This window comes from Marmota monax, unplaced genomic scaffold (assembly GCF_021218885.2).
Source record: "Marmota monax isolate L192 unplaced genomic scaffold, Marmota_monax_Labrador192_F-V1.1 WCK01_AAM20220418_F8-fsc00001, whole genome shotgun sequence".
NCBI lineage: Eukaryota > Metazoa > Chordata > Mammalia > Rodentia > Sciuridae > Marmota > Marmota monax.
In genome coordinates, this window is record NW_026693777.1 from 62,039,020 (window position 1) to 62,111,108 (window position 72,089).

Genomic DNA, 72,089 nt, shown 5'->3' on the forward strand with positions numbered 1-72,089 from the left:
TCTCTCTTTTGAAATGCCCTTTCAGATCATGTATTTTCTCTTTAGTTCATTACTTAGATCTTCTTTTAGTTCACTGATCATCTTAACAATCAACATTTTTAACCTTGGGAAATTACATCTACCTAAATATTTGTGAATTCAATTATTGGGGGATTATAACCTCTTGGAGCTATCTCACTGGCCTGCTTCCTCATGTTTCCTAAGTCCTATATTTCTGTAACTAGAAAAATATCTAGAGATAGACTTCTATCTAGAGATAGATTTCTCTTCCTCTTTTATGTGGGGGTCATTTAAGGTGTAGTTATCTCTTTATAATAATCCTTGGGTGGGGGGTATATGTTAGCTTCAACCCATCTGATTAGCACAATAAAACTATTAACTGTAACACAAGTACCAGTTTCAGAATAGTCACCACAAACCATAATAATTTAAGAGCAAACCATACATCAACATATGCTATAAAAGTTATTGTTAATAGCCAGGCACACTGGCACACACCTGTAGTCCCAGTGGCTTGGGAGGCTGAGGCAGGAGGATTATGAGTTCAAAGCCAGCCTCAGCAAAAGTGAGGTGCTAAGTAACTCATCAAGACCCTCTAAATAAAAAATACAAAATAGGGCTGGAAATGTGGCTCAGTGGTTGAGTGCCCCTGAGTTCAATCTCTCATATCCCCTCCCCCCAAAAGTTATTGTTAATAATCTCCACAGTTCTATTAACCAAAGAGACAGGTGGGTGAGAAATAAGGTAGAATAGGCTGAAAAGATTAAGGATAATAATAGTATCCTAAATTGAATTAGAAGAAGGAATACAAAGTAAGATGGTAGGGGAGGAAAAGGACAACAAAGATATAATGAGGAGATTAAAGAATGGAGAGAAGAGGATGGTGATGGGAGAGGTACTGAAAGATGATCAAATTAATTTTAAAAATCCATACAATTAGAATGCCAGCAAAACAGAAATGTGGGGAGACCCAGGGAATCCATATACATCAAGCAATTAAACTGTCATAATAAATTTTTTGTTGTTGCTGAAATTTTTAAAGTGGAGACTTTTCTTTCCAGAGTTTCAATTTTAAAATCTCCCAATTATGAGTAAGTTATGTGGCACACATATGGAGCTATTTGTTCTCAGCTCTGAACCAAACTAGCCAAACTTGTTAGGGGAGTCTAAATGCTGAGCTCTGTCCTTCCTTTCTTGGCAGCTTTGTTAGGTGAGCATTGTCTGATTCAGAGCAAACTTCACCCTCAAAATGGCTTTGCTATTGTGACCAAGGTGGGAATGTAATTCTGACAGGGCTGCTGGCTAGCCCTCTCACCCCAGATGCCAGTAGACTAATCTGGATAGTTACTCCTCTCTTTTGGAGAGCCTCAGTTTGTGTGGTGGTGGTGGTGGAGTATGTTGGATATGTTAGTCTATCCTCCAGACTTTTCTGGACCTGGGGAAGGTGGCATAGCAGAGTATCACAGGATCACTACTTTCCATCTGACTCTGATCCATCCCAGTTCCATCCCTTCAACCATGCTCCTTTTCACAGAGATCAAACCACCAGTTTCAGATAAAATTGTCCTTCACTCCTCTCCTCTGCAGATTGATAGACCAGCAATCAATGCTTCCATTGCTTACCTGAGCTTCTCCCCCAGTCTGTGATACAGTCCCACTCCAATGCCCAGAGACATTGGGACTCAACGTTCTAGTAAAAAAATCAAGCTTAAGCAGCTGTTTGACCATAGGTATTTGAAAAGTAAGTATATCAACAAGACAAATAAGAAAAAAAATATAGAATAGAAAAACAAAGTTTAAGAAAAAAAACTATGAATAAATGGCAAAGAGATCAATAAAGGGAAGGGAGCAAGGGGTGGGGGAAGAGAAGGGGAAGGAGAACTACTGGGGTCAAAATTAGAATATCCCATACTTATATAATTATGTCAAAATAGATTCTATTGTCATGTGTAACTAAAAGGAACCAGTAAATGTGTTTTTAAAAGAATGAATGGTGTAATAGGCTATATTAACTTTGAGAATGGAATAAAGAATAATATAGAAAATTAAACAAAAAGAAAGAAAAGAAAAAGGTAAACTGCAGAGATTTCCAGTTTTCTGCTCAGGAAGTCTAAAAAGTCTTTTTAAGTTTTTGTTGCAGGAGAGTGCTGGCTCAATTCACTGTATCTGAGCTTATTTTCTGCTCATACTGTGAATTTGTTGGACAGCAGCACCTGCTTATTTAAATTAAATGAGTGTGAGAATTTCTTTTGGCTCAATGGAGGGGCAGTTTCCCTCCTGCACTAAGCCATCATACCCCCAGCAATGACACCTATTCCTTTTACTAATTCTCTTTCTATTCCATAAAATGGTATTTTTGGTTTTCACCTGGTTGCTAGCTTAGTTGCCAACCATCATTGTCCCACAGTCTTTCTTCTTCAGTGTGTGGCTGCAGCATTGTTTTAATTCAATATTGTAGATTCCTCTGATTCAGTCCCTCCAGATGCTTTTAATGTTAATGTGTTTACTTGGGAGCTCTAGGACCACACAGGTACAGATTTTAATCCATAAACTCATGTGGAGGAGTGCAATGATTACACTTCTCAGAGGATAATTTTTATTTTCACTCAGAATGCAGGCAAAACCATCTTTATAATTTCCCAATGCCAGCAGGAATTTTTTTCTCATCTAACATTGTCCTACAAAGAAGTTTCTAGACTTTATATGGGGTTCTGTTTTAGCTTTCATCACCAACACAAACTATCTGAGAAAAAAACAACTTGGTGAAAGGATTTATTTTGGCTCATGGTTTCAAAGGTTTAAGTCTCTACTTGACTGACTCCGCTGCTTTGTGTCTGTTATGGTTTGGATATGAGGTGTTCCCCCAAAGCTTCTGCATTAATGCAGGACTATTTAGAGGTAAAATGATTAGGTTATGAGAGCTGTAACCCAATTGCCCACCCTGGGTGGTAACTTTAAGCAGGTAGAGTGTGGCTGGAGGAAGTGGGTCATTGGGGCCTGCCCTGGAAGTGTTCTTCCCTTTTGCCCTTTCCCCCTTCTTCTCTCTCTTTCTAGCCTCCATGAATGGAGGAGCAGCACTCCTCTACCACACCCTTCTGCCATGATATTCTGCCTCACCTTGGGCCAAAGCAATGGACTCAGCCAAGCATGGGCTGGACCTCTGGAACCATGAGCCAAAATAAACTTTTCCTTCTTTAAGTTGTTCTTGTTAGGTATTTTGATCACAGCAGCGAAAAGTTAAGAGAGGGTCGAGGTGAAGGAAAACATCATGGAATTAGGGCATGATGGAGGAAAGTTGCTCATCTCATGGCAGCCAGGAAGCAGACAATGTGCGAGGAATGGGCTGGGAACAAGATATACAATTCAGGGAATGCCCCCAGTGATCCACTTCATGTAACTAGGCACCACTTCCTAATAGTCTATTCAACTATGAATTCCTCAGGATTAATCTATTGATGATGTTAGCGCCTTCAGGATCCAATCACTTCCCAAAAGCCCCACCTCTGAGCACTGTTGCACTGGAGACAAAGCCTTCGATACACAAGTCTTTGGGGGAACACTTCATATCCAAACCATAACAGGTTTTAAGTTCTCTTCACAGGGTGCAAGACCTCGTCTCCTGAGTATTAAAATCCAAGCCTTGAAATTAATAAAATTGGGAGATCCTTCAGTACTCTGGGCTGCAATAATATCACATTTATTGATTTAGTGGTAACTTCCCTTTACATTACAGTTCATAGAGAATTCTTTTATATTCTTTGGAGCTCAGCTATTCATTTCAGGAATGTTATTGTCTTTCTTCTATTTCTGTTCCATACAAATGGCTTCCTTGTTTTTAAGCATTATTGTTTTTTTTTTTTTTTAAGAGAGAGAGAGAGAATTTTTTTAATATTTATTTTTTAGTTTTCGGTGGACACATCTTTATTTTATTTTTATGTGGTGCTGAGGATTGAACCCAGTGCCTTGCACATGCCAGGCAAGCACGCTACCGCTTGAGCCACATCCCCAGCCCATTACTGTTTTTTATTTTCTTATTTTACACTTCATCTACTATTACCATTTGTTTGAATCAGACTGAAGAATTTAAATTTCAGACAATGCCACCTTGACTGAAAACTCTAGATCTCTATTGTTCATTATGGCCAAGGCAATAATAAATTTGAATATTCCCTAAGGTAAGTATGTGTGTATGTGAATGTGAATTCCTAAAAAAGGTAGAAGAGGACTATGACAGACAATGCTGGTTGGTTACCAGGTAGTAGCCATCCTCCTTATTTTCTTAATGAAAGATACTTGGTTTTGTTTTGTTTTTCCACCCTTCCCTCATTGTCTCAAGGGTAAATGTTAATTTCTCTATGTCATTCCCAGTAATACCATTTGCTTTAGTGGTAGATTTTTAGCTTTGCTAGTGGTAGATTTTTAGAAAGAGACAATCTTGAACCATGGAGTCTGAGGGAGGTCTACTGGAGCCTTCTGAGAAATATTTCTTTGCTCTTATGAAAAATAGGCAGAATTAAGCATTTGCATGGTAAATTCATCAGAGGATATTCAGATATGTTGTCTGAAACTGCCATGGGCATTCTGAGACCATGAGAAGAGATGCCCACCTAGCTGGGGATGGCAAAGCAGAAAGATTCTGCCCTCTTAGATGGTGGTGAATTAATAAAACAAATACATTCCTATGTCTTGAGATGCCACTTTTCAATGTTAGATAATAAATTACCTCTTTATTAAATCAGAATTTTTTATTACTTGCATCTGAAAACATGCTAATAGATTCAACATGGTGTAAACTTGTTACCTACTATTGGTAATAGTCTAAAAAGGCAAAAGTGAGCATCAGTTCATGACAACTGAGAGAACGCTCTAATCAGATGACTGGTTTACTGGTACATGCATTCCTCTATGAAAACATATGTACTGACCTTGATAGGAGAAAAGACCTGATGATATAAAGCCTAGAGAACATGAAACTTTCCTATGGAAAAAGGGTAACTGAGAAGTTGAAGCCACAAGAACCACAGGATGGCTTTTTATCTTCTCGTGAAAGAAGTAGGTCAGATGAATACATCCTAATGCATGCATAGCTAGAATCAAAAAAATATCTCAAGCTGTATCCATGTTAGTTATAATTTGCTTTATCTATCTTGCTTTCTTCAAGCTGAAAAATGGTCTATGGCTGCTATGCTTATAAAGTAGTGAAGTGTGATAGAAAAGGAATGTCACCTGGACCAGTTCCCAAGACCATACTTCCTAATTATGTGAAGTTGGGTAAATCACTTCTACAACTTTTTCATCTGTAAAATGGAAATATTGTTATCTGACATATGAGAAAAAATCTGCTATTAAGATCAAAAGAGTGAAGTATTTATAAACTATAAAACTCTTTACTAAAGCAACCTTTTTCTGATTTTGTAAATTAAACCATGGTTAATATTTGCATTACTTTATCCAAAGCAATGATTCCATATAATTTCAAAAGACAGGGCTGGCCAGCAAGAAAGCCTTCTGAGTGGGTGATGTCTTACAGAGGGTGTAGGGGTGCAGGTTGGTTTAGTGTGAGTTACAACCACATAACACAGCACATATCCTCAGACACCTAAAAGGCACAGGTGAGCTCTGCCTGAGAAGGGAGAGCAGGATCCCACTTTCACAGCAATTGCCTGGCTCCAGACAGCAGCTACCTCTGCTCTCATGCCTCCTAGGGGCTTGCTGTTGGGACTCAATTATACTGTCTCTACATCCAGACATGTTCACAAGAGAGGGCTAACAATCTCTCACAGTTTCTCCTTTTCATTTAAAGGCTGCATTAAAAAAAACTAATTAAGAATATATATTTAATGTTTGCTGGAATATTGTGAGAGGGAATAAAAAATTTTTCAAGTTAACACATCTCACACCTTAAAAATAATTCTACAACTGATCATTTTATTAATAATTTTAAAATCCATGGGATCACAAAAAGGCACCCTTGGCCTAAAGATCTTATTTTCAAATAAAGAAACAGGCTGAGAGGTACAGGGATTTTCTCAGTGTTGTCTGATTTTTAAATTTACAGTATCAAATTTATTTCTACTTTTAGTAAAAGTGGTAAATCAACAATATTACTACACAAAAGCTATGATATTGACAAATTATAATGGGGACATTTCACTTTATGTAAGTGTTTAAATAGATTGAATTTTTACCATCAGAAAAGTAGCAACAAATATGAAATTATGAAATTGTCCAAGTATCACTCTTCCTCAATGGAGTCCTTCATCACTTATGCTGATCAAGGTACCATATCCTAAAATGGTAACATAATAAAGTTCGAATAAAACAAAGGGACACAATTATTATTACTATTTTAGGGGAAAGCCATCAAATACATTGGATGACTCTTTGAAGTTATATCTAATTAGGGATGGCTTACGTAAAAAAAACAGTGAGAACTTAAATACTTACATGTTTGCTAAATGACTAGTAGGACATAAGGCCTGCCTTCAGTTCTCCTCAGGAACACCCCTACATACAGGTTTCCATATACAGCAAGAGTCAAGCTCAGTCTGATGGCCCCCCAAAATTTAGAATCAAGGGATGAATTTCACAAGAAAATATATGGACCTCCCCACCATGAACTATTCCTGTAATAAAATACAATTAAAACATTATTTTATTTTTAATTATAGTACAATTAAAAATAATTCCCAGGTGAATTATTTTCTCCAAAAATGATAGTGATATTAAAATTAATCCATTTGACATAAAACAAACATTAGTGTTTCTAAAAGAGCTGCTTTATAGTTTGACACTAGTCAATTGAGCATTAATTTTAAGTAGTATATATTCTTATCAGTCTAAATCATTGGTAATTAGCCATTATGGCCCTTATCAAACAGTGCTTTCAAAGGTATCCATTTACCATTTACACTGTAATATTTAGACTTGCAAGATTTACCCTCTGTTCATTTGGGGTCAACTCAAAAGGAGCATTTTCTAGGTCTCCAAACTTTCACCATATGAATATTTCACATAAGCAAGCCATTGTTTCCTGCTGTCAATAATTCCAAATATGTTTGAATGTTCTACAGAACTTGGTTATTCCCGAACCTCTCAGGAATACAACTCTACAACTCTCTTATCTTGATTTAAAGAAAAAACAACTCCTACAACCATAACATAGTTGGTTACAGATTACTCAAATAAAGAGTGTTCAGATCTGTTTAATGTTAATCTTTTCTTCCTGCTCTTCCTCCCTGCTCTGTTATTAGTTGCTCTCATTATATCAAAGAAGACATTTGGTATTTGTTTTTTAGGGATTGGCTAGCTTCACTAAGCATAATCTGCTCTAGTGCCATCCATTTCCCTGCAAATTCTATGATTTTGTCATTTTTTAGTGCTGCGTAATACTCCATGGTGTATAAATGCCACATTTTTTTTATCCATTCATCTATTGAAGGGCATCTGGGTTGGTTCCACAGTCTAGCAATTGTGAATTGTGCTGCTATAAACATCGATGTAGCAGTATCCCTGTAGTACGCTCTTTTAAGGTCTTCAGGGAAAAGTCCAAGAAGGGCAATAGCTGGGTCAAATGGTGGTTCCATTCCCAGCTTTCCCAGGAATCTCCATACTGCTTTCCAGATTGGCCGCACCAGTTTGCAGTCCCACCAGCAATGTACAAGAGTACCCTTTTCCCCACATCCTCTCCAGCACTTGTTGTTGTTTGACTTCATAATGGCTGCCAATCTTACTGGAGTGAGATGGTATCTTAGGGTGGTTTTGATTTGCATTTCTCTGACTGCTAGAGATGGTGAGCATTTTTTCATGTACTTGTTGATTGATTGTATGTCCTCCTCTGAGAAGTGTCTGTTCAGGTCTTTGGTCCATTTGTTGATTGGGTTATTTGTTATTGTTTAATTTTTTGAGTTCTTTGTATACTCTGGATATTAGGGCTCTATCTGAAGTGTGAGGAGTAAAAATTTGTTCCCATGATGTAGGCTCCCTATTTACCTCTTTTATTGTTTCTCTTGCTGAGAGAAAACTTTTCAGTTTAAGTAAGTCCCATTTGTTGATTTTTGTTATCAACTTTTGTGCTATGGGTGTCCTATTAAGGAATTTGGAGCCCGACCCTACAATATGTAGATCGGAGCCAACTTTTTCTTCTATCAGACGCAGAGTCTCTGATTTGATATCTAGCTCCTTGATCCACTTTGAGTTAACTTTTGTGCATGGCGAGAGGAGGGGATTCAGTTTCATTTTGTTGCATATGGATTTCCAGTTTTCCCAGCACCATTTGTTGAAGATGCTATCCTCCCTCCATTGCATGCTTTTAGCTCCTTTATCAAATATAAGATAGTTGTAGCTTTGTGGATTAGTCTCTGTGTCCTCTATTCTGTACCACGGAAAGGGAGAGAAAAGGGAAATTGCATGGTAATGGAGGGAGACCCTCATTGTTATACAAAATTACATATAAGAGGTTGTGAGGGGAATGGGAAAATAAACAAGGATATGAATTACAGTGGACGGGGTAGAGAGAGAAGATGGGAGGGGAGGGAGGGGGGATGGTAGAGGATAGGAAAGGTAGTTACTAATAGGGCATTATGTAAAAATGTGGATGTGTAACCGAAGTGATTCTGCAAGCTGTATTTGGGGTAAAATTGGGAGTTCATAACCAACTTGAATCTAATGTATGAAATATGATATGTCAAGAGCTTTATAATGTTTTGAACAACCAATAAAAAAAAATAGAATGATGTTGGCCTGAGGCTTGGCATAGATAGCTTTTATGATTTTCAGACATGTTCCTATTATCTCTAGTTTTTCTAAGGTTTTGAACATGAAGCAGTGCTGTATTTTGTCAAAAGCTTTTTCTGCATCTATTGAGATGATCATATGGTTCTTAGTGTGTTGCTTAAATTTTTGAATATTTTATTAAGACCAAAATTATTTTTCAGCCAGAGGTTCTGAGACATTGCATTATAAAGATGTGGCATTTTATAAGAAGTTAAGTACACCAAAAGTTACATTATGCTTGGATTAAAAAATAACAAGACTCTCACAAATAAATTTGATTCTTAAAAGAAAAAAAAAAAGAGTGTTCAGAAAATAATTTTTGAAAACATTAATCCTCTAATTCTTTTTTTAGTAATATTTTTCAAAGCATGAATCACTCTGAATTGAATGAAGTAGGAAAGTGATTGGAAATATTAAAGTAGGTTAAGACTCTCTAATACAACTCCACGGGAAAGGAAAGATGTCATCTTCAAATATGGCTGCTTAATTTAAACCATCAATAACTACTTGCTTAACTAATTTGCAGCAGCACCCTCTGGTGAAGCTAAAACTTTATAGCTACCATTCAAATTGCAATTTCTGAACACCTGCTCATTTGTTACATTACTAATCTATAATACCAGTACCATGCTCAAAAATATCATTTCTTCTTTGGCAAGACTCTAGCCAGTTGTAATCAAGTTCATATCTTGGGCATATTTTCTCTGCTCTGGTAGCAAAACAATCTTAATGGTTTATAGTAGAATCCCTTATATTTAATTTTTAATTCTCAGAGTATATCAGCAACAGAAACAACTTTTAGGTCTTAAGTGAAAAAAAAATTTTCCTCATTTTTATACCTCAAAAGCCACATATGTTATTAAACTGCAGTGGGTGATGTCTTACAGAGGGTGTAGGGGTACAGGTTGGTTTAGTGTGAGTTACAACCACATAACACAGCAGTAATGTTAGATCACATGTAAGAGTCCTCCAGGAAAAAGAGTAAGGTGTAGTTTAGATTTGGAGTGTTAGCATGGGAAATACTTATGTAACTGTTGGATTAAAACATACACAGGGAGAAAACACGTAGTTGGGGAATAAGTACATAAAGTTCTAAAAGGAATTCAAGAGGCCAACATTGGCCATATTCATTTCACCCAGATCTTTCTACGTAGAGGAAGGAAAGGTGGAGATAGAGAGGGATGCTGATAAACATTGTTGAATCTTGATTTCAGTTCCAACTTCAGGATTTTCGATAAGTCACTTAATATCTATTTCTGTCCCATCGTGTGATCAATCATATGGTAAATATGGGATAGGTAGACTTTTTCTGTAAAGGATTGGACAGAAACAGACACCACTAGTATAACAACTACTTAATAATGATAACTGAATAATTTTAAAGAGGTATCATAAAAAGATAAATAAATTTAACACAGGAAGACATAAAAGATAGCAAAAAGGAAAGTGGTTTAGCTAAGAGGAAAAACTGGTATCATAAGGTAAATGTCCTACAAAAAACAAAACCTGAAGACCAAGACCTCCAATTTATTTTGATGACAATTATGTACATGAAATTTTGAACTACAATTAAGAAATTTTAGACATTATAGTCAATCTCTGAGGAAGTCATTTGGAGTTTAAAAGAATTACTTCTAAAGAACTAAATCCTCTTTGTAAAGTGTTCATTATCATCCTAGTGAATACATCGACCCAGCGCACCATGTTGGCTTATTTTACCACCATTCTAATTATTTTCTCACTAGAGGTCAATTTTAAAAATCTTTCATCCAGAAGATGATATTTATCCAATATACAAAAGGAATAGAAATCATGAGAGTCTTGTTTTATACTTTACTCTCGTGTCATAAATCCTTACAATGCATGATCAAATAGCAACATTTCAGTCTTCTATATGTCAACATTAATTACTTTAAACACTTTAACAATTTACCAGCATAACTGTAAAATAAAATAATGACATGGTCTGAAAAGGGAGAAAATTCTGTAGTTTCCCATGCTTCTCCTATAGTCTATGACTTTTCTACAATTTGAGAAGCAAATTTAATAAAGTGAGAATTCTGAGGATATACAGATCTATAACCTCTTAATCTGAACCCCCTGGGGCCAGATGTGTTTCAGAATACAGAACTCCAAACTCAAGAAAGCAATGCAGTTCATAAAACATGCAGATCATACATCACCAGTGAACTCCAGAGCAATATTCCATAATCACATATACTGACATTACTACATCTTCACTTGTTTATACCAAAGAGAATTAAGAGTATGAGTGACTCACATCAGTTTAGTACAGATTTGACGGCCAAAATAACTTTGTTTCAAACTTGTGAAAAATGTTTTGGTTTTCAAAGCTTTTTGAATTTTTCAATTTTAGATAAGGGAATGTATATAGGCCTGTGGTATGTAAAAACAAAACAAGTCTTCCTGAATATTTTCCAGCTCAAAAGGAACCACAATATCAATTACTTGAATGACAAACGATAAGATATTTTCCAGTATGAATTCAAGAATGAGCTTAAATTCTTCTAGTGGAGAAAGATCACCAAGAGAAATGTGCTCCCTCTGCTTGGATAGTCTCAATGTCTATCCAGAGCCAACACACATGGTACTGTACTCCCTGGCATCAGCAATACTGCTCATTCTGGCAGCAATTCTCAACCAAACAGGTTTGTACTCAAGGACTTGGGATTCTAACATAAGCAACCACCTATCCTTTAAGAATCTTTGGTTTTTCTCCTCGATACAAAGATGGTTCTTGTAGTTCAAGTAGTAACAGCAACTCTATATTTTAACTGGTACTATTCTCGGTAGAGCCCTTTAAGAATTTGAATATTTTATGAGCATTAATTTTTAGTCCTGGTTGTGTTTTAAAAATACACATGGAAGTTTGTTAAAAAATACAGAGGTCCAGGTAACAGCAGATCAATACATTTAGAGACCCAAAGCACCAAAGAGACAGCATTCTCATCCGTAATTCAAAATAAAACAATACTATAGATAATGAAGTACATGTAAGGAAGTCTCTATTATATTGGATTTTTCACACAAAGTTTGCACTTTTCTTCCAATGTTTTGGTCCCTTTTGACTTTGATGCTCCTGCTTTGTCAAAGTGCTCAGCATGAACCTCTTCTTCCTACTAGACAGTCCAGGTGAGCCTTCAGATTTGTAGTCTGAGTCCCCAGTAGGAGAGAGGGGGAAAAGAGAAAGAAACGGTGGGGCTGGGGTTGTGGCTCAGTGGTAGAGTGCTTGCCTAGCATGTGTGAGGCACTAGGTTCGATTCTTAGCACCACATATAAATAAATTAATAAATAAAGTAAAGGTCCATGAATAATTTTAAAAATATTTTTTTAAAAAAGAGAAAGAAACGGAGGAAGAAAAGAAGGGATGGAGGAGGATAGGGAGAGCAAGAGAGTGGGCAGAAGCATCCCAGGCTGCCATGCAATGTGTGAAAGATTCTGCAAAGTTCCTGAAGTGTCCTCAAGCCAAAGTTGACTATCAGGAGTTGTGAGTCTCCCAGGATGGAATGTTTACTACTGTGCCACACTCTGTGGGAGATGAGAGAAACCACAGAAGGCATGGCCCCATTACAAATGAAGCACTAGGCCTATGCCACAGATCACTGGTGTGCCCAAGGGGGTCAGCAGCCTCAGGAAAAAGCTTTTCCTGACTAGTATCTTTTAAAGGCCTCTGTAACTATCAATCTACCTTCTCACTATTATAGGACTACTTGAATATTTAACACAAACCCACAAAGTTTCACAACTGTAATGCATCAAATGTTTTATTTCTCTCAGTTCATGAACAAGTAATTGACTGAAATGCGTTTTTTAAAAATGCAATATATATTATTAATGGATTACTTCTGTCCCAGATTAAATCAAACAAAACTGTTACAAATACTTGAAAGTTTAAGACAACTCAGATAATGAGTTTATAGGTTTCTATAAATTTCCTTAATTTAATGTGCTATACCTGTGTTTTGAAAATAAACCATCAGTGCAATATAATTTCTTAAATATTTAGGATACTGTTAATAGTGGTGATTCATATGAAAAATCTAATTAAATATCCCAAATTCCTGATTAGGTCAGTTTTAAAGACACAAAATACCAGAAATACTTACTATAGAATTGTTTATAATGCTCTTTTTAATAAACTACAATCAACTACTAACACAGAAATGATGTTTAAAACTAGAAGTTTTATATATGATACTTTTATTCACCAAAATAAAAAAGAATGTTGTTGAAAAGGCAATGTCTACCAAAAATCAAACATTCTGGGCATTAAACAATGCACTCTCTTCTGAGATTTAACATTACATATCACTAGGAAAATTAAAAAAATTTTATAACCAGGTCTTAAAAAACATGAATAACACTAATAATTCACACATCACAAAAACAGCCAACCAAATGAATCCACATCTTGATTTCATTACTGACTCAGTGATTTGAAATAAATGCTAAGTTCAATACTATGAGCACATCTAAAGGTTCAGCCAAGAAAATTAAATACTTCTTGAGTATTTTGTTAAAGTTTTAATAAGCAGAACATCTCTGATCAGCATAGAGATATACAAAAGGCAAAAATATATTACACTGAATTGATTCTCATCATCTTGCTCCTCAAAGAACACATGGAACATTTTCTAATGTTGTTATACATTTATACCTTATTGTACTTATATGAAGCAACTGAAGATTTTTCATTCTTCCTACTAAGTATTTAAAATACATTATACATATGTATTATAACAAAATATTAATTTATGATGCCCTTGAAAGTCTCTCAACTTTTAATCACTATTTCTAGAAATACAAAAATACTGTATTTTACGTATCTTGAGTCCTGAAAAACTTAAAGTGCAACGTTATCAGCAAATTTTAATTGTACAATATGAGCTCATCTTGAAAGAGCCTATAAATACCTTTCAAAATTTTATGACTATTACATCACAGACAACCAAGTAGAGCTATTTAAAGGTTTGATTGACAATATCTCTTCTATTATAATGCAAGGAAGAAAAACAAGCACCAAAGTAAAAGTTATCTCATTAGAGAAAAAACAGTGTTTTTATGGGGGGGGGGGGAAGGAAACATGTCATTTCTCCATTTAGTGGGGTTTTCCCATCAATTACCTGGTTTACCAAAAAATGTTATCTCAGTTCAATTAATGAACAAATTACCTTTAAGCAAAATGTCAGAGTGCCCAACATTTTGTGGCTAAAACCATTCAAAAAACACTAATCATTCTAAATTCTTTCTCATTCTTTAGTTTAAAAAATTAATTAAAAATAAATCTATTGCCATTTGCTTCACAATTTTAATATTAATGAAAATTTCATTCTGAGTCTCAAGTGGCATTTCTTCAAAGATCTCACTCACTTAAGCAGCAGTGTACAATGGGTTGCTAACACAGGCATGGTTATAAAATTAAGAGTCAAAACTATAGGGGAAGAAAAAAAAATCCAACACTAGCTATTCTATTACATAAAACTAAAAAGTTGTTTGCAAACTTCTCTCTACCATGGTAAATATGAGTGATTTTTTTCCCCCACCAGCAGCCCTCTGGGATCTATAATTATGATGGTGTTTGAGGCCTGAGAAGTTTCTGTGATGACTGCTTCATCAGCTTTTGTTGGTGTCTCAATGACTGTGCATCCTCAATGGCATTAAGTGCTCTCTGTAAAATAAAATGTGTATTATGAGCTGTGAAAACAAGTTCAGGTTCATCTGGCAGAAGAAGAAAGTACAGAAGAGATGGAACTCTCCCCACAGATCCAGTAGCTGAGAACAGAGCTTCTGTTCCATATATCAATGCAAACACAAACCTTCTGCCCCAGTAAGTCCACAGTTTATTATTTTAAGTTTATACATTCACCCAATTTATAACTAGAAGATTTGGGGGGATAAATAACAGGTGTTAGTTATAACAGGCTTTAAAAAAATCTTTCAGCTCAAAACCTAAGGGGTATTCTTTAAATAAACAGTTTACCTCTGCTGTGGTGGTGTCCTTCAGGTAAATTTTCCGAAGACAGCCTAGATTGGCACTATCTCTTTTGTGGAACAGACCCTGCTCCTATTTCAAAAGAAACAATGGAAGAAAAGAAGAAAAAGAAAGCATAACCTTTAATTGGATGCTTGAATGTCAACTCTATTTTATAACCACTAGACTACCAGAACATACATATTCAAGAAAGATATAAAATAAATCATCTTGGTACAATGAGAGTGATTTCATATGAGTTGTTAGAATTTATGAAATTGGATGTGTATACATCTATCTATAAAATAATGGCTTTCTGCAGGCAATAATAAATAGCCTACAGAAACACCACTTGATAACTAATCACATCTGACAAATCAAAAAGCCCTTCCTTCATTTCCTTGGCTGACAGATAAAATTCTTATATAATGTAAAATATATTGAATCAATTCTCACCACTGAGATGAAAGCAGAGTGATAACTGAGAAAACTGTAAAATATATGCAGAGTGACACAGTCTGCCCTAGCATGAGAACTGTTTCAATACACCAAGGTACTCTTTAAATTCTAGTACTGCTGAAAAACAAATGGGTAGGGGAACATGGTAGTTCCTCTTACCTGTAAATTTCCATAAAAAGCAAAGTAAACACAAACTAAGGGAAAACAACTCAAAGTGGATCAAAGACTTAGGCACTAGAACAGAGACCCTGCACCTAATAGAAGGAAAAATAAGCTCAAATCTTCACCACATTGGCCTAGGATCTGATTTCCTTAACAAGACTCCTAAAGTGCAAGAAGTAAAGTCAAGAATCAATAAATGGGATGGATTCAAATTAAAAAGCTTCTTCTCAGCAAAGTAAACAAGGAGGAGAGAGCCTACAGGTTGGTAGAAAATCTTTACCACATGTACTTCTGATAAAGCATTAATCTCTAGGATATATAAAGAACTCAAAAAACTTAATACCAAAACCACAAATAACCCAATCAATAAATGGGCTAAGGAGCTGAACTTTCTTTCACAAAGAAGAAATACAATCGATCAACAAATAAATGAAAAAGTGTTCAACATCTCTAGTAATTATAGAAATGCAAATCAAAACTACTCTAAGATTTCATCTCACTCCAGTCAGAATGGCAATCATCAAGAATACAAACAACAATAAATGTTGGCGAGTCTCACTCATACATTGCTGATGGGACTGCAAATTGGTGCAACCACCATGGGAAGCAGTAAGAAGATTCCTCAGAAAACTTCGAAGGAAACCACCATTTGACCCAGCTATCCCACTCCTTGATTTATACCCAAAGGACGTAAAATCAGCATATTATAGTGACACAGCCACATCAATGTTTATAGCAGCTCAATTCATAATAGCTAGACTATGGAACCAACCTAGGTATCCCTCAATAGATAAATGAATAAAGAAAATGTGGTATGTATACTCAATGGAATATTACTCAGCTTTAAAGAAGAGTGAAATTATGGCATTTGCCAGTAAATGGTTGGAGTTGAAGAATATCATGCTAAGCAAAATAAGCCACTTCCACAAAACCGAAGGCCGAATGTTTTCTCTAATATGTGGATGTTAATTCACAATAAGGCGGGGGTAGAGGGACACTAGGGAAGAATAGTGTTACCTTAGATTAGATAGAGGGACATGATGGGAGGGGAGGGAAGGGATGTGGGGATAAGAAAGATAGTAGAATGAAACAGACATTATTATTCTATGTATATATGTGACTGCATGACCAATATGATTCTGCAACATGTACACTTAGAAAAATGAGAAATTATATCCCATCTATGTATGATATATTAAAGTGCATAAATACATTCTACTATCATGTATAACTAATTAAAACAAATACAAAATTTAAAAAAAGGAAAACAATACTCTCATATTACTAAAATTTTGTGATAAAAGCTTTCCAGAGCATTTCAATAATACAGATAACATCACTATTATTTAGAAAAAAACAAAGATACTACAGAAATTACCATAATTAGAATGGAAACTATAAGTATTTTTAATAAATGTAAATACATTTATATTATATGTATGTTATAATAAACATGTTTCAAAGTTAAGTGAGTCTGAGAATTAAGTAAAAGATGAGGTATCATTTTTGCAAACTACTAAGTGATTAAATAAAGTTTTTAGAAAATGATGTGGAGATGAGACAAAAAAAAATGGCTTAAATTGTATTAGCATTCTGTAAATTCCAAATAATACAAAAAACAGCTATTTCTGACATATTATTTATTTTCACCAAGCACCTAGTAATCTTCTAAAAGCCTAAAGAAGGATATATTTCAAGAAATGCCTAAGATTATAGCAAAACGGGTATTCATATGAAGTAAAAACAACAGCTGCAAGGTAGGCAGGCCTGCGACCCACCGGCAGAAGAGGAGCAGTGGCCTGCTGAGAGGCTGAGCCGCCCCCTCCCCCTGCACCGGCAAAGTAGAAGGAACTGTGACCATGCACAGAGCCGCCCCACACCCCCCGCGCCTGCCAGGTAGGGGAACTGTGACCACCGACAGAAAAGGCCCAGTGGCCCGCGGTGGGACAGAGCTTCCAATCACTCCTGCAAGGTAGGCGGGCCTGCGACCCACCAGCAGAAGAGGAGCAGCGGCCTGCTGAGAGGCAGAGCTGCCCCCTCCCCCTACACCGGCAAGGTAGAGGGAACTGTGACCACGCACAGAGCAGGCCCAGCGGCCTGCTGGGGGGCAGAGTCGCCCCCCACCCCCCGCACCTGCCAGGTAGGTGGAACTGTGACCACTGACAGAAAAGGCCCAGTGGCCCGCAGAGTGGCAGAGCTTCCAATCACTCCTGCAAGGTAGGCGGGCCTGCGACCCACCGGCAGAAGAGGACTGTGACCATCATCAGAACAGGCCAGACCTGCAACCGAGAGACAGAACAGGCCCAGTGGCCTGAGGAAGGGTAGAGCCGCGCCCCCCCGCGCCTGCAAGGTAGGCGGACCTGCGACCCACTGGCAGTACAGCCCCAGAGGCCTGCAGAGGGGCAGTGCCGCTGCCTGGGCCTGCAAAGTAGACAGAACTGTGACCACCGACAGAACAAGCCTAGCGGCCCGCAGAGGGACAGAGCCGCCGCCCGCGCCTGCAAGGGAGACTTTGCAACTATACAAGAACAATATAAATATATAGGGGGAAAATTCAATAGCACAACAGTTTCACCAAGTAGAAAGGAACGTGAAGAGTATGAAGAGACAAGGAAAGAAAGGACCACAAGCATTGCAGGTCAACTCAATGTTAGAAGAGGTAATAGCTGCAGCAGATGGAATGTCAGATAAAGAATTCAGGATATACATGCTTCAGATGATCAGGAGTCTCAAGGAAGACATCAGACAGCAAAATCAGACAATGAAAGATCACTTCAACAATGAATTACATAAACAAATCCAAGAAGCAAAAGATCAACTATATAGGGAAATAGAAGTTATAAAAAACAAACAAACAGAAATCCTAGAAATGCAGGAAGCAATAAGCCAACTTAAAAACTCAATTGAGAATACTACCAGCAGAGTAGAATACTTAGAAGACAGAACATCAGACAATGAAGATAAAGTATTTCAACTTGAAAAGAACATAGACAGCTCAGCAAGACTGTTAAGAAACCATGAGCAGAACATCCAAGAAATATGGGATAACATCAAGAGACCAAATTTAAGAGTCATTGGGATACAGGAAGGGACAGAGTTTCAAACCAAAGGAATGAGCAATCTATTCAATGAAATAATACGAGAAAACTTCCCAGACTTGAAGAATGAGACAGAACGCCAAATCCTAGAAGCCTACAGGACGCCGAATGTGCAAAATCATAAGAGACCCACACCTAGACACATTATAATGAAGATGCCCAACATACAGAATAAGGAGAGAATTTTAAAAGCTACAAGAGAAAGGAAGCAGATCACATTTAGGGGTAAGCCAATCAGGATAACAGCTGATCTTTCAACACAGACTCTGAAAGCTAGAAGATCCTGGAATAACATATTTCAAACACTGAAAGAAAATGGGTTCCAAGCAAGAATTGTGTTTCCAGCGAAATTAAGCTTCAGGATGGAAGATGAAATTTAAACCTTCCACGATAAACAAAAGTTAAAAGAATTTGCAGCTAGAAAACCATCTCTTCAAAACATCCTTGGCAAAACATTACAGGAAGAGGAAATGGAAAATAACAATGAAAACCAACAGTGGGAGGTAGGACACTAAAGGGGGGAAAATAATCAAAGAGGAAAACAAACCATGTTTAGTAACATAAATAAACAAATATGGCTGGAAGAACAACCCATATCTCAATAATAACCCTAAATGTTAATGGCTTAAACTCACCAATCAAGAGACACAGGCTAGTAGAATGGATCACAAAACAAGACCCAACAATATGCTGCCTACAGGAGACGCATTTGATAGGAAAAGACATACATAGGCTGAAGGTGAAAGGTTGGGAAAAATCATATCACTCATATGGACTTCGGAAACAAGCAGGAGTATCCATACTCATATCAAATAAAATAGATTTCAAGCCAAAGTTAATCAAAAGGGATAAAGAGGGACACTACATACTGCTCAAGGGAACCATACACCAACAAGACATAACAATCATAAATATATATGCCCCAAACAATGGTGCAGCTATGTTCATCAAACAAACTCTTCTCAAGTTCAAGAGTCTAATTGACCACCATACAATAATCATGGGAGACTTCAACACACCTCTATCACCACTGGACAGATCTTCCAAACAAAAGTTGAATAAGGAAACTATAGAACTCAATAACACAATTAATAACCTAGACTTAATTGACATATATAGAATATACCACCCAACATCAAGCAGTTACACTTTTTTCTCAGCAGCACATGGATCCTTCTCAAAAATAGATCATATATTATGTCACAGGGAAACTCTTAGACAATATAAAGGAGTAGAGATAATACCATGCATCCTATCTGATCATAATGGAATGGAACTGAAAATCAACGATAAAAGAAGGAAGGGAAAAGAATACATCACTTGGAGAATGAACAATAGGTTACTGAATGATCAATGGGTTATAGAAGACATCAAGGAAGAAATTAAAAAATTCTTAGAGATTAATGAAAACACAGACACAACATATCGGAATCTATGGGACACATTGAAAGCAGTTCTAAGAGGAAAATTCATTGCTTGGAGTTCATTCCTTAAAAAAAGAAAAAACCAACAAGTAAATGATCTCATACTTCATCTCAAAATCCTAGAAAAAGAAGAGCAAAACAACAGCAAAAGAAGTAGAAGGCAAGAAATAATGAAAATCAGAGCTGAAATTAATGAAATCGAAACAAAAGAAACAATTGAAAAAATTGACAAAACTAAAAGTTGGTTCTTTGAAAAAATAAACAAAATCAACAGACCCTTAGCCATGCTAGCGAAGAGAAGAAGAGAGAGAACTCAAATTACTAACATACAGGATGAAAGAGGCAATATCACAACAGACACTTCAGAAATACAGAAGATAATCAAAAATTATTTTGAATCCTTATACTCCAATAAATTAGAAGATAGTGAAGGCATAGATAAATTTCTTAAGTCATATGATCTGCCCAGATTGAGTCAGGAGGATATAGACAACCTAAACAGACCAATATCAATTGAGGAATTAGAAGAAACCATCAAAAGACTACCAACTAAGAAAAGCCCAGGACCGGATGGGTATACAGCAGAGTTTTACAAAACCTTTAAAGAGGAACTAATACCAATACTTTTCAAGCTACTTCGGGAAATAGAAAAAGAGGGAGAACTTCCAAATTCATTCTACGAGGCCAACATCACCCTGATACCTAAACCAGACAAAGACACTTCAAAGAAAGAAAACTACAGACCAATATCTCTAATGAACCTAGATGCAAAAATCCTCAATAAAATTCTGGCCACTCGGATACAAAAACTTATCAAAAAAATTGTGCACCATGATCAAGTAGGATTCATCCCTGGGATGCAAGGCTGGTTCAATATACGGAAATCAATAAATGTTATTCACCACATCAATAGACTTAAAAATAAGAACCATATGATCATCTCGATAGATGCGGAAAAAGCATTCGACAAAGTACAGCATCCCTTTATGTTCAAAACTCTAGAAAAACTAGGGATAACAGGAACATACCTCAATATTGTAAAAGCAATCTATGCTAAGCCTCAGGCTAGCATCATTCTGAATGGAGAAAAATTGAAGGCATTCCCTCTAAAATCTGGAACAAGACAGGGAAGCCCTCTCTCACCACTTCTGTTCAACATAGTTCTCGAAACACTGGCCAGAGCAATTAGACAGACGAAAGAAATTAAAGGCATAAATATAGGAAAAGAAGAACTTAAATTATCACTATTTGCAGATGACATGATTCTATACCTAGCAGACCCAAAAGGGTCTACAAAGAAACTATTAGAGCTAATAAATGAATTCAGCAAAGTGGCAGGATATAAAATCAACACGCATAAATCAAAGGCATTCCTGTATATCAGCGACAAATCCTCTGAAATGGAAATGAGGACAACCACTCCATTCACAATATCTTCAAAAAAAAATAAAATACTTGGGAATCAACCTAACAAAAGAGGTGAAAGACTTATACAATGAAAACTACAGAACCCTAAAGAGAGAAATAGAAGAAGATCTTAGAAGATGGAAAAATATACCCTGTTCATGGATAGGCAGAACTAACATCATCAAAATGGCGATATTACCAAAATTCTCTATAGGTTTAATGCAATGCCAATCAAAATCCCAACAGCATTTCTGGTAGAAATAGAGAAAGCAATCATGAAATTCATATGGAAAAACAAAAGACCCAGAATAGCAAAAACAATGCTAAGCAGGAAGTGTGAATCAGGCGGTATAGCGATACCAGACTTCAAACTATACTACAGAGCAATAGTAACAAAAACAGCATGGTACTGGTACCAAAACAGGCGGGTGGACCAATGGTACAGAATAGAGGACACAGAAACCAATCCACAAAACTACAACTACCTTATATTTGATAAAGGGGCTAAAAGCATGCAATGGAGGAAGGATAGCATCTTCAACAAATGGTGCTGGGAAAACTGGAAATCCATATGCAACAAAATGAAACTGAATCCCTTTCTCTCGTCATGCACAAAAGTTAATTCAAAATGGATCAAGGAGCTTGATATCAAATCAGAGACACGCCGTCTGATAGAAGAAAAAGTTGGCTACGATCTACATACTGTGGGGTCGGGCTCCAAATTCCTCAATAGGACACCCATAGCACAAAAGTTAATAACTAGAATCAACAAATGGGACTTACTCAAACTAAAAAGTTTTTTCTCAGCAAAAGATACAATAAGAGAGGTAAATAGAGAGCCTACATCCTGGGAACAAATCTTTACTCCTCACACTTCAGATAGAGCCCTAATATCCAGAGTATACAAAGAACTCAAAAAATTAGACAATAAGAGAACAAACAACCCAATCAACAAATGGGCCAAGGACCTGAACAGACACTTCTCAGAGGAGGACATACAATCAATCAACAAGTACATGAAAAAATGCTCACCATCTCTAGCAGTCAGAGAAATGCAAATCAAAACCACCCTAAGATACCATCTCACTCCAGTTAGATTGGCAGCCATTATGAAGTCAAACAACAACACGTGCTGGCGAGGATGTGGGGAAAAGGGTACACTTGTACATTGCTGGTGGGACTGCAAATTGGTGCAGCCAATTTGGAAAGCAGTATGGAGATTTCTTGGAAAGCTGGGAATGGAGCCACCATTTGACCCAGCTATTCCCCTTCTCAGTCTATTCCCTAAAGACCTAAAAAGAGCATGCTACAGGGACACTGCTACATCGATGTTCACAGCAGCACAATTCACAATAGCTAGACTGTGGAACCAACCTAGATGCCCTTCAATGGATGAATGGATAAAAAAATGTGGCATTTATACACAATGGAGTATTACTCTGCATTAAAAAATGACAAAATCATAGAATTTACAGGGAAATGGATGGCATTAGAGCAGATTATGCTAAGTGAAGCTAGCCAATCCCTAAAAAACAAATGCCAAATGTCTTCTTTGATATAAGGAGAGTAACTAGGAACAGAGTAGGGTCGAAGAGCATGAGAAGAAGATTAACATTAAACAGGGATGAGAGGTGGGAGGGAAAGGGAGAGAGAAGGGAAAATGCATGGAAATGGAAGGAGACCCTCAGAGTTATACAAAAGTACATACAAGAGGAAGTGAGGGGAAGGGGAAAAATAATATAAGGGGGACAAACGAACGTCAGTAGAGGGAGCAGAGAGAGAAGAGGGGAGGGGAGGGGAGGGCAGGGGAGGGGAGGGGGGATAGTAGAGGATAGGAAAGGCAGCAGAATACAACAGACACTAGTATGGCAATATGTAAATCAATGGATGTGTAACTGATGTGATTCTGCAATCTGTACATGGGGTAAAAATGGGAGCTCATAACCCACTTGAATCAAATTGTGAAATATGATATATCAAGAACTATGTAATGTTTTGAACAGCCAACAATAAAAAATTTAAAAAAATAAATAAAAACAACAAAAACACCTCAGTTTCACTATTGCTTAAATATATCAAAAAAAGAAAGTATCAGTACACCAGCATCCTAACTTTTTTTGTCAAACTGATATTTCACTCTATGCAATCAAGGATTGTCAGAAAATATAATTACACAAATAAATGGGTTTTAACTTTCTTTATATTTCAGCATAAAATAATAACAATAATGTTCCTTTTAATGTATTGTGTAGTTAAATGAAAAACAGAGTCAGAAAGTGCTAGTTTCCACTCATAATGAATGCCTGGATCTAGAGGTGTAAGTTGTGTTTTCTTACCTTAACTGAAATTTTCAGCAGATTTTCATCAGTACTAGGAGGAAGTACAAAATCTTCAAAAGGACACTGCCAGTCTATGGACATATGGCCAAGGATTTCAACTTCTTTTATACATAGTACTCGCCTATTTTGCAAAAAAACAAAAAACAAAAACACACAGGTAGTGATAAAGACAGCTAATTATTCTCTCTACTAGTTCAATCTGTACATAGTACATGCAGTGCTCACTCAGTAAACAATGAAAACTGGCACTGAAAAGAGTATGCTTCCCATTAAAAGTCTCGATATCTGTCAAATGAAGAGAAATATGACACCTGTCATCTAACAAAGTAGACTCTCAAAAATTTCCCTTCTGCTAATCTTGCAGAATTCAGAAAAGTAAAACATTCTCTAATTGACCAAAAAACTGATAGTGAAATCATCTTTGAAACACATAAGGGACAGGCTGTACTCTCATCTGGGATGCTTTAATGGCAGAAGTCCCTGAAAATGTTTTACTTGGGGAAATTTTTAATTGTTCTTTACTGTCAGTCATTTATGCCTTCCAGTCACGAAGGAATGTGCAGGAAATGTCACAAACCTCAAATGTCAGCAAAGATTCACTTGAAGCCTACTAATAAATATCAGACTTGAACACTTTAACTTTAATGCACTACATCACAGAGGGAGTATCTTATTTTACTCAATAGTAATAGAAAAAAAATAACAGAATCCTTAAAGGGCATCCACATTGATTTCCCAGTCTGTGATTCACATTAGTTACCAATATAACCATACTTGATTTTAAGTTTCTATTACAGAAAACAAAACTTCAGTAAAGTAATTGAATTGCTAATTCAACAAATATCTAGGGTGTAAGAGAAACCAGAAAGATAAGGTTTCTCTTTGAGAGGTACTCAAAGGCTAGAAGGGGAAATAATCATGTCAATAAAAGCCCCTGTACAGCAAGACAAGTGCTGGTGAGGCAGGTGACATGCAAGGAGGTTCTCTACTTGAGAAAGGGGAAAGAGAGTCCAAAGGGAAGAGCACGCTGACAAATACAGGGATACAAAGAAGGGAAGATTTATTTAAGGAATGTAGGGGTCTACAGCTGGAGTATCAGAAAAAATACAATGATGAGACACTCTGGATGGGAAGTTTCTTAAGAGTCCAATCAGGAGGCAATGAGAGCCTCAAGTAGGGCAATGGCTGTAAGAAGGAGGTGTTTGGAAGGTAGGATTAAATGAACCTGGTGACCACTGGAGTGCAGGAAACTGCAACAGGCCTCTGGACTGCATTTCTCAACTGAGAAGCCATTAAAACATTGGGCTTGTTTGGGACTGTGTTATGCCCTGAAGGAGGCTCAGGGACAACAGCCCCCAGCCTACCAAGTGCCATAATGCCAGGACCCCAAGCTGCTCAAACAACTTTCAACAACCCCATTCTTTTCCAAATATCTCTAGAAAGTAGATCCCACTCCCCCTACCCTAGGCCCCAGTTTAGATCAGATGATAGAGCTAAGAGTTAAAGCTGGCTGTTACAAATCCTTGTGCCCAATGTAATTCACAATTCTGTATATCTTTAAACTCTTCTTTTGACCACCAATATTATTGCTCTCCTACCACCATAAGTCTCCTTCACTCTCTTAATCCTGTTTCATGTTTATCAAAGTTTATTAAATCTCAGTCATTTTCTACCCTTACAAGGGGACTCCAAGATCTTGACTCCAGACTTTTAACCAAATTCCTATTGTTTGTCTATCTACCCACCTACCTTTGTTTCCCTATCTACTGAGTCTACTTTGATGTCTCAAAGCTGTCAAAACCCAGTTAAGTTAAAAAAACAAAAACAAGAAACACACCATTTTTTCCCCTCAAATTACTAAAAATAGTACCACTAATCCTTTTGGTGTTCAAACCCAAAGCCAAAGAGTCCTTTTCTATCCCTTTTTCTTTCATTTTCAGTCACCAAGGCCCATCTATTAAGCCTTCTCCTATTCAATTCTTATTCTTTTAATTTAGGCTCTTATCACTTCCTACCAAGACAGCTATCACAGTCTCTGTGGCAGATAAAATTCTAAGATGGTCTCTAAGATTCCCTATCCCTTCATGTATAGTTCTGAATAATCTCAGGACCATAAATATCACAGATTTCCTCCCATGATATAGCTTTGGTTATTAAGGCACAGATAACTAAGTAAAAATAATTCATGCAGCAGGCCTGACCTAATCACATGGACTCTTTAAATATAGACCAGAGACTAAGAAGTCAAATTCAAAGTGCCCTTTTTGGCTTGATGGAGGGAGACACACAGCAAGGAATGAGGTGGCTTTTAAGAGCTCATAACAGCCCCCTGGCTGACAGAGTTCAACTGAATTCTACCAACATTAAATGAGCTTGGCACACTGGGATATTTGTTGTGCAGCAACAAAAACTACAAGCCACTGATTCCCTATCTACACAGACTCTTCCAATCTAGCATCTAAACTAGAGCTGCCAGAGATTTTTAAATTACAAACCTCATCATATTACTTATTGTTTATAAGCCTTCAGTGGGAAAGAAAATAAAAAGCAAATTCTCATTTGTGTGCTATGTTCAAAAACTTGTATGAGAAGCTGCCAGTAATACCACACAATAAAATAAAAGGCTATATCTTAAAAAAAAAAAAAAAAAAGAACTAGTCATTCTCCGTCACACTAATAATAACACCTAAACCTTAAGATAACAGAAGCAACCACAAATGACTCTAGCTTCATACCCCAATACTTTTCTTGCTAACACTGGACCATCAGGCCACTGCCATGATTTGACTCTTCCAAGTACCATTCCATTTTATATCTTTGCTTTCCTCTTGTTACCAAGTGGCAGCGACACATACTATAAGACTCAGCTCCAGGACCTCCTCCTACACAAAGTTACTACTCTTCCCCTTGGCACTTTGGTCCCCACATCAATGTAATCAGAACTTTTCCTATGTCTTCAGAATCTCTGTACATCACTTTTTCCTAGCACCTATCACACACAGTAATGTCACTGATGGTTTGTAGGTGCCCCTTCAGATAGGGAAGGGGCATCTCTATATCTCTCTACTAACAGCTAAAAAATAAGTCTGCCCAAGGATCAATTTCCTAATAAAGATTACCAAAATAAACAATGGGGGAGTTAAGATCAATTAGCGGAACTACAACCTAATAAATTTAGGTTATGAAACATGTGCTTTGTTTCTAAAACCACTAAGTAAAAGAACCTTGAAATAAATTTTGAATGAAAACCCAATATATAGTGGGAAATAATACATCGGGGAGAAAAAAACTAATCAATAATTTTTGCAAAAAAAATCTAACCTCCAAAATATCCTTTATCCAGACTGGCAATAAGCAATAAAAATAAGCTATTTTTACCAGTCTCGATAAAGGATATTTTGGTAACAATAATTTGCAAAGTACGTTTTAAATTCAGTGGGAAAAAAAATAAACCATTGAAAAATTAGAAGTAATTCACAAAATAGAAAATATAACTGGTTGATATATTAAAACATTCATATTCATCAATAATTAAAAATTGGTAATGAAAACAAATTATTTTCCACCATTACTAGCATCACTTAAGAAAGGACACATACAGCTGTACACAAAGCTAACAGAACCTTTCTGAAAAATGACTTGGCAATACATAAAAAGGCCTCAAAAACCTCACAACTTTTAATCCAGCAATCTCACTTTTAAGAATTTATTCCAAGGAAATAACAAGAAAACGATTTTGCTGCAAAGATATAATACACTATTGATAAAAGGGAAACTGAACAACAAATAGTAAGGGAATACTTGAATAAACTGTGGTACATACTATCTAGTCATTAAAAGTCAGGTTGTCAAAAAATTTAATGGTTTGAGAAAATGATAATAGTAATATTGATATATAAAAACCTAGATTACCAAAATGTACATAATTCATTTTTTGCACATAATTTTTTAAAAATACAGGTACTATACTACAACAATCTGATAAGTCAGCTAAATAGTGGTCACTTTGGATGGTAAAACTGTTGGTAAAGAATATTCTATGGATTAAATTTATTGTACATACCAGGACATTCTAAAAATAAGAGAGATGGCTCTTAATAATTATACTGGGACAAAAGATATAAACAAGAATGTCTAGTTAACTTTAATTATTTTCATCTTTTAAATTATCTGTATTAGGGGTAGGAAACTATGGCTGTGGAGCCCAATCTAGCTCAAAGCCTATTTCAATAAGATTTTACTGGAGTGTCGCCATGACCATTTTTTAATACACCGGTGGTCATGGCTATCTTTACCATCACAAGGGCAGAGTGATTCAAAAAGCTGAGAAAGAAAGCACAGTCCTTGAATTTATACCTCGCCCTTTAAAGAAAGTTTATTGATTTTGTTCAATATTATCTATAAATGGATAAATATAACTAGCAATAAAAAAAGCTATTTTAAAGAATGCTGTATTTGGAAGAAATGAGATAGACAGATTTTTTTTTTTTTTTTTTGGTAATCATAGGGTCAAAGAGATCAACATAATAATAACTATCTCAAAGAAATCCATGTTAGAATGTTCTAAAACTAGCAGGGGCAACAATGTCACTATAGTGGTCAGGAATACTGTTTTACTAACAGCCTCATAAAAAGTTCCCTAAGAGGGGCTGTGATTGTGGCTCAGTGGCAGAGCACTTGCCTAGCATGTGTGAGGCACCAGGTTCAATTCTCAGTACCACATATAAATAAATAAAAAATAAAGGTATATTGACAACTAATAAATATTTTTTTTAAAAGTTCCTTTAAGAGACTACATAAAATTACTATTATTCTTCAAGTTTCTTGATGCAAAAAACAGGTACATAATGTATACAGTAATATTTCCACAGAATGCCTTATATCAAACAAAACTAAAAGTAATAATTATCACACACACACACACACATACACACACACAAAAAACTGGATCCCCTTATCTAACATTAATTTACATAACAGGTATAATAATTTTAAAATTAACATACTGCCACTGTCAGCTAAACACAATATGCAGCAAAATAAACATTGTTTTTGTTTTAATCTAATGGAAACAATAACATCACAGGCATACCAATGAGTGATTACTTGTTGAATGTGTAAAATTGTAAAATTAAGCTGTTTTTTAGATGAATTACTTTGTGTTAATTTTTAATAGATGTGAAGACTACATAACATTCTCTTACATGACTGGTTAAACTTCTCTTTAAACAGACTTGTTTATCTCCAAGTCCTTATATTCCTTCCCATCCAGGTGTATTTAAAGGCAATTCTGAGGAATCGAAGGCAGAGTCTTGTCTATCTTAAGTACTTTGCCTTAATCACTTAGAAAGTTCTGAAAAATTATTACTCCATAATAGTCGTTTTGAGATGAATTTATTTCTAGGGTAAATTCCAAGAAAATAAGCAGATAGTTTAATACAAATCCTTTTCTTTTTTTTTTTGAAAAAGTATCTAGCACTTAAAAAATGCTTAGGAGGGTGTGGGACAAATACACAGAAATAATGTCATCCCTTTAAAAAGATATAGTAATCACCTCAAATAAAACCCAGTAAGAATAAGTCACTCATGTTTTAACCTCTATAACTAGAACTGTAACTCATTTACACTGGTGCCACTACTGCTGGTGTAAAGCCCATTGCAGACTCCAATCTCAGGAGTCCTCTCATCTGGATTACTTCGTAAACCATGCTAAGTCTCAGTTTCATCATCTCCAACATGAGGGCATTGGAACAGATGATCTCAAAGGACCTATTTAGATCTGTATTTTTGTGATTCTATGGCAATTAATATTTTTCCACTGCAGTACAGTCCTTTAAATCCTCAGCCATTTCAGCCTTAAAAATTCCTATGATCTATACAACTAAGTTGTACTTGAAAAATGTTGCCTAAAATAATACCTATTTGTAACCATCAGTACTGTTCTCTTGCTTCCAGGAATAACACAGTGGTATCGGTAAGTCTCTCCTTCCAACTTTTTGATATGATTCTGAAAAGAAAACAAGAGTTAAGATTTGGGAAGTTTATATATTCAAGTAATATTTGTGTAATAGCTAATTATAATAAGAACATTGGAAAAATTTTATTAGGAACAAAAGCACAGTTCTACATATTGGCACACAAAGCTAGAAAAATACCCATAGTGTGTTTATAAGCTAACTTCCATTGCTGCCCTTAAAGAAAAAATATGTATTAAGTGCTTACCAAGTGATCATCTTGTATTTTATTCTGTGGTGACACAGAAATTTTAAAGTATCTATCAGAAATAATCACACATTTTAGGTAAGAAACATAAACATATGCTAATACAAACTGCTGATTTAGCATTACTGAAGTTCACAGCAAGGACTTTCAGGTGGATCTACAAACTGTGTAGCATAGAATATAAAATTTTTAAAATGTGGTGCTGAAACAATTTTCAGAGGACAGATCATGTGTCCCATCAGAATTTTTTGATGGAGGTCTAAAATCCATCTCCAAAGTTAAGACCCAACCAATGATTTACAGAGAGGTAGATGTTATACCAATGATAAAATTCCAAAAGAACTGATGTTCAATGTTTTTAAATACTTGGCTGTATAGATTAAACATGCATTAAAAAGCAGATTTATATGTAAATCATATTTCTTACAAAAAGAAAATATAATTATGATATTAACATGAACATGGAGAATTTCTAAGATTTCAAAATAGTTGGCATAATTTATTTCTGAAGACAAATATGAGCATGAATAATATAATTCAAATACAAATCATAGCACATTAAAATATTTATTTTCCTTCTCCACTATCTTAAAATTATTGAATTAGTAAATACATCTTAAAAACAATAAATATTTTTATAATATATGCTAATAAAATAATTACTGAATGTCTAGAATTCATGATTAAAGATCAGGTGATAATATATAATACAGAACATAAACACTGAATAAGACCATAATGCTTTACAACCAAGATTGTTCCACGAATATTATTAAAAAGGACAATATAATCAAAATCAACACAAGCAGAGAAAGCACACTTGACATTATTTTAATGCTTAAATATACATTTTTAAAAGAAGTCTGGTCCCCAGTCATTCTTTGACAGTTACAAATAGCCATGAACAGGGAAGAGAAATCCCCACAAAACTGGGGTCTCATCTGTAGGATGCATCTCACAGAAGAGCAGTTTTCACAGCGATGGTCACTTGTTTCAAGCCCTCCTATGGGAATTAGCAAAAAGCTTTTGCTATTTATAAAATGCCTCAATTTCTTCAAAGAGCAAAATGGGGGAAAATATAATAATATAGTGTATTTTTTAGCATGAAAGTTAAATGTTAAAATATTTAGATATGCAAGTACAAGAAAGTCTACCGTCTTTTTATCTTTTATGCATTTCCATTAGTTCTTAGACTACTGTGTTTCAAATTAAGAGTTTTTAAAGTATAATTTATCACCATTAACACACTTTAGAAAAGCATCTTTTTCATACACTAAAAATCCACTACAGTCTGAGATTCAGATTAAGATATTCAGTCACTGATGACAGCAGTGATTGAATATTCACCCCCCTCTTTCCCAAAATGCTACTTGAGTAAATTAACAATACTTTTCAAAAGGCCATTCTCCAGTAATTATTTCTTAAAATTAATTATAAGTAAATAACACAAAACATGAAAAAGCAAATATGTTATCATGTTTATCAGAGCATCATTACTATTAGTAAAATGAACAACTTTAATGTCAGGAATTAAAAACAGTGAAGTATACAGTGTAAGGCTACCTCAGCAGATGGCAATGCAAGGGCTTAGTGGTAGAGTATTTAAGTAATTAATGTACTAAGTATATTAGTACACTAATGACTTATTGGTAGAGTACTTGCCTAGCATGTGTGAGGTGCTGGGTTTGATTCCTCAGCACCACAGAAAAAATAAATTAAATACAAAATTTTAAAAATAGATGGTAATACAAGAACTTTAAATGCTAGTAAAACATTTCTAAGAACATGAAAAAAATAATTTAAAAGAAAAAGCAATGAACACCATTTCAAATCTTGTATGATCATTAACATCTAAACCAAAATAGACATTAAATTTAAAAACTTGCCACATGGTGTGCAATATAAGCATTGTATGTAATATAAACAGTAAGACCTTAGGATAGCAGACAGGCAGAAGAACATATCCTATGACATCATGGCATATGATTTAGAAATCCTAAAAGCTGAGTATTAAAGAACAATGCAGTATTCAGCAGAAAGAATAACTTACTTAGAATATACCTATATTACAATAAGATCTAGGATTTTATTTACTCATTTTATTATACATGGTCCCTTAAGGTCAGAGTCTTTTTTTTCTTCTGTATATCCAGCATAGCTTTAAAAAAAATCAGTAAATACTTTTCCTTACCCAACTAGCCAATCATAGCAAGATGGGTAAGGGTGAAAAAGAACACATATCTCAAGTATCAAATGCCTACACTTGCTACCCATGAAAAAAGCTACTAAATCCTCTTGGCAGTAAACAATGTATTTCTTTCAGTAAATGATAATACAGTGTAAAGGGCTGCGTAATCTTTTTTTTTTTTTTTTTTGACTTGTTAATGGGAATTTAACCCAGAGCTGCTTTACCACTGAGCCATATCCCAAGTCCATTTTATGTTTTATTTTGAGACAGGATCTCACTAAGTTGCTGAGGCTGGCCTAGAACTTGCAATCCTCCTGCCTCAGCCTCCTGAGTTGCTGGGATTACAGGTGTGCACCACAGCGCTCAGTAGGGCTGTTTAATATCTTAGCAAAAAACTAATAAACACTACTATACATATGACTATATGTAGACAATGTGACTATACCTTTAGCTAAAATAACAAAGTTTCTTGAAGTTTTGTGCTTATTGACATATAATTGTAAAAAGGGAAATCACAAGGAAAGGTTTAGTAACATAAAGAGATAAACAGAAAGTAAACAATAAGAAAAAAATCTTAAATTCCCAAAAGTTGTCTCATTTAAATTGCAATACACCAGGAAAATAAAAAATTACTGCATTTATCCAAGAGCCTTGGGAAGGGTAAGTATTGGTGATGATCAAGAAAGCATCTTTAATCATTATTGTGCTTGATTCTCATAGAAAACTGTACATGTCATGACCTGCTTGCCTCACTTCAATTACCTAGGCACAGGAAAAGCCTGTCAGCTACTCTTAATACTTACATGTTTGTTATACTTGGTCTCTTACAGAAGTCTTTCTTTCTTTCTCCACCTCTCTCTCTCTTTTTTTTTTTTTTTTTGTGGTGTGCAGGGGATTGAACCCAGGGCTTTCTGAATGCTAGACAAGCACTCTACTACTGAGCTACATCCTCAGCCCCTTGGGAAGAAGTAATATTTCTTCCATATGTCCAGCACAGGCTGGTCTTTCTTTTTTCTTTAAAGTGTTTGTTTTTATATGTGAAGTATTTAATTATTTAAATAATTGCAGTTATCAAAAAATACATAATCCAATTGATAGTTTCACTATCTTCAAATTTACAACACATTAGAAATCTAAGTTTTACTTTGGTTTCAATTTTGGGGAGAGTGTGAAAGGTGTGAGACAAGATATCTTAAAAAGAAATTCAAATGTAACTTACAGAATTAACTTATGGGAGTAATGATTTTAAAATGATAATTTATAATCATTATTATTTTGTTCTCATTAAGATGAATCTTCCCTAAGGATTTAAAAGCAAAAAAGGTTTGGTTTTTAAAAATAAATACATATTCAAAAACCACATAATTTGCCTAATTACATATTCTACTTCTATTTATAAAAAGTAAACCAAACAATTCTGAAATAAGTATAACTAACAAGGAGATTAATTTTTTTTAAAACTCTAAATACTTAAGGCTGAAAATGTATGTAACATAATTAAAAATTATTGCTATTTATTTAGGAATAGTACTAAGGGATTATAAAAGAAAAAACAGAGGTTGGGTTGGGGATGTGGCTCAATGGTAGAGTGCTCACCTAGCGTGTATGAAGCCCTGGATTTGATCCTTAGCACCACAAGAACCAAGGGGTGGCGGTGGAGAGGTGTGGAGAAATAGAAACACTGAAAGAACATATTCTCAAAATTCATGTGCCAGCTCTCATTTGAGGATGAATTCAGTTCAGTTATTAAAACATGTACCCCACTCATAGTCCCATACTTGAGCAAATTTAGAGTGATTTGTGAAGCTGAGATGGGTGTAATTCCATCATCAGGACTCACAAACATAAAAAAGTTATTTATTAGACTGGACATAACAACTATCCCCTTTTTCAACTTTACATGAAATGCACATGAACATCACCTGAAAAGGTAAGATTTTCAAAATAATAGTATAAATGTCTACTTCTGGACCCAGTAGTCTTTCTCCCATTAATAGAGAACAGAGATTTCCTGTATTCTTTTATTTTTTATGGGGATCTCTTAACCCTGTATAAGTATTACCAGATATAATACCATTTTCATTTGTAGTCATTACTGAAAAAAGTTGAGAGGGAGGTGAAAGCCATAAAGAAAATTTCACTAAAATTGACTCTCAATCAAATTCACACACAATTAATACCACAGTTTGTTTTGAGTTTTAAGGATGAAATCAAGTAGTAGTATAGGAAACATTTACTCCTGTATTTCCAGTTCTTGCTGTGTAGGCAGAAAAAGAAAGAAAAAAAAGTTAGAAACACACAAAAAGTTTAAACATAGTCATATATAATAAAAAGCAAAGGTTAAAAACAATTAAGAGTCATTTTAATATCAAGAGGAACATACTTATTTCTTTTGGGGGAAATCAGTCATGGGAGAATAGCAGTTTATACATGAATATATTACTTTAAATATAATAAAGTTAAAACTAAAACAAAATATAAAAACTTTAATTTTCAAGGTTTAATGAGATTATAAATCATATACACTCTTTTTTCTCTTCCTCCAGTTTAATGTACTTAAATAAACCTAGATGTACAAAGTAGTGCAAATAAATTAATTTGGTGGTGAGAAAAGAAAGAAATGACATTCCAGTATTTACCTATAAAACAGGAAACCAAAACTAACACCATTAACTACATGAGTTTTCACAGAAACAGATATAGCCTATGACATCTTCTGATATTATCTTTCCTGCACACACACACACAAAAGCTTTATTCCTGTGCCAAAAAAAAAGTTACCCATTATTTCCATTTAAAATGTTATGTTAAAATTAAAAACAGTCAAATTCTACTCTACAAATCATTTATAATCCTTCAAAAAAGTTCACGATTCAGGGACTTAAAGACCCATCCATGAAATTCTCACCCTTGAAATCTTTTTTTTTTTTTTTTTAAATTAAGTATCACTCATGGGCTTGGGTCGTGGCTCAGTGGCAGAGAGTTTGCCTCTCACATGTGAGGTACTGGGTTCGATTCTCAGCACCACATGAAAATAAAACAAAATAAAGATATTGTGTCCATGTATAACTAAAAAATATTTTAATAAAAAAAATATCACTCATGACTGTGAAGAATAGAATTTACCTCAAATAAGTCATAGCCCTCAGATTCTTGTCTGTCATATGGACGAATGATACCATCTTCCTGAATCAGGCGTGGGGGACGGAGGCTAGACACTTCCTCAGTTGATTCTGCTGCCCTGAATAAGAAAGCAGAAAAAGGGTAAGAAACTAAGTGAGAATCTTTCAAAATAATACAATTATACATGCTGATTAGACACATAAATATTTTATAAAAATGATCAGTAATTTTAAATAACTTGTCCAAGATAAAACAAAAAAACATTAAATCCATGACTATCTGACTCTAAGGCCCTCACGCTTTTCTTAAGGAAAAGAAAATGTCAAATAGTAAAAGCACAGATTGGATTATTTACTCTTTGAATCCTTGGTACCTGCGAATCAAAAGTATGAGCAAACATCTGTGGAATAAAAGAGAAACTGAGCCATAAAATGTTTTTTCTTATTCCTTTCTGGTAGCACTTTACCTTGTAAAGCTGAAAAGCTTCCAATGAAACATAGAGCTTTAAGAGCAGGCAAAACATCTCATCTATCTATGCAATCCTAGTACCAATTAGAACACAGAAACAGCTCACACACAACATGCTCTCCATACCTCTGAATGCCTTGGAAAGTACTACTGGCCATATCTATGATTCCACCAGTTGGACGAGCCACCGCACCCACAAGCCCTTTTCCAATTCCTTTAAAGAATCCAGCAGCTCCCTCCTTTTTGGCACCTTCAGAAAACCATAAATAATGAATATAAGATATTTTAAAATAAGCAAAAACCTGAGCCAAACTTGAAGTAGGACAGAAAAGCCTGAACACCTAAGGAATTTTCAGGAAGCAGGTTTATTGACTGCAGTCAGTCCAAATTCTCTGATCAGAGATTTTGGCAATTCTTTGAACTATATTTATAGCTAGTGGGAGGAGGGGCTTAGAGGTTTTACATGACAAGTGCTTTACTTCCATCCTCTAGACCAGGAGTTTTGCAAGTTTTTTTTTTTTTCCTGCAAACCTGGCATTTATAAAAAGAGGAAACTACCAACCACGATATCCTCTGCATGCAGAAGTTTTTTCTTTTCTTTTTTGGTACTGGGAATTGAACTGGGGGTGCTCAACCACTGATCTACATATGCAACCCTATTTTGTATTTTATTTAGAGATAGTATCTTACTGAGTTGCTTAGCACCTCACTTTTGCTGAGGCTGGCTTTGAATCTCAATCCTCCTGGAGCCTAAGCCTCCTGAGCTGCTGGGATTACAGATGTGTGCCACCTTGCCTGGCTAGAAGTTTTTTCTGACATCATATGTAAGAAGGTTTCTGAGAAAAGGGGGGGATTTACAAGCCACAAATATGGTGGGGGTTTCTGCTTAATTAATGGTGAGGGTCTCTCGGTAGGGGGGTCTCTGACCTGCTTCAAATCCAGAAAACTTCAAGAATTTGAAATTCTGAACAAGTTAAATTTAAATTTAATGTGATAAAATCGTGGTTCTCTAAGTGTTAAATGCAAATTCACCCCAGACCTCCTAAATCAGAAATTAGAAGGTGTGGGGACAGCAATCTATGTTTTAATAATTACTTCATCAAATCCTTAAGGCATGCTCAAGTTTCAGAACTATTGACCTAAGAGTTTAGTCAGCATTAGTGACTGGAAGGTCTAAGAACTGACAGGAAAACCTTCTCTCTCTCTCTCTCTTTTTGTGACAACCATCAAGATTTTTCAAGCAGTGTACTTTTAAAAATTATAACAACCTTATTGCAAAAGTTTTCACATGAAAGAAAGCCTATGGCCATTAGCAATCTTCCTCCATTCTCCATTTTCCCCTACCCTTCCTCACTTGATCCTACCACCCAGTTTACTTCCTTTCCCTGCTCCCTCCCCAGAGCTAGGAAACCATCTAGAGAAACTTCCTATCTTTATGGATTTTCCTATTCTGGATTTCAAACAAATGGAATCACTGAACATGTAGACTACTATACCTGGGCTCTTTTTACTAAGTATCATGTTTTCAAGCATAGGTGTCTTTCATCTTGTAGCATGTGTTCAAGCATAGGTGTCTTTCATCTTGTAGCATGTGTTAGTACCTGATTTCTTTTTATAATTAAACCCTATTCCATTGTATAGATATGCCATGTCTTAATTTATTCATTCATCAGGGGAGAGACATTTAGGATTTTTCTACATTTTGTCTACAGTGAATAATGCTATGAATATTCACATACAAGCTTTTGTTTGGACACCTTTTTCAGTTCTTTTGGATATATATCTTTGAGAAGAATGACTGAGTCATATGGTAACTCCAGGTTTAACCTTTCGAGGCAAAGCCAGATTATTTTTCTCCAACATGGCTGTACTTATTTATATTCCCACCAGCGGGGCATGAGGATCATATCTCTCCACATTCTCTTTAACACCTGACTTTAGTAGTAGGTGTAATGTAGTATCTCACTGTGGTTTGATTTACATTTCCATGTGACCAATGAAATATGTTTACTAGCCATCTGTATATCTTCTTTGGAGAAATGCCTATTCATGTCCTTTGCCTATTGAGTTATAAGAGTTCTTCACATACTCAAGATACAAGTCTCTTATAATTTGCAAAAAATTTTCTCCCATCCTGCAGCTCTTTTCCTTTTCTTGTTGGTGCCCTTTGAGAAACAAATATGTTAAAATTTGATAATGTCCAGTTGACACACATCTAGAAAGGCTTTACCTAACCCAAAGTAATAAAGATTTATTTCTATATTTTCTTTTGAGTTTTATACTTCTGCTCTTATATTTATGCATTTAATCTATTCTGAGTTATATAGTTTCTCTCTTACATTTATGAATTTAATCATAAATATACAGTGTAGGTAAGGGTTCAATTTCATTTATCATGTGGATATAAGATGTCTCAGCACCATCTGTTAAAATGATCATTCTATTCTATAGAATGGACACAACCTAGTGTTCAAGGAATAGGCTTATAGTCCTAAAAGGAATGGGAACCCCTGTCAAAGATCAATTAACCATAATTGTAAGGATTTATTTCTGGACTCTCAATTGTATCCCATTGATCTATTTGTCTATACTAATATCAGTATCAAGCTTAGTTTACTGCAGCTTTATACTATAGTAAGTTTTAAAGTTGGAAAGTGTAAGTCCTTCAATTTTGCTCTTTTTTTTTTTTGAGATTGCTTCCGCTAATTTAAGACTCTCCAATTTATACATAAATTTTAGATTCATCTTGTCAATTGCTGCACAGAAGTCACATGGGCTTTTGATAGGAATTACAACAGAGAGCACATTATTTTTTTTAATGGGAATAAAAACAAATAAAAAAAACAAGCCAATTGCTCCTAAGGGCCCCAAAGAATCTAGACTGTCGATGGAACTGTTGAAACCTGCACTCAAAGTCTAAATCACAGACACTACTTAATCTTTCTGCTTTCTGAAGAAAATATATTACAGTTGAAGACTATGTATATAAAATATAGTCCGTACTCTCTCTATTAAACATCTAGTAGTAACAACAACTGCTAGTCAAGCATCAGCTCTTCCAGCTCTGCACAGGAAGGAGCCCTTCTCAACCTACCTTCCACAGGCTTTGTTATTATTCCTGTCACTCCACCAACAACTCCCTGGGGAAAAAAAAAAAAAAATCAGTCACAGCCTTGACTGAAGGGAAGGTGCTTCATTTTAAACCAACACTAGGGGTCTCTACACACATACTAGAAACGATTGCTTTTTAAAAAACAGGACTTGATAATGTGAACAACATGCACATATAAGTGAGCACTGTGATTTTATAAATATTAAATCACAGAAAATTTTAAATTAGAACACCTTACAGAAGTAAAATCTTATAATAGAAAGAGCAGTAAATAAAAATATTCTAACTCCGGTTCTGGTATATTCAGCTATATAATCCAGGCAGTTGATTCATTATCTGTAAGCCTCAATTTCTACGTCAGTAAAAATGAGTAGAGTGAAATATCTCTAAGATCTAATTACAAATTTTAATGAGATTACTTTGCAAATTAGTGAAAGTGTAGAAAACTGAAAATAAAGGAAACTCCCAAGGTAGCAAGTAATTCTGACAAAGTACTTTAGAGTATATAACAGACATTAAAAGTCACTGGCTCAAACACAGCAGTTGCAGTTTCCTAAAATTATTTCCAAACTTAAAATATTAAAGTACTTACATGTTCTTAATAATTTCAAGTAATGGTACTAACTAAAATTACTTTTATATTCTGTAAACACATAGAAAGAGAACTGAACACACATTAAACTGAAAAGATTACATACCTCTAGAAAGCGGTGAGGGGTGATAAAGAATACTCTAGCTTTATCTATGTTGTTTTAATACTTTTTATTAAAAATAGAACTTAAATGTTCTTGTAATGATTTGTAAGGAAAGAATTCACTCAGTACCTATATAATTAAGCAGTAGTCACATGATATCTACATAAGTTTAGAAGTTTTAAAAAGCAATGAAAGGCAGTTCCTGGTTTATCACTTAAGTTTCATACATTCCTTGCACAAAAATGGATGACTAGAGGACTAAATCTGCCTCTCAAGAGCCCTTACTCCCTCTAATATCACCACTACCATATTCCCCTGCTGCTCACTTCCTCCCCTTCCACACTAGGGCTAAGGTGCCATCAATTAGAGATATCCCAGTCCAAATGGAAAACTATGTTGGGGATTTGGGAATAGCACTGGTGGAGCCAGGGAGGAAGGAGAGCAAAAAGAAAACCACAGCTCCCAAAGTTATCACTATTGCTACTCTGACAGACCTAGACTCATAAGTGGCATTCTAAGTTTCAAATGATAGCTAGAGTGCATATTTTAAAGTATACATATATAAAAGTCAAGGGTTTTTGAAGAGTCAGCTGGAGACTTACTCGCAGAAAGCCCTTCCCTCCTCTGGCCAGGCTGTCTCCAAAATCTTTAGGCTGTCGACCCATCTCTTCTCTTCTTTTTTGCTGATATTCCTTGTCCATTGTAATTGCTGCCAAACCTTTCCCAACAGAACCTGTGATTCGAGATACAACTCCTGCTGCACCACCTACAAAAAGGCCCAGGAGAGTGAGTCACATTGTTTCTTTAGAAAACCATCATCACAGTACACAATATACAACTGTTTTAAACTAATAGGTGCTTAAAATCCTCATATGCAAAAATGTAGAAATTATTTTTTGCCATTTATCAAGAAGAGGAATAAACTTATTTAAATAAAGTACAGTGATTCAACACCATCAAGTTATACTAGAAAATCAGCAGGCTACTTTTATTTTCCATTTAAAAATAAGGAAATATACACACACACAGGTGATACATACCTACTGTGTGTCCAAAGAGACTTCTTACTCCAATCACTAATCCTTCAGCAAATTCTTCAGGGCCTTGAACAGCACCCTGGCTCAAAGAAAAGTTTACTACTTAAAATTTAAATTAGTTTAAGACTTTCAATCTAATATTTCAGGGTTTCTGTGAAGACACAGAATGTGTTATGATCCATAAAGACTGGGATGCAACAATTTTTATCCTATATCCCGAATAATGACACCACACCCACTGTGATAGAAAATATTTTAAACACACATGACCTCAGAGGATTCCATAAGATGACAAATTTAACAGGTGTGAATCATAGGCTTTAATTATAATCTGAAGTTGGCCTTCCAGTATAAAGTTCCTTTAGAATGCTCAAACTGACTACACTAGCAATAGACTGAGTCCACATATTTTGGACTCTTTGTTCTTTCATTTATTCTTTCTGTGTTGTCCTATTAAAACCCTCACTATACTAGGCTCCTGAACAAGTCTGTTGAAAGCTTGAATATGAAGCAAAGTCAGTTTTAATGCCCCATTAATTCTTTTGTGGAAGACATGGGCACATTTATTGCCCAGAAGAGCACTAGACATGCTCATTTAGTTTTAAAATAACCTTTCAATATCATTTCAAGTACTTTTAAATAAAAAATGTAAAATTGATTTTTAAGTATTTAAACATTATTCAGTTCCTAGATACAATTAAAATATGAATTATTATTTGTCAATAAAAATAGAATATCCATTTTTCTATATGTATACTGAAATTAAAAAAAAATAATACCTGGAAGGGTTCATAGAACAATGCTTCCACTCCTTCAGACAGACCTCTAATTAATCCAAATGGGTTTCCAAGCACATCTAAGCCCAATACAAGGACATACATCTGTTTTAAAAACTAAAGAAGAAAAAAAACCCAGTAAATTATTTACTACTGTTGACAGAAACAACATCAAGCCACACTTAATAGGAAAAAAGTGGGATGCTGACTAAATTAGGTTTGTGTTTTCAGGCAAGCTGGTAGAACAACAACTACATACATTACCAGATCTTCAATATTGTAAGTACAAGGCACTGTGTTACACTTTACATGGAGCTCTCAAATTAGACAGAACTAAGTTTAAGGCACAGTCTGTTAATAAGCAGTTATGTGACCTTGGACAAGTCACTTAGTCTCTATCAGCCTCAGCCTTTTCATCTATTAACACAGGAGGTTATACTCATGTTGCATGGTGAGAATATATTAAATGAACATGTAATTCAGTAATTGTTAGTTGTTTTTTATTGTATTATCATCACTTTTACTAATGAACTACATGAAGAATAATTATTAACTGAAAAAATGGACAATATAACTTATTTGAACATATAATAATAATAACGTCTATATTACTATAGGTGAAAAGATCTTCCAGCAGAAGATGGAAAAAGAAATATCACCATGCAGCTCCATGGCACAGCAATGGTACCTGAGTGGCCTGAAACAACTACTTTTTGTATACACACCCAAACCATGAAGTGACTGATGCAAAGGAAGGAAACTGGCTTAGAATTCCTCCTACAACTCCACTAGACTACATTTAGAAACTGCTGTCACCGAAGAACTTAAGTTAATGATTCCAAAGTCACTATTATTTCCCAAAGTTGAAAAGGTATTACTGCAAAGGGAAAATAGCATGGGAATAAATTTTAAAAGGAATATAAAGAGTGGTAGAAGAAAGAAAAATTAATCATTTAAGAAATCACTAAGTATTGAGATTACAAATTGAGGTAAATATGTAAACATTACCACACACTATACAATTACATGCAAATATTTTGCTTAAATATTTTATGAAGTATATTCCTTATGAGCTACTATGATGGGAAATTACCTGCTCACTGTAATGCCGAACAACACTCCACATGAGCTGATCTCGCTTGTAAAACTGGTATCGAATTTCATAATAAGCAAGTCTGGGAGGAGAAAAAGGAAAGATTTAATGATATTAAGATTATTTTCTGGACAAATGTATGATATATGATATGTCAAGATCAATGTAATGTTTTGAGCAACCAATACATTTCTGATGTTTAAAACTAAAAAAAAGAGATTATTTTCTGAAAAAAAAGGACTTGAAATTTCAGCAATAGCTGAAATAACTAGTCATAGTTATTTCTTTCACAATTAACTTTGTATATCTGCCACATACAATTTATGGTTGATGTCTTATCATTATGGTAACAAAATTATTATAAATATAGTATAGTCTCATAAATTTTTCATAAACAAAAAGAGTAATAGTTTTAAAAAGTCAACAATCATCCACCCATACCATAATTTTTAAATTTGTTCTCATTTCCCACTTTGAATTCTTTCTTTTCTGTGCAACTATAAAATATCTAAAACATTTTGTATGCCACTTTTATTCTAAACATTGTGCAAACATATTTCTCTATATCTTTATTCAAAACTCCTATGTCATCATTTTGAGCAGATGCCTAGCATTCCGTTTTGTGGTGGTGCCATAAAGAACAATGGTCAGACATGCCCAATTTCTGGTTTAAAAAAAAAAAATTAATGTTACCATGTGTATATTTTATGTAACTCTCTGGTTGCATTTTAAAGTTTCTTAAACTGAATTCCCCCATAAAACAATTACTAAGGGAAAGATAACAATAACATATGTGTGATATATATACATGTATATATTTATGATGTAAATATAATATGATATCTCAACACACACACTCACATCCTTCCATTCATACCAAAAGAATAAAAAAGTGCACATTTCTTAGATCCAACTCGCTCTAGTACTAGGATTACTCATATTTTGAAATCTTTGACAAATTATATATATTGTAAAAATAAAGTCAGACAACTCCAATACCTGTCAATCATGATCTGTTTTGTAAATTATCTCTTATTTTCCTATGGCTATTATCTTTAGATTTTTTCATCAATGCTCAATATTAAGATGATTTATCACCTCTGTCATAATTATCAGTATTTTCCAGTTTTTTCCTTAATTGTTTTCACCAATTTTGCTATAAAGTGGTCTCTCCCTCTCTCACTTTGCAGTGATGGGTGTCAAATGCAGGACCTTGCACAACCTAGGCTAGAGCTTTACCATTGAGTTATATCTCCATAATTTTTATGTAGTCAAAATATCTTGTATTTTTTTTCTCAGTGCTTTTAATCTTGAAAGGACTTCTCAAAATTTGATAATAATTAACTTCTCTTAAGTCTCTTCACTTTGAATTTTGTATTTTATCCTTCATTTCCTCTAAAATTTAGTGCACATGTGAGATGAGAAATGGACTTTTTTGTATTCCCAAGTAACTATTTGTTCTAATACCTTAGTTAAATATTGAATTCAAATAATGATTGAATGTACATTTGTCTGTCACACATAAACATTCTCACATTAAATGTAGCAAGGAGTTCTTATTTCCAACTTTGCTAAATGGTTATACTGAAATCTTACCCAACTGCTACATATTTCTTAAAATAACTATTTTAAAATACAGTTCCTTTACAATATTCTATACTAAAATAATTCCATTTTTATTCTACATTCATGCATTATCTAGATATGAGTATCCAAAAAAATTCACCCTTAATTGTAACAAATAAAATAAGCATACCTAAAGTATATAAAGAAATGAACCAAACTTTTCAAGTATGAGTAGTAAGAGACATCTATTTTCTAGTCTAATGTGGTACAAATGGAGAGGATATCCAGGAACATAACTTTGGCACAAATGGTACAAATGCTTTCCAATGAACTTTAACAAGTCTTACTTGAATATAAGGTCATCCACATCAGTTAGAGTAGCACCTATGCTTTTCAACAGCAGGTTAACAGAATGAATTGCAATCATTTCCTGTTTTTCTTTGTCTGATTCTTCACCTCCAGAACCCAGAGACAGACTCAAATGCAACTGAAAGAAAAATCAGGTTCAATAAATGAAACATAAAAACAAAAAAATTAAATACTTAGGTACCAGATTGTCGGATGCAACCAAATGTATCCTTCAAAATTAATTTGATTCCCAATCTATTCCTGTGAACATTACACAGAATATACTTTTGATTCTCATTTTTTTTTGATAAAAAAATTACAGTCTAACTCAAAAAGAAAGCTCTATTTGAAGTATAAATACCATTTTCATATGGAGGAGAGCTTTCACAAAAATGGCATAATCATCTTAAGAAAAAAAAACATGTCGCAAGTAGTCTGCCATCAGAACAATGGATATTACTTATTTTCAATTAAAGTAAATCATTTATGGAAAAATTAAGATAATAACTGATATAACTATGTCACAACAATAACATGACAAATATGGTAATAGTTAGCAAGTTGCCATAAGTTTTTAAAAGAGTAATAAGGTTTTCAGCTTCCATAGACACTCCCACTGATTACTTAAATGTGGGATTTTCCCATTTCCATCTGGCTTACATTTTTTGCTGTATCAACACTGGTGTATAGTGCAAGAACAGATATATAAAAGATAATTCAACATGACAAATAAAGTTGATCACTCTCCTTTCTCATTCTGCATTTTACCTAAATGATGTAGAGCTCGAGTAGAATGGACATAGGGTGAGGCCAGGAAAACCTGGTTTGTTTTTTCTTTAATGTGGATTACCCATGTGTAAAGTCAGGGAGTGTTGAGGTCCAGGAAGATAAGCTCAGGTGGAAAGAGCTCCTACCTTTCCCTAAGGCAAAATCACCAAGTACTAAGAAAATAACTGTGGCTCATTATTCAACTTCATGGCACAATTCCCAGTGTGCCTAAAAACATGAATAAGTAAATCACCTTTAATACTCCCCAAGATTATAAATTCCATGAAGTTATTTTGTACCTCCATGGCAATTTTATAACAGGCATTCAGTAAATTTTTGTTGAAGGTATTGTTTAACCCCATAAATAACTGATTTTCATTTACTCGTAAGAAATTGTATATAATATATCATATAAAACAATATAAATCTTACACTTGATACTGTTGCTATGTCTGATACCATCAAACTAATATATAAATTTAAAATAATTCTATTTTATAAATCCATTCATTTAGCTGAATAGATTGAAAATGAAAATGAAACTGCTATCAACAGTTTTTGAGAATGTAAAGGATCATCGATATTTTAAAGAGTTACTTAATTGTAAATCTGGCCCATTACACAAGTTCAGAGCATTATGGTTGATAGCATTTGTATATTTGCTAGCTGTAGTCTTCCCCTGTAAAAGTAAAAACAACAAAAAGGGAAAAGGAAATGGGTTCATAAAGCACAAAATCAGGCAAGTGAAAGGTATCCAATTTTCCACTTCCTTAGTTACAAACAAATTCTGGAAATGAGAAGAACACCCCATGAACAGTATACTACCGACTTCAGCGTTTTCACATTCTGGTCAAGAGCACTCATAGCTTACTGTTTAGACAGTGCTAGTAGTTACAAAGTGCAACCAAAACATTAAATCTTGGTGAGCACTGCTATGCTTAATTAAGAAGTGCCTTTGTCAGCTTCTTCCTTGAATAAAGAGGTGATTAATTCAAGACTAGAGAACATGATCTGATGGTTTATCTGTGAGAATTATGACTGACATACATTACAGAGAATTGTCTTAATTATTATGATTAATCAAACAAAGTTCCTGGCAAATAATGTGATGAAACAAATAAGAAGCTACATTTAAACACAGACCCTTTAAAAGTTCTAAAACAATTTCACTAAATTTTCAAGATAATTATTATAACAAACCTTAACAGGAGATATATGGAAATGTTCAAAGAAACTAAGAATTGACATATCAGTCATTGATGTCTCCATTAATTCTGTGTTTAGAGCATCGATATCTTGTTGGATTAATTTTGTCTGAAAAAAATTAAATAGAAAAATGTAAATTTTTTTATCTACTATAATTTGCTCAGAAACTTTTTATCTATTATAATTTGATTTAAATTTTTTAACTTTGTATTTTTCCCAAGGAATAAAAATCGTTACCCGTTTTCTTTCAGCTTCTGGATCAGTTGTTGGAGTGAACAGTGCAATAATAGCTCCAAGAAATCCTTGATCAACTTTTAAGGCCATTTCTTGAATAAGGACCATAAAATACCTATGGAAAAAAAAATTAAGATGGAAAAGGGTTTCAATCAATCCTGGTGATTTTCAATGTTAAAACTATGATTTTATCAAAGTCCACAGTAAGATCTTATTTCTTTGTCTCTTAAAAATCATGTTAATAAGATTGAAGTCTACTTAGACTGATACTTTCAGTACACTAAAAACTTCACTGAGGTAGTAGAGAGGTACTGAGTAATACTGAGGTAATATATGGTATTAATAGCACTCAGAAGTCCCAAGCACTCAAATGTATCGTGTCACAGTAAACATAATTATAATTAGAAGATGTAGCAAGAATCACCCAATTTTTAAAGTGTATAGCAAGTGCTTGAAAGAAGACAGCTCACAAATACATACTTCATTTCTTTTTCACTATTTTATATTCTAAAACAGTGAAGGTGGTTGAAGGAATTCTACATTTTAAAACATGCACTATTATATAAATACTCATAAAAAATTACTCAACCAAAAGTACATTAATAGGTTCAGTTGGAAAATAATTTTTATACAGAAGTCATTTTCAAAAAGAGTAATATTTAGTTTCAAAACAGAGTGTTTTAAATTCCTTTAGATAAACAGCAGAAATCTTTCTTACTTGAATTGTAAGACTTTGCTGTACTCATTAAATCGTGTGATGATACTCACATCAATGAAAGGTTTGGGCTCTAAAAGAAAAAAAAAAGAATAAAGGTGAAATTATCAAAGCTTAATACTAGGTCAAACTAAGGTCTAACTTCTATGAATAAGGTATACCTGTATTTCTTTTGTTTTTTACCTGAGTCCAAAGCAATAGATTTTGGAGGGGCCACAGGATGAAATACAACAGGGAACATTGTACCTGGTAACTGATTATCAACCTGAAAGAAAAGGAAATCAACGGAGCAAAATTTTAAATTATTTAGACATAAACTTTCAGTTTCACAGGTATTATGAAAAACATTAATTTAATCTTAACTATCAGCACATACATATGGTACCAATAAAATTTTTACTTTAAATCTTTAAAACTTTTTATACACTTCAGAAAGGATAAGCCATTATATAAAATAACAGCTGTATAATTGTATTAAGAATTGTACATCATTAATGCAAATATCTGTACCTGCATCACACAGGATTTCAAAGTTCTACAGTTTAAATAAAATACAAGAACAGACTGAACATGAAAACAGAGGATAAGCAGAAATAAGAAAAAGAATAAAAATGTCCTAAATAATACTTAATGGTTAAAAGGAAGTACAGAAGGGAGGCTGTGAGACAGTAAGCAAGCAAGTCCCCCAAAATAACTTCCAATAAAGCCCTGCTCTTTGCTAGGAAGAATGGGTGAACAAAATCTTATATGGAATCCCTTAAAATATTTCAAGAAAAATTTTAAAATCACATAATCTCAGTCTAAGAAAATACTCTTGGCAGGTTAAATGGTCAACTCAGTCTCACAATGGTTACACGGTCTCTAGACTTGGACTGTGGGTGAGATGCTGAATCCATGGAATATAAAAACAAAAAGAAAAGATACAACTTATGGGTTGTATGTATGTATGTATGTATGTATTTATTTATGTGCGGAGGACCTCACACATGCTAAACATGCACTTCACCACTAAGCTACACTCCCAGGCACCCAAAAATTGCCTATTTCAATGTAGATTATAACAATATAAAAAAGAAATTTCATTTCCAAGATTCCCAAAGTGATTAGAACATCCATTTAATTGAGGATGACAATCTTACCTGAAGCCAGTACAACCTGGCCCTTAAACTTCTCTGGTGAGGAGACTGCTTAAATTCAACTTGAATTCCTGATAAAAAGTCTCGTTTAATAGGGCACTGAACAGGGAGACGCATTTCCATTGGAACTTTACCAAAATTAACCTGGGGAGAAAAAAGCATATTTTTTTCTCAGATTAGTTACCCTATTTTAAATATCTGTTTCCTCATCAGGCAGAAAGAAAAGGTTATTTTTATCTCAACAAAAGAGATAACTATATTAAGGTGATCTATTAAGATTTCTGAAGTAGAAGCCATCACTTTTCTAGCAAATTACTAGAAAAAGAAGAATTCTATAAGTTTTCAATTATAGATGTAATACTTAAAAATTATTTATATAAAAAATTTAACAGTAAAGGAAAATCCCAGCTAATTCTAAACAACCTTTGTTACACAGCAAATAATTAATGGCTTATTTATCCTTGACACTAGTAGTATAGTTTATTTTTCACTGAAGCATAGCCAATACTAATTGGGGCATTCACAGAGAATGTAACAAACTCAATCTTCAGATATTAAAGACAAAGAGAAGCCAAAGTATATGACTAAACCAGATTGAGCTAAAAACCACTGTCAAGCTTCTGGAGTCTTCTTGGAGTAAAGATGACATTTTATTTCAGCTTTGTAAGGTCTCCTGGAGAGCACACCTTTATTTGTGGATATCTACCCACATCCAACAATCATTCAGTGAAACAATTTAATTGAGCAGGATTCATTATTTTTCACCAATGAAATACATAAAGCAGTCTTTATTTAACAATATACAGGTATCATTTGAAATATAAGAGAAAAAAATTTCAATAAGCAATCATGATTTCCCCACAGTATTACTAAAAACAAGTTCCATGAAAATGATTTGTAAATAGAACAAATTGCAAAAACAAAGACTTAAAGCCTGCTTAATAGTATGAGTTAATAACATTTTAATTCAAAATACACTAGCAATCCTACTACTAAATAAAAGTTTATTTACTAATATGTAAATTAATTTCTGCACACAGTGAGCATTAAAATTTTCTTTACTCCCCACAACAAAATAAACAAAGAAAAACTATAAAACTATGAACTACAAACATATAAGGCTTAAAACAAAAATATTTTGGCATACCTCAAAATTACTGTCTAGCTTAATCCAGCCACGGTCTCGTGATACTTGATATTTCTGATATGACTGTTCCAGTAAGATTATCTGCTTTTGACTAAAAGGCTTCCATTTCTGCTTTGGTTTCAGCTCCCAAACAACACCAGAACTAAGATAATTCACACACAAAAAAATTAAATTAGAAATACATATATTTAAGTTTGTGGAACTACTATTCAACTCCAGATTAATGTGACTACTAGTTAACCATGGAAATTGTATTCATACAAGAGATTTTTTAAATACCAAACTATAACTGTGTAAAGATACATAAGGAATAGGGTCAGGAGAAAATATTTTTCAATCACACACTGATATCAATCAATTCAAGTATTGGCAAACTTTTTCTTCAAAGGGCAATGATGTTTTTGGGTATTGTGGGCTGACACAAAATCAAGATTATAATGTATGTAGTTAAGTATCAAGAAAAAAAAACTTCCATAAATTTTCTGAGGAAATTTAAAATATAAAATAACAATTGAGTATAATTTTTTTAAAACAAAGGTCTATCAGATAAAAATATTATTCTATTAAGGTTTCTTAATATTAAAATCTACAAATATTCATCTATTAATGCTGATGTTGTAATGAATATCTACAATGTCTTTTCACACAGATATTGCTGAATACTGATATTAATATTTTATTTTTTAATTACTTTATTACTTGAAAGGCATTTATAAAATTCTACCTATTTCTTTCTCTTGATATTTGCTTTTTTAGCCTATTAATACCTTACAGGTCAATCATTTCCAGTGGAAGATTAAAGATTCTCAATTGCAAAAATTGATTCTGAAGTGTAGACATTTCTTTTGAATTTATATTAAAATCAGAAAAAAAATGTTGCTGGAACTGAAGGTGCAGGTCATAATTGAATCAGACATGATTCAATTAATTCCTTGTTGGTTAAAAACTTCATGGGACTGATGATGATTAAGTTCAGGGGACTTCATGAAGTTCACTATTGGACACTACGGGTTTGACAATACATGGCAGATTCAAATATTTTCCATAAAAATCTGCTGACCAATAATATAATACAAAACATACACTTGAAGTGCTTCACACTTTGAAACCTTTGTCCAAGTCCTTTTCTGCTCCACACATCTTTTCCCCATAATAAGTTTTATCTCAGAAGATTTTACCTAAGTTGTACTGAATTAGTATTTCTTCAACCTGTTTGAAAACATTCTTGCATATAAATATTCTATGTGAACTACTGATAAAGAATAAATCTTTGTCACTTCAAACTCAGCACTGACTTCTCAAATATACAGCAACTGAGCAGTACTAGGAACATCTGTTGACTCATCAGGAGCCATGGAAAAACACTCAGTATCATTTGCCCTGCCTTTTAATTGACTATTGATGTTGCTCTGAATGTCCTCAATTCTTTATGCAACTGTTCTCATGGAAAGGCTAATGGCCTTAGACAAGTTTATTTTCTGTGGACACATTTCTTTAGCTGCCGCAATCAGACATGATTTAATTAACTCCCTATTGGTTAAAAAAAGCTTTCTGTGCTTGATCAACACAAATGAGTCATTCAGAAACTTACTTTGATTATAGCCTCATTTCTGTTGTTTTATTTTTGTGAAGAAATTCTGCTGCTATGAGATATTCTGTCATAAATTTTCTAATTTTTCTGGCCCTGGTTTTCCTGTGATTTTGAAATGCTGTCATGTGTGCCTAGTATGAAAATGTCAATATATTTGGTATTACTTTAGCACAGGTATAATATCATTAATTTAAAAAAAGCTTTTGATTAAGAAGATAATCCATATTCCACTATAATGTAGAAGAGTGACATTCAAAGTCCACTATTCTTATTTTCACATGATGGATGCCCATTGAGCATCTTCACATGCAGTAAAAGCAATGTGTACATCACTCACTCTGATCAGTAGTATACTGTGCAGCATGGCTATGTTCCAGTAAAATTTTACTTATGAGCAAAAAAATCTTAAGTTCATATAATTTTCATGTATTACAAAATATTTTTCTTTTGGTTAAAAAAAATCTCCTTTACATTGAAGGCTATATAAAAACATGCAGTGAACTAAATTTGGCTTACTGATCATACTTTGCTGACACGTGCATTAGAGAATACCGTTAGCAATATGGCAAAATATGAATTGGTAAATTTTAATTTACATTGTTGATATTAGTCGACAGAATGTAAACAATGTCTTCATTATATAATATGTTTAGGGCATGAAGTCAGTGAAGGTACTGAGTAAATATAAATTTGTTGTAGTTGTTGATATAAATCCAAGAACTACACATAATAAAAACTCTGAGAAAACTAGGAATGGGGGGGAACTTCCTCAACTTAATAAAGGGCATTATTAAGATCAGGAATAAGGCAAGGACATTCATTCTCACCCTCCTATTTAACATTGTACCAGAAGTCCTAGATAGTGTAGCTGGACAATAAAATAAAATAAAAGGTCCAAATAATCTGAAGGTACAAATAATCTGAAGGGAAAATAATGCTACCTTTGTTCACAGATGACATCACTGTCAACACAGAAAATTTCAAAGAACTAACAAAAACATTCCTGTAATTAATAAGAAATTATAACAAGGTTGACAAGAAACAAGATTAATATTATTCAAGTCAAATGCTTTGATATGTTTGCAAAAAAAAACTGGAATTTCAAATTAAAAATAATATGATTTACCCTAGCACCAAAGAACTGAAATACTTAGGTACAAACAAAATATGTACATGATCTATATGAGGAAAACTACAAAAGACTGGTGAACAAAGTTGATGATCTAAGTAAACAGAGAAATAAACATGGATATAACAACTCAAGATTGTTAAGATGTCAGTTCTCCCAAATTAATCTACACATTCAGTCCAATCCCAATCAAAAAAGTATTTTGTGGATATCAACAAACTGATTCTAAAATTTATATGGAAAGGCAAAGAGACTTAAAAGATAAAATACTGAAAAAGAGAACAAAGTTGGAAGAATGATACCCTACTTTAAGAACTTTAATTTACTGGCCAAAAAATAGATGAACAGATCAATGGAAGGGAATAGAAAGCCCAGAAATAGACCCAAACAAATACAGTCAACTATTTTTTTTTAAAGAAATAAAGGTAACTGTGGAGAGAGAATAGTTTTTCCAACAAATATGTTAATGACTGATCATCCATATGCAACAAAAATGAATCTAAACATAAAGCTTTATTTTTCAAAAAATAAAAACTCAAATTGGAATGAAGAATTAATTGTAAAACGTAAAATTAGAAAACTCCTACAGGACAAAAGGTGAAAAATCTAAGTGACCATGGGTATAGCAATGACTTTTTATACACAGCAAAAGCACAAACCATGAAAGAGAAAAATGATAAATGGACTCCATAAAATTTTAAATTTTTGCTCTTTGAAAGATACTGTTAAGAAAATGACAAGAAGCCACAGACTAGGAGAAAATATTTGAAAAATAGATATCTGACCAAAGTCTGGCATAACAAATATCCAAAGAATTCTTAAAAATCAACAAAAAGATAGGAAACAACTGGTTAAAAATGGGCAGAAAAGATCCAGAGAGCTGAGGAAAAATATATTGAGTTGGCGAATAAGCCTACAAAGGATGGTCAACAACAGGGAACTGCAATTTAAAACAAAAAGGAGATTCCATACATATGATTCGAATAGCTAAAGTCAGTAGTTTCCAGAAGTTCAGGAAGGAGAAAGCCAGAGATGACAGGCTGAAAATAGGAGAGGTTAAGGCACTATATGACACTATAATGGAGAATATGTTTCCATACATTTGTCACAAACAATTCAAAAAGCAAACCCTAAAGGAGACTATAGACTTTAGATAATAAAAATATATCAATATTAGCTGTAACAAATGTGCCACACTCTTGCAAGACCTTAATAATAGAGAAAACTTGGGAGTGTGCAATATAGAGGATCTCCATATTTACACACTATTTTTCTCTAGTTCTAAAACTGCAAACAAATAAAACCTATTTTAAAAATTATGCAACTTAGTATTCCTTTGAAACTTAGATGTTACTGAATTTGTATGATGATTTTAAAAATCAATCAAGTTATTAAGATGAATTTCACAAATGTCCTTTAACAGGTCAACCTAACAAAATATCATAGTGTCTATAATACTAAAGTTTAAAGAAGTGATATCAAAGAAATAAAGAGAAGGTAAAATTGGATATATAAGACTAAAAAATTATTTTCATATTTAGTTTAAAAATTCTCTGTAATATTGAAATGTAAGGACTTAATGGCATATGTGATACCATGTATAGTGCCCATAGGTGTTTTGCAAAGTATGTTACATGCATTATCTGTGTTCTTATCTAATTTTACTTTCCCACTTAGGGTTAGGATTAGGAAAGTAAAATTCTCAACCTATGCTGGTTATATTTGGTATCATAACTATTTCATTTAATATCCCCAAGAAAGAATGAGTCTTTTATCAAACTCAGTGTGATTAAATAATAATAATAATAATGTTTTTCTTAAGTAGGTATAAACAGAACCAGAAAAAATAACTGTTCCATAAGTATTAAAAGTTCTCAAATGAAAGATTACTCATATCAAATCCAATTTCCTTTATGAACCTCTTTTCTAATTTATTTCTGATGGCTTTTCCCGACCCATGCCATTTTCTAGAACCTCTAACTGACAAAATGAGTAAGTTAGTTCTACCTGTTTACATTGCAAATATATATAATTCTTTGTAGCATTTCTCAGTGTTTTTATAGTTTATTTAAGAAAAACCACTCAATAAGGAAAGAAGAAACTACTTTCTTCCCCACCAAATGACAATGGATATTGTGACGGTAAAAACAATATCTTACTCATCTTTCTATCTTTTGGGATTTTCAGCCAGCTGTTTAATTATTTGGTAAGTTTTACTGCATGAATGTACAGCATAACAAATTCAGAAAGAGAATGTTTACTCTTATCAAATTGAATATTATAAACTCAGTGCCTTTTAAAGATTTCTGATGTTTTATCTTTCTTCTTGTATACCTGGTTATTCCAATGTATGAAACTTCCTGCTTATTTTCATTGTTCACCAATGAGAGCCCAAGACTGTGGAGAGACAAGGTTATTTCATGATCAGCCTGTTCCATTTCTTCTGCCTGCAGTGCTTTGGAAACCAAGGCAACATCATCGGTGAAAAGCAAAACTCTCTGGCGTCCATCTAGGAATGATACCCAATGTATCTGGATGTTTGCATCGTATGGAAACTGTCCACATTCATCCTGAGAAAAGAAAGACTTTTCATTAAAGCCACACATATTTTTTTTACTATTTAAGGTCAAAGGACAGTAACTGAGAAAGATTAGAAAACTGTTGTCAAACCCATAGTGTCCAATAGTGAACTTCATGAAGTCCCCTGGACTTAATAATCATCAGTTCTATGAAGTTTTTAACCAACAAGGAATTAATTGAAACATGTCTGATTCAATTATGACCTGCACCTTCAGTTCCAGCAACATTTTTTTCTGATTGTAATATAAATTCAAAAGAAATTTCTACATTTAGAAAACTTCAAAAAGCATGTCCATAAAATGGAAAACTCTTAACCAACAAATTTATAAATAAAACTATAATCTATGTTAAAATGTACCATTTTTTTCAAACAATGACAAAGATTAAGAGTACTTAGCATTTTTATATCTTAGTTTGTGCTGTCCAGTTAATGATCAAAGGGCACTGAGCAGAAGCAAGAGAATCCTTTGCTGGAACCAATGCCACAAGATAATTACTTGTCTTCAAGCTGGAAAACAGTCTAGTTCAGATGTTTATTAGAAAAGCAACCTGATGCAAAACTAGCTTGATCTACTTTTATGTTTTAATAATTTATAACATAGCAAATATTTATGTAAATCACACTGCTAAATAGTCTAACTATGGTAATCAGTTTGAACTAAGTTTAAGAATAACCTTCGTGGCTAAAGGTTTTATATAGCACCTAAAACTATGAAGTTTGATTGGTTAGTGTTTTAGGAGACTAAATTAATATATTATTAATAAAATCCTTTTCAAAATTTTTATGCTAAACATAAACTTAACAGTTCCTTTCAACAGGCAATAAAAGTTCCTATTATATGCCTTTCCACCTTGTGTTTTGCTGGGAAAAAAAAAAAAAAGATTTTACAAAAAGCACATTTTGTTATTGTTATTGTTTAAATTTTATTATTACTTTAAAAATATGCTGTATGGCAAAATTAACCTGTCCAATTTTTTTAATGTAATACTCAAATTTTCAAAGATGCCTATTAATAAGATGAACTTTGCAAACTATGAAATTTGATATGTATTTTAGTTTCAATCTCAAATTATCATTCCAATGTTCTGTTTTCCATCTACATTATCTGTTAAAAATTAAATGAAAAAAAAATAAATAAGGTATCAAACTCCAAAAATGTGTTTAATTAACTTCTAGCATTTTAATGCAATGTTATTCACGGCATGAATACTTGTGGTGGCCCCTCATTTTCTGTCATATTATGACAATCCAATAGTTGTGCTTTGGATTATAGTTCATCGAAACTAAAATGCAACAATTTGCCATATTTTTTTATTCTGTTTCCCTATTAAATCTTCACTATCTTTTCATGCTTAAAATTTTCTTGTTGGTTAGGTTAAGACAGATTTCTTGTAATTAGCACATAGTTAGATACAATATTCTTTTTAAACAAACACCATCTTACTGTGTTGCCCACACTGGCCTTGAACTTCTGGCAAGTGATCCCCCTGCATCAGCCTCCCATGTAGCTAGGCCACAGGCACAGGCCACCACAACTGGCTTCAGTGTTACATACTGTTTTTTTTCCCCCTTTTTTTTTTTTTTAACTTAATCTGAGTATCTTTGTGACTAGAAGAATTTAAAGCATTTTCATTTACTGAAATAACTGCTGGGGAGCATGGTCTACAAGGAAAAGTCTAGGACTATGAAGCCAGACAGAGCTGATTTTGAATCCCAACTAGCAGTCCTAAGTTATTACTATAAAAATTAATGATAATACATGAAAAGTATCAAGATATGATAGGCACTCAATAAAATGTTATTTGTCACTTATTATATACTTTCTTACACTTCTTTCTTAGAGCAAATTTTTCTTTAATTTTCTCCATTGTTTTAAAATCCCTTAACTCAATGATTTTAGTTCTACTAATTAATAGCTTTTTTAAAAAGACAATCTTTACTCCATAATTTCTCTAATTAAAATTTAGGATTAAGTGATATACATATTCTATGCACACAATATATTGTTTCCCACTCTGTTTTCATTTTAATTTGTTGTCATTTTAAAAAAATTTCCCCTTGCTTTCCTCTTACTTCTGTTGTCATATCTTTATAACTTAGTTGAGGAGGTATGGCATATATTTTGAAATTTTTCTTCTGATAAACAAATTTTCTAAGATCTAACTTACCTTCTCAATCTGTATGATAATGATTAATTTTTCTTGTAAAGTTTTTTTTTCCATAAATCCTATTGATTTTTTCCTGTTTATTCATACTCAGTTGAGGAAATATCTATCTATTTATTTATTTATTTTTTGGAAAGATATGTTTATACCTTATCTAAGTTTGTCAAGAATAAATGGACTTTCTTTGGACTCCCTTTTCAGGACCACTTACACCTGGGCAGAACTCTCTTCTCACATCAACTTAGTGGACAAAGAAATGGTCCATTTCCTTGTTTCTAGATCACTTTTCAATACCTAAAAGTCTATCTACTGAGTAGTACCATCTGCTTTTTCAACTGCCTGTTTCACTAACAAAAAATAGAAACATTAGAAACTGAAATCTGTTTAAAAACTGACACTGTCCCTGGGCTTCTTCCTAGACCTGCCTCTGTACACAGACCTTCATAGCCCTCTCCATAATGCTTCTGCCACCTTCTCTCTGTGTCTGCATGTTAATTCCTAAAAGTTGTGGTTGTTAAGCAGTATCAAATTTCAGGAGAGACAAAACAATCCCAGATAAGCATAGGGTCTCCTGGTAGAGTTACTGAGCATCTGAGTCAGAAACAAAAAAGGATCGGGCAACTGAAGTCTTGTTCTTCTGCTGTAAACCTGAGAATTTGTTATGAAAGTAAAGCACAAGCAAACCAACAGAGTGCCACCAAACTGTCTTGGTGAAAATCACTCCAATAATCTCATAACATATGAACTAGCAACCTCATTTTTCAAAGATTAAGTCTTTATCTTTTATAGGCATCTCTGAGAGAATATAGGAAAAGATAATCCAGTCACTATTGCCCAATTACAACTTCAAAGTAAACATCAAGAAAGCCTTCTTAACAACTAGCATTATTGGACAATGGAATATGACACTATATGAACCTTTCTTCATGGAATATATCTCTACAGAAACTGGATAACGTATCACGAATTTAAGAGCAATTCTGACATCAAATAGGAGGCTGGTAGATGAATTCTTAGGTTCCTTCCAGAGTCTTATATCAGAAACATATTTGATTAATTTAGCTATCTCAATATTACTTCAACAAATATTTCTTATGAGATAATTTATATGCTATCAAACTCCACTGATTTTAAAAAAATAGAGCCTTATTTAAAAAAAAAATGCTGAAAAACCTCAGTTAACAGTGGTATGGATATGTTTAAAATAAAGTTGTTTTTCACCAATCTTAAAATTCTTTCCTTTTAAAAAAGTTAAGAAGGTGCTTTACTTAACTTGGACAGGAAGGAACAGAACTACTTTTTAAATTGTAAATTTAAATTATTTTGACTCATCTACGATAAAATATTCAGTATGAACTGTTTGTAACCTAAAGTTCCAAAGTAACTTATTCTAAAAATATTTCCAATTCACTTTTAGTTCAGTAAGGACCAAGACAACCTGGTAAACTAGCTTGTTTACTTCCCAATCATCAGGAAAACCATATAGCACCTGATCCCATCAAATGATACCTTTAACAGATCATGTTCCCCAAGAGTTGCTGCATATCTCCATGTAAGTTTTCTTGTGCCAGTAGGATCCGCCCAGGCAAAAAGTCGAGCTTGTTTTGGCAGCAATTCTACTTCCTCCTGTGATCCACTAAAATACAATCAACAGAGGGAAAATTAGAATATCTTGGCCTTCAGAATCCCAGATCTGTAGTTTATTGAGAAGGGGATTTGCATACAAGCACTATGAAAGTGCTTCAGTTAATAAACCACAACTCTACCTAAAAATAAATACCTGAAAATGTCCAATAGACTAATACTTTTGATGTTTGGGGAAATGGAATACTATAGTATAATTTTCTTTCTAAAGGTTCATTGAACTATGAATTCATCCAAGAAGAAACATACCAATGAAATCCATTAAGGGGGTGGGAGAGAGCTTCCAATCACTCTTGCAAGGTAGGCGGGCCTGCGACTCACCAGCAGAAGAGGAGCAGCGGCCTGCTGAGAGGCAGAGCCGCCCCTCCCCCTGCACCGGCAAGGTAGAGGGAACTGTGACCATGCACAGAGCAGGCCCAGCGGCCTGCTGAGGGGCAGAGCCGCCCCCCACCCCCCGCGCCTGCCAGGTAGGGGAACTGTGACCACGGACAGAAAAGGCCCAGTGGCCCGCGGCGGGACAGAGCTTCCAATCACTCCTGCAAGGTAGGCGGGCCTGCGACCCACCGGCAGAAGAGGAGCAGCGGCCTGCTGAGAGGCAGAGCCGACCCCTCCCCCTGCACCGGCAAGGTAGAGGGAACTGTGACCATGCACAGAGCAGGCCCAGCGACCTGCTGAGGGGCAGAGCCGCCCCACACCCCCTGCGCCTGCCAGGTAGGGGAACTGTGACCACCAACAGAAAAGGCCCAGTGGCCCGCGGCGGGACAGAGCTTCCAATCACTCCTGCAAGGTAGGCGGGCCTGCGACCCACCTGCAGAAGAGGAGCAGTGGACTGCTGAGAGGCTGAGCCGCCCCCTCCCCCTGCGCCGGCAAAGTAGAGGGAACTGTGACCACCCACAGAGCAGGCCGAGCGGCCTGCTGAGGGGCAGAGCCGCCCCCCACCCCCCGCGCCTGCCAGGTAGGGGAACTGTGACCACCGACAGAAAAGGCCCAGTGGCCCGCGGCGGGACAGAGCTTCCAATCACTCCTGCAAGGTAGGCGGGCCTGCGTCTCACCGGCAGAAGAGGAGCAGTGGCCTGCTGAGAGCCAGAGCCGCCCCCTCCCCCTGCACCGGCAAGGTAGAGGGAACTGTGACCACGCACAGAGCAGGCCCAGCGGCCTGTTGAGGGGCAGAGCCGCCCCCCACCCCCAGCGCCTGCCAGGTAGGTGGAACGGTGACCACAGACAGAAAAGGCCCAGTGGCCCGCAGTGGGACAGAGCTTCCAATCACTCCTGCAAGGTAGGCGGGCCTGCGACCCACTGGCAGAAGAGGAGCAGCGGCCTGCTGAGAGGCAGAGCCGCCCCCTCCCCCTGCGCAGGCAAGGTAGAGGGAACTGTGACCACCCACAGAACAGGCCAAGCGGCCTGCTGAGGGGCAGAGCCGCCCCCCACCCCCCGCGCCTGCCAGGTAGGCGGAACTGTGAACACTGACAGAAAAGGCCCAGTGGCCCGCGGAGGGGCAGAGCTTCCAATCACTCCTGCAAGGTAGGCGGGCCTGCGACCCACTGGCAGTACAGCCCCAGAGGCCTGCAGAGGGGCAGTGCCGCTGCCTGGGCCTGCAAAGTAGACAGAACTGCGACCACCGACAGAACAAGCCTAGCGGCCCGCAGAGGGACAGAGCCGCCGCCTGCGCCTGCAAGTTCGGCGGACCTGCTACCGACCGGCAGAGCAGGCCCAGCGGCCTGCTGGCGTGGTAGGCACATTGCCCCAATTGGAGGAGGGGCAGAGCCTCCGCCCGCGCCTTCGAGGGAGACTTTGCAACTATACAAGAACAATATAAATATATAGGGGGAAAATTCAATAGCACAAGAGTTTCACCAAGTAGAAAGGAACGCGAACAGTATGAAGAGACAAGGAAAGAAAGGACCACAAGCATTGCAGGTCAACTCAACGTTAGAAGAGGTAATAGCTGCAGCAGATGGAATGTCAGATAAAGAATTCAGGATATACATGCTTCAGATGATCTGGAGTCTCAAGGAAGACATCAGACAGCAAAATCAGACAATGAAAGATCACTTCAACAATGAATTACATAAACAAATCCAAGAAGCAAAAGATCAACTATACAGGGACATAGAGGTTATAAAAAACAAACAAACAGAAATCCTAGAAATGCAGGAAGCAATAAGCCAACTTAAAAACTCAATTGAGAATACTACCAGCAGAGTAGAACACTTAGAAGACAGAACATCAGACAATGAAGATAAAGTATTTCAACTTGAAAAGAACATAGACAGCTCAGCAAGACTGTTAAGAAACCATGAGCAGAACATCCAAGAAATATGGGATAACATCAAGAGACCAAATTTAAGAGTCATTGGGATACAGGAAGGGACAGAGTTTCAAACCAAAGGAATGAGCAATCTATTCAATGAAATAATACGAGAAAACTTCCCAGACTTGAAGAATGAGACAGAACGCCAAATCCTAGAAGCCTACAGGACGCCGAATGTGCAAAATCATAAGAGACCCACACCTAGACACATTATAATGAAGATGCCCAACATACAGAATAAGGAGAGAATTTTAAAAGCTACAAGAGAAAGGAAGCAGATCACATTTAGGGGTAAGCCAATCAGGATAACAGCTGATCTTTCAACACAGACTCTGAAAGCTAGAAGATCCTGGAATAACATATTTCAAACACTGAAAGAAAATGGGTTCCAACCAAGAATTGTGTTTCCAGTGAAATTAAGCTTCAGGATGGAAGATGAAATTAAAACCTTCCACGATAAACAAAAGTTAAAAGAATTTGCAGCTAGAAAACCATCTCTTCAAAACATCCTTGGCAAAACATTACAGGAAGAGGAAATGGAAAATAACAATGAAAACCAACAGTGGGAGGTAGGACACTAAAGGGGGGAAAATAATCAAAGAGGAAAACAAACCATGTTTAGTAACATAAATAAACAAATATGGCTGGAAGAACAACCCATATCTCAATAATAACCCTAAATGTTAATGGCTTAAACTCACCAATCAAGAGACACAGGCTAGTAGAATGGATCACAAAACAAGACCCAACAATATGCTGCCTACAGGAGACGCATTTGATAGGAAAAGACATACATAGGCTGAAGGTGAAAGGTTGGGAAAAATCATATCACTCATATGGACTTCGGAAACAAGCAGGAGTATCCATACTCATATCAAATAAAATAGATTTCAAGCCAAAGTTAATCAAAAGGGATAAAGAGGGACACTACATACTGCTCAAGGGAACCATACACCAACAAGACATAACAATCATAAATATATATGCCCCAAACAATGGTGCAGCTATGTTCATCAAACAAACTCTTCTCAAGTTCAAGAGTCTAATAGACCACCATACAATAATCATGGGAGACTTTAACACACCTCTATCACCACTGGACAGATCTTCCAAACAAAAGTTGAATAAGGAAACTATAGAACTCAATAACACAATTAATAACCTAGACTTAATTGACATATATAGAATATACCACCCAACATCAAGCAGTTACACTTTTTTCTCAGCAGCACATGGATCCTTCTCAAAAATAGATCATATATTATGTCACAGGGAAACTCTTAGACAATATAAAGGAGTAGAGATAATACCATGCATCCTATCTGATCATAATGGAATGGAACTGAAAATCAACGATAAAAGAAGGAAGGAAAAAGAATACATCACTTGGAGAATGAACAATAGGTTACTGAATGATCAATGGGTTATAGAGGACATCAAGGAAGAAATTAAAAAATTCTTAGAGATTAATGAAAACACAGACACAACATATCGGAATCTATGGGACACATTGAAAGCAGTTCTAAGAGGAAAATTCATTGCTTGGAGTTCATTCCTTAAAAAAAGAAAAAACCAAAAAATAAATGATCTCATACTTCATCTCAAAATCCTTGAAAAAGAAGAGCAAAACAACAGCAAAAGAAGTAGAAGGCAAGAAATAATGAAAATCAGAGCTGAAATTAATGAAATCGAAACAAAAGAAACAATTGAAAAAATTGACAAAACTAAAAGTTGGTTCTTTGAAAAAATAAACAAAATCGACACACCCTTAGCCATGCTAGCGAAGAGAAGAAGAGAGAGAACTCAAATTACTAACATACGGGATGAAAGAGGCAATATCACAACAGACACTTCAGAAATACAGAAGATAATCAAAAATTATTTTGAATCCTTATACTCCAATAAATTGGAAGATAGTGAAGGCATAGATAAATTTCTTAAGTCATATGATCTGCCCAGATTGAGTCAGGAGGATATAGACAACCTAAACAGACCAATATCAATTGAGGAATTAGAAGAAACCATCAAAAGACTACCAACTAAGAAAAGCCCAGGACCGGATGGGTATACAGCAGAGTTTTATAAAACCTTTAAGAGGAACTAATACCAATACTTTTCAAGCTACTTCGGGAAATAGAAAAAGAGGGAGAACTTCCAAATTCATTCTACGAGGCCAACATCACCCTGATACCTAAACCAGACAAAGACACTTCAAAGAAAGAAAACTACAGACCAATATCTCTAATGAACCTAGATGCAAAAATCCTCAATAAAATTCTGGCCACTCGGATACAAAAACATATCAAAAAAATTGTGCACCATGATCAAGTAGGATTCATCCCTGGGATGCAAGGCTGGTTCAATATACGGAAATCAATAAATGTTATTCACCACATCAATAGACTTAAAAATAAGAACCATATGATCATCTCGATAGATGCGGAAAAAGCATTCGACAAAGTACAGCATCCCTTTATGTTCAAAACTCTAGAAAAACTAGGGATAACAGGAACATACCTCAATATTGTAAAAGCAATCTATGCTAAGCCTCAGGCTAGCATCATTCTGAATGGAGCAAAATTGAAGGCATTCCCTCTAAAATCTGGAACAAGACAGGGATGCCCTCTCTCACCACTTCTGTTCAACATAGTTCTCGAAACACTGGCCAGAGCAATTAGACAGACGAAAGAAATTAAAGGCATCAAAATAGGAAAAGAAGAACTTAAATTATCACTATTTGCAGATGACATGATTCTATACCTAGCAAACCCAAAAGGGTCTACAAAGAAACTATTAGAGCTAATAAATGAATTCAGCAAAGTGGCAGGATATAAAATCAACACGCATAAATCAAAGGCATTCCTGTATATCAGCGACAAATCCTCTGAAATGGAAATGAGGACAACCACTCCATTCACAATATCTTCAAAAAAAATAAAATACTTGGGAATCAACCTAACAAAAGAGGTGAAAGACTTATACAATGAAAACTACAGAACCCTAAAGAGAGAAATAGAAGAAGATCTTAGAAGATGGAAAAATATACCCTGTTCATGGATAGGCAGAACTAACATCATCAAAATGGCGATATTACCAAAATTCTCTATAGGTTTAATGCAATGCCAATCAAAATCCCAACAGCATTTCTGGTAGAAATAGAGAAAGCAATCATGAAATTCATATGGAAAAACAAAAGACCCAGAATAGCAAAAACAATGCTAAGCAGGAAGTGTGAATCAGGCGGTATAGCGATACCAGACTTCAAACTATACTACAGAGCAATAGTAACAAAAACAGCATGGTACTGGTACCAAAACAGGCGGGTGGACCAATGGTACAGAATAGAGGACACAGAAACCAATCCACAAAACTACAACTACCTTATATTTGATAAAGGGGCTAAAAGCATGCAATGGAGGAAGGATAGCATCTTCAACAAATGGTGCTGGGAAAACTGGAAATCCATATGCAACAAAATGAAACTGAATCCCTTTCTCTCGTCATGCACAAAAGTTAATTCAAAATGGATCAAGGAGCTTGATATCAAATCAGAGACACGCCGTCTGATAGAAGAAAAAGTTGGCTACGATCTACATACTGTGGGGTCGGGCTCCAAATTCCTCAATAGGACACCCATAGCACAAAAGTTAATAACTAGAATCAACAAATGGGACTTACTCAAACTAAAAAGTTTTTTCTCAGCAAAAGATACAATAAGAGAGGTAAATAGAGAGCCTACATCCTGGGAACAAATCTTTACTCCTCACACTTCAGATAGAGCCCTAATATCCAGAGTATACAAAGAACTCAAAAAATTAGACAATAAGAGAACAAACAACCCAATCAACAAATGGGCCAAGGACCTGAACAGACACTTCTCAGAGGAGGACATACAATCAATCAACAAGTACATGAAAAAATGCTCACCATCTCTAGCAGTCAGAGAAATGCAAATCAAAACCACCCTAAGATACCATCTCACTCCAGTTAGATTGGCAGCCATTATGAAGTCAAACAACAACACGTGCTGGCGAGGATGTGGGGAAAAGGGTACACTTGTACATTGCTGGTGGGACTGCAAATTGGTGCAGCCAATTTGGAAAGCAGTATGGAGATTTCTTGGAAAGCTGGGAATGGAGCCACCATTTGACCCAGCTATTCCCCTTCTCAGTCTATTCCCTAAAGACCTAAAAAGAGCATGCTACAGGGACACTGCTACATCGATGTTCACAGCAGCACAATTCACAATAGCTAGACTGTGGAACCAACCTAGATGCCCTTCAATGGATGAATGGATAAAAAAATGTGGCATTTATACACAATGGAGTATTACTCTGCATTAAAAAATGACAAAATCATAGAATTTACAGGGAAATGGATGGCATTAGAGCAGATTATGCTAAGTGAAGCTAGCCAATCCCTAAAAAACAAATGCCAAATGTCTTCTTTGATATAAGGAGAGTAACTAAGAACACAGTAGGGTCGAAGAGCATGAGAAGAAGATTAACATTAAACAGGGATGAGAGGTGGGAGGGAAAGGGAGAGAGAAGGGAAAGTGCATGGAAATGGAAGGAGACCCTCAGGGTTATACAAAAGTACATACGAGAGGAAGTGAGGGGAAGGGGAAAAATAATATAAGTGGGACAAAGGATTGTCAGTAGAGGGGGCAGAGAGTGAAGAGGGGAGGGGAGGGGAGGGGAGGGGGGATAGTAGAGGATAGGAAAGGGAGCAGAATACAACAGACACTAGTATGGCAATATGTAAATCAATGGATGTGTAACTGATGTGATTCTGCAATCTGTATATGGGGTAAAAATGGGAGTTCATAACCCACTTGAATCAAATTGTGAAATATGATATATCAAGAACTATGTAATGTTTTGAACAGCCAACAATAAAAAATTAAAAAAAAAAAGAAATCCATTAAGGTAAATAAATTGGTACATAAGTGTTCACCTACAGAAATGGCTGTGATAGTAAATATCTTTAGTAGAAGAACTTCACTCAGTGCTGAAGTTTAAACTTTTGTTAATCAAATGCATACTTAAGATGTATTATGGGTCTCAGCATTAAAAAAAAGAAAGGTCCATGTGAAACAGCAGCATTTCCTAGGGACTTGCTGGAAACGTAGCCTTGCAGCCAACCCATAAGTTTAGAAACTATAGGTCCATATAATACAAAAACATTTAGAGAGAAGTGAAATAAAAGTAATCCAACCAGATTTTGATCCTTTCTGTACTTGGAAATCTGTTCCTAGATTCATACTATGAGAAATAAGAACAGGAAAATCTTTAAGGAATTTATATATTACATATATATACATATGTGTATATATATGCATGAATGCATTTATGAAAGTACTATTATGTACTTTAAAGGCTTAAATTTATTTCTTAAAGCATTAAAGAAAGACATCATCAAAATGACAACATAAAAGTAATAATAAAATTCCAGATATAATAATAAATTCAATATCTCTCTCTACTCACTGACCTCCATTTAACCTTTTATTATCCCTAACCAAAAAACTACATTTCATTTATAGGACAAGACTAACTGAGCATTACCAGATTGCAAAGGGAAGGTAATACTTTAAAGAGTTTGTGAATATACTTAGTATACAACCAGAGATATGAAAAATTTGTGCTCTATATGTGTAACATGAATTGTAATGCATTCTCCTGTCATATATACATAAAAAAATTAATTAAAAAAAAGAGTTGCACAGTTCTTTATCAGCAATTCCGAAATTCAAAGGCTCTAAAAGCCCATAAAATTTCCTGTAAGTTTGTTGTCAAGAAAAGTTGGCAGCAGAAAGAGAAATTAGGAAAACTACCCCATTAATAATAGCTGAAAAAATAAATAAATAAAATGCTTGGAGCCAGGTGTCTGTAATCCCAGCAGCTTGGGCAGCTGAAACAAGAGGATCACGAGTTCAAAGCCAGCCTCAGCAAAAGCAAAGCACTAAGCAACTCAGTGAGATGCTGTCTCTAAATAAAATACAAAATAGGGCTGGGGATGTGGCTCAGTGATAGAGTGCCCCTGAGTTCAATCCTCAATACACCTAAATAAATAGTTGAATAATTAAATAAATAAATAAATAAATAAATAAAGTACTTGGGAATCAATCTAACAAAAGAGGTAAAAGACTTCTACAATGAAAATTACAGAACACTAAAGAAAGAAATTGATGAATACCTTAGAAGATGGAAAGACCTCCCAAGCTCCTGGATAGGCAGAATTAATATTGTAAAAATGGTCATACTACCAAAAGCATTCTACAGATTTAATGCAATTCCAATTAAAATCCTGAAAACATTCTTCATAGAACTAGAAAAAGCAATCATGAGGGGCTGGGGTTATGGCTCAGTGGTAGAGCACTTGCCTAGGATGGTTGAGGCCCTGGGTTTGATCCTCAGCATCACATTAAAATATATAAATAGAGGGAAGATGGCGGCGAGGGGAGTGCATTACCCCCGTGTGCTGCTTCACTGTGTGGGAGTATGACAAGTCAGGACGGCTAAAGGATATCTTGTTAGGAATTTCCAGCAATAGTGGGGTGCGCCGGAACCTGGAGGAAGGATTTCCATCGCATGAGGATCGGCTACGGGGACTCAAACGCGAGAGGTTTGTCGCACGGAGGGTAACACTGCTTATTCAGCAAATCGCCCCGCGGCTAGAGTCTGCAAGGCGCGCTGGGATAGAGACGCAGGGTTACAGCGCTGCAGCTTCTGCCAGACGCGCAAGCACCGCACTCAGGGCTGAATTCTGGGTTCGAGACGGGGAAGGAAGCGGTCCATCTCGGTTCTCCACACCGGTCAGACCACAGAGGAGGCCAGCAGCCACCATGTTGGTAAACTGACGTCACCACACCTGTTTTTGACTGACCGCAGCTCATTCAGCCATAGAACAGGTAATTTCAGGCTGCAATTCGCCTGCGGCTTGCAGACAGATTGCTAGGGTTCAGCGCCTGGGGGCTTCTTAAAATCTGATCTTATCGGAGTGAACACGGAGCGCGGGGCGGCCGAGTCCCGGCTCCCGGAACCGTCCCGGAACCGCACTGGCTCCGGGCTGCGGAGCCTGCGGAGGCTGCTTCTTGGACCCTGCTAATATCAGAGCAAACACGAAACACCAAGAAGCCGAATTCCAGCTCCCAGAACTGAGCCCGCGGGGACTGCTTCTTGGAGCTTACACTTATAGGAGCTTACACCGAGCACAGAGCGGCCGAGTTCCGGCTCCCGGAACCGTCCCGGAACCGCCCTGGCTCAGGGCTGCGGAGCCTGCGGAGGCTGCTTCTTGGACCCTGCTACTATCAGAGCATACACCAAACACTAAGCGGCCGAATTCCGGCTCCCGGAACTGAGCCCGCGGGGGCTGCTTCTTGGAGCCTACACTTATAGGAGCTTACACCGAGCACGGAGCGGCCGAGTTCCGGCTCCCGGAACTTCCCTGGCCCGGGGCTAGGAGCCCGCGGAAACTGCGTCTCGGTCCGGGTCCTGCTGAGGGCAGGTCAGGACTCACCCATTGCTTGGGTTGCCCGGCAAGGGGAACGAAAGGCTGCCATTCGCATAGGATACCAACATGGCAGAGATCTGATGTCAGCAGAAAGCGGTGGAGGACAGATCGTCATCAATACCAGCGGTGACATAAGCAGTTGGTCTCCTGGTAAGGGGGGTGAGGCTCAGTCACCCGAGTCTCCTCAATTTGTACTCGAGCCAGAGGGAAGGAGCCGGGCCGCCGCCAGCCCCCGGAGCAGGCCCAGCGGCTCGCCAGCGTGGTGACCGCGTGACCCCAATTGGAGAGGGGGCGGAGCGGAGCCGCCACCCACACCCGCCAGATGGGCAGACCCACGACCCAGTAGTACATGGGCGTGGTAGGAGGGGCAGGGCAGAGCCGCCCTTCGCGCTTGCAAGGTAAACAGACCTGTGACAGCCTGGCGGGCCAGGCCCAGTGGCCTGCCAGTGTGGTACACACGTCACCCCAACTCGAGTAGGGGCAGAGCAGATCCTTATCCCACGCCCGGATCAGGCCCTGCAGGTGTGGTGGTCACGTGACCCCAATTGGAGTGGGGGTGGAGCGGAACCGCCACCCGTGCCCGCAGGGTGAGCAGACCAGTGATCAACCTGCAGATCAGGCCCAGGGGTCCGCAGGCGTGGTAGGAGGGGCAGGGCAGATCCGCCGCCCGCGCCTTCAAGGTAGGCAGACCTACAACAGACCGGTGGATCAGGCCCAGGAGCCTGCCGGCGGGGTACAAACACCACCCTAATTGGAGTAGTGACAGAGCAGAGTCGCCTCCCTTGCCAGGAACAGACCCAGCATCCTGCAGGCGGGGTAGTCACGACACCCCAATTGGAGTAGGGGCAAAGCAGAGCCTCCACTCGTGCCCGAAAGGTGGGCAGATCTGCGACCGACCAGCAGGACAGGCCCAGTGGCCTGCTGGTACGACAGACACGACACCCCAATTGGAGTAGGGGCAGAACAGAGCCGCCACCAGCTCCCAGAACAGGCCCAGTGACCTGCCGGCGTGGTAGCCACGACACCCCAATTGGAATAAGGAGAGAGCAGAGCCGCCGCCCGCACCTGCAGGAAAGATACGCAAGCAGTATGAAAAGACAAGGAAAGAAAGGACCACAAGCAATGCAGGTCAACGCAACTTTAGAAGAGGTAACAGCTGCAGCAGATGGAATGTCAGATAAAGAATTCAGGATATACATGCTTCAGATGATCTGGAGTATCAAGGAAGACATTAAACAGCAAAATCAGACAATGAAAGATCACTTCGACAACGAATTACGCAAACAAATCCAGGAAGCAAAGGATCAACTATACAGGGAGATAGAGGTTATAAAAAACAAGCAATCAGAAATCCTAGAAATGCAGGAAGCAATAAACCAACTTAAAAACTCAATGGAGAATACTACCAACAGAGTAGAACACTTAGAAGATAGAACATCAGACAATGAAGACAAAGTATTTCAACTGGAAAAGAACATAGACAGCTCAGCAAGACTGTTAAGAAACCATGAGCAGAACATCCAAGAAATATGGGATAACATTAAGAGACCAAACTTAAGAGTCATTGGGATACAGGAAGGTACAGAGCTCCAAACCAAAGGAATGAGCAGTCTATTCAATGAAATAATACAAGAAAACTTCCCAGACTTGAAGAATGAGACAGAATCCCAAATCCTAGAAGCCTACAGGACGCCGAATGTGCAAAATCATAAGAGATCCACACCTAGACACATTATAATGAAGATGCCCAACATACAGAATAAGGAGAGAATTTTAAAAGCTACAAGAGAAAGGAAGCAGATTACATTTAGGGGTAAGCCAATCAGGATAACAGCTGATCTTTCAACACAGACTCTGAAAGCTAGAAGATCCTGGAATAACATATTTCAAACACTGAAAGATAATGGGTTCCAACTAAGAATTGTGTATCCAGCGAAATTAAGCTTCAGGATGGAGAATGAAATTAAAACCTTCCACGATAAACAAAAGTTTAAAGAATTCGCAGCTAGAAAACCATCTCTTCAAAACATCCTCGCCAAAGTATTACAGGAAGAGGAAATGGAAAATAACAATGAAAACCAACAGTGGGAGGTAGGACAGTAAAGGGGGGGGGGAAACAATCAAAGAGGAAAACAAACAATGTTTAGTAACAGAAATAAACAAATATGGCTGGAAGAACAACCCATATCTCAATAATAACCCTAAATGTTAATGGCTTAAACTCACCAATTAAAAGACACAGGCTAGTAGAATGGATCACAAAACAAGACCCAACAATATGCTGCCTACAGGAGACGCATTTGATAGGAAAAGACATACATAGGCTGAAGGTGAAAGGTTGGGAAAAATCATATCACTCATATGGACTTCGGAAACAAGCAGGCGTGTCCATACTCATATCAAATAAAATAGATTTCAAGCCAAAGTTAATCAAAAGAGATAAAGAGGGACACTACATACTGCTTAAGGGAACCATACACCAACAAGACATAACAATCATAAATATTTATGCCCCAAACAATGGTGCAGCTATGTTCGTCAAACAAACTCTTCTCAAGTTCAAGAGTCTAATAGACCACCACACCATAATCATGGGAGACTTCAACACACCTCTCTCGCCACTGGACAGATCTTCCAAACGAAAGTTGAATAAGGAAACTATAGAACTCAATAACACTATTAATAACCTAGACCTAATTGACATATATAGAGTATACCACCCAACATCAAGCAGTTACACTTTTTTCTCAGCAGCACATGGATCCTTCTCAAAAATAGATCATATATTATGTCACAGGGCAACTCTTAGACAATATAAAGGAGTAGAGATATTACCATGCATCTTATCTGATCATAATGGAATGAAACTGAAAATCAACGATAAAAGAAGGAAGGAAAAAGCATACATCAATTGGAGAATGAACAATAGGTTACTGAATGATCAATGGGTTATAGAAGACATCAAGGAGGAAATTAAAAAATTCTTAGAGATAAATGAAAACACAGACACAACATATCGGAATCTATGGGACACATTGAAAGCAGTTCTAAGAGGAAAATTCATTGCTTGGAGTTCATTCCTTAAAAAAAGAAAAAACCAAAAAATAAATGATCTCATACTTCATCTCAAAATCCTTGAAAAAGAAGAGCAAAACAACAGCAAAAGAAGTAGAAGGCAAGAAATAATGAAAATCAGAGCTGAAATTAATGAAATCGAAACAAAAGAAACAATTGAAAAAATTGACAAAACTAAAAGTTGGTTCTTTGAAAAAATAAACAAAATCGACAGACCCTTAGCGATGCTAGTGAAGAGAAGAAGAGAGAGAACTCAAATTACTAGCATACGGGATGAAAAAGGCAATATCACAACAGACACTTCAGAAATACAGAAGATAATCAAAAACTATTTTGAATCCTTATACTCCAATAAATTAGAAGATAGTGAAGGCATAGATAAATTTCTTAAGTCATATGATCTGCCCAGATTGAGTCAGGAGGATATAGAAAACCTAAACAGACCAATATCAATTGAGGAGATAGAAGAAACCATCAAAAGACTACCAACTAAGAAAAGCCCAGGTCCCGATGGGTATACAGCAGAATTTTACAAAACCTTTAAAGAAGAACTAATACCAATACTTTTCAAGCTACTTCAGGAAATAG

General features: G+C 35.8%; 1 protein-coding gene across 2 annotated transcripts; it reads right to left on the bottom strand.

Moving 5' to 3' along the window:
* Positions 1-12,542: 12,542 nt before the first annotated feature.
* LOC124104343 (intermembrane lipid transfer protein VPS13C) lies at positions 12,543-58,656 on the bottom strand. Of its 2 annotated transcripts, XM_046461217.2 has the most exons (20): positions 58,466-58,653; positions 54,545-54,780; positions 49,491-49,632; positions 48,347-48,487; positions 47,391-47,472; positions 47,211-47,280; positions 46,496-46,607; positions 46,253-46,366; positions 44,284-44,423; positions 42,371-42,452; positions 41,281-41,394; positions 40,505-40,580; positions 40,067-40,230; positions 38,752-38,797; positions 35,784-35,907; positions 35,193-35,307; positions 29,575-29,663; positions 23,654-23,777; positions 14,777-14,860; positions 12,543-14,464 (listed from the first exon to the last, which is right to left on the bottom strand). In XM_046461217.2, the coding sequence occupies exons 2-20, from the start codon at positions 54,646-54,648 to the stop codon at positions 14,363-14,365; spliced, it is 2,025 nt and encodes a 674-aa protein (XP_046317173.1). In that variant the 5' UTR covers positions 54,649-54,780; positions 58,466-58,653; the 3' UTR covers positions 12,543-14,362. The 2 variants fall into 2 exon arrangements, with proteins under 2 accessions (XP_046317173.1, XP_046317174.1); XM_046461218.2 differs by lacking the exons at positions 12,543-14,464; positions 14,777-14,860; positions 23,654-23,777; positions 29,575-29,663 and adding an exon at positions 30,689-34,323 and having other exon boundaries at positions 58,466-58,656.
* Positions 58,657-72,089: the final 13,433 nt, after the last annotated feature.

What these genes read in the sequence shown, in the direction of transcription:
- LOC124104343 (XM_046461217.2), bottom strand. Translation starts at nt 54,648, where the DNA reads ATGGAACAGGCTGATCATGAAATAACCTTGTCTCTCCACAGTCTTGGG. An exon ending in AGCTAGACAGTAATTTTGAG is followed by an intron (nt 48,488 to 49,490) that starts GTATGCCAAAAT and finishes TTTTCTCCCCAG; the next exon opens with GTTAATTTTGGTAAAGTTCC. An exon ending in GTGGATGACCTTATATTCAA is followed by an intron (nt 42,453 to 44,283) that starts GTAAGACTTGTT and finishes TTCTCCTCCCAG; the next exon opens with ACTTGCTTATTATGAAATTC.